Here is a 72,089-nt window from a genome sequence, read left to right on the forward strand (position 1 = left end):
ACTGCACTCAATTGTCGGCGCGCACTTTTGTCTTTCGCGCCGTTGTCTATGAACCATTTGTGATTTTCCAGGTGTCTGATAACCTTATATTTACATTAATGTGATATGCAGGCCTCCTTCACAGACAAAAGACATAGGCAGAGAGATCTAATCTAATCTGGGATTTATGCCTACAAAGGTTTAAAGCGACTTACAGTATAATTTATGGAGAACAGTTTAGTACAGTGCAAGGAAGCTTAGACATACATTACAGTGCAAGGATGCACTAGAGATCCTTGGGATTCTTTGAGGTAGAGATTGTCATACCATGCAGTTAAAGAGGTAGCTTGGTACAAATCAGTGTTGCTTCGGGAAGTACATTAAATTAACATTTAGGGAAGGATTAAATACAGCAAGAGAGTTAATATGGTTCGATGAAAGATGTCATAAAGTAGATAAGAGTCTGTTAATAGTAGACATTCAGAAAATAGCTATACAAGGGAAAGTATTACAAATAGGTGATTTTAACATGCTAGATGTTGATTGGGGTATCTCTATTGCTGGGTCTTCTACAAGTAGGGAGATCCTGGATTCTCTACAAGGAGAACTGTTCCAGCAGTTTGTAATGGAGCCCACACGGGATGGGGCCATACTGGACTTACAAATGGGAAAAGTGTTTCTGATGTTACAGTGGGTGATCATCTGGCATCCAGGGATCACCACAAGGTATGGTTTGATAATAAGATGGGTTCCAGAAAGATCTGATGGGGTGAAATATATGGCACAGTTCTTTCCATGGATTCTAGAACTTTCCTTTGATTGCTCCTTTGAATTAGAGAGAATCCATAGATCCCTGTGGCATAAGCTGCTACAAGGTTTCCAAGGCTGATGATAGTGGTCAAAGTGCTTAAAAATCCCTAAGCTCTTGCCATTTTAAAAGCTGTAAAGGTTCATGTACCCTTAAAACTAGAGGGCGAAAGTGTCTTGATATTATCGGGTTCAAATAAAATTGCGCTGCTGTGGTGAAATCAACTTTCGGCTATGTGGCTGCAACAGAACACGATATATGGCATAATCTAATCTAACCCTTTAGCCAGTATGCCAAAATGAATAAGGCTACCAAGGACTTTGAAGATGTTATGAACTTGCAAGCTTTTCTGGAAGAATTCTGCCACCCTACAATGTAATCCAGCTGAAATCAACAAAATGTGGACCTAGATTTTCTTGCAAAAAGAAAAACTCGAGTGGAACTGATTGGCTGGGGTTACCTTAGCCCAAACTCTTTACGACGGTAGTAGCTTCATCCACAGCAGTAACAGCAATAATGAGTAATAGATGATAACAGCTGCTAACGAGCTGGTGGTTGAATGGGTCAGTGACTGAGAAGCTGGCATGTGAATGTTGGCATCTTTTCATAGCCATGATACTATAATGTTAACTGGAAAGCTGCTTCTCGGCTTGAAGTGTTCCTGTTGTAAGAGGAGTACGTTCAGAGTTATTCTTGTCTATGAAATAAGGGTGGATGACATTGAGTATGACTGGTGTGATGAGTGCAAAGGTGTGTGTGTGCAGGGGGGGGGGGAGGGGAGAGGGGAGGCAAATTTGATGTGCCAATAAGAGGGTAATGATAGATCAACTAAGGTCTGGTTCTGGGTGGTTCTGAATGAGATGTGTTTGCTGCCACAAAACAGGTTTGTTTTGTTTTGACTGTTTGCATGTTAGTTTATTGGTAAGCTTTGTGGCTGCACAAGTGCTGTGTTTTTCACTTTAAATAGTACATGACAAAAAGAAAACGGGCCTGTAGCAGGGATACATTAAGGAAGGCGGTCATATTAATAGTTTTGCATTTTCCCAAAACTATGCATTTCATTTTCATTTTATGCTGCCTTTTGGAAATGTTTCTGTTTTGAAAATGAGCCCCACAGGCAGTGGAGGTATGGCATCACTTGAATATGGGCCTGGTCATGTGTAGGGTGAAGCCTCTGACACATCTGAAAGGGCTGTGCTGGACTCTCCACCCACAAAGCAAGTTGATGTTGTTGTTTTTTGCCCAGTCGCTAATTAAAAGGCAGCTCAAAGGTTTTGTCTTGCAAGATGGCTGTTTCCCAGCTCTGTCCTGAAGACACACCTACCCAATCTGGTTTTTAGCGATGAATATGCATGGAACCTATCAGTGCATTTTTTTTCCAGCAAAAAAGATGCTGGTACTCAAATACCATTCGTCAGGAGTGAGGTGATCACTGAGAGACCCACCCCACAGTAGCCACGCCCCCTACAACCAGCCACAGAATCCATGACAAGGCATCACTGAGTGTGCAGAACCTGAGGTCTTTTATTAATACTTGAGGAAAATGGGTCATTTTTTCAATGAAAAAGGTTTCAGTACTCAATACCCCTGAGTACCCTACTCAAAAAAAGAGCCCTGGACCTAATTGCAAAGGCTAGAGCAGTGTCTCTCAAACTTTCTCACTAAAGGCCAAGGCTTGAGGCACCCAGAAGTGCACGGATGTCGCCATGATGACATCACGCATATGCATGACATCATCACGTCGACGTCCACACATGTGCAGTGGCCCTCCAGATGGGCCCTGAAACGCCAGTAGGGGTGCCAGCAGGAAAGAGGGCCGGAGAGAAGGAGAGGCACTGGCGCAAGCTGAGTGCCTACAGCAGTGTTTCTCAACTACTTCAAGCTAAGTACCTCCTAAGTCTAACAAATATCAACTGAGTACCCCAACCACAGACCTCCCTAGGCCCACCCAAGCTCTGCCCCAGGTCCCATCCCCTTTACTAATTGTAATGCAATTTTTTCCAGTCATTTGTCATATACACACAATATACACAGCAGATATAAATTCTCAAAATGAGTCAACATTTCAATCACTATATTGAAAATAAAATCATTTTACCTATTGGCGATCCACTGCAGGCTGCTGTAATTAGCTTTAAAGGTGAGACCGGGAGGCCAGGGGGGAAGCCGGAGGAAGCTAGAGAGAAGGGGGAATCGGGCAATGCCTGCGCTGTACCGCCAGGCGCCTCTCTTCCTTCTCAGTGTGCCGTTGCACACTTGGAATCTCAGGAGGCACACAGTTTAAGATACACTGGGCTAGAGACTCAGACAGCCAATATACAGTAGTTGTAGTTTTAAAATGCACACATTTTCCAGATTGCCGGAGGTCTGCTCCTGGCAGCTCCCATAAACCATTCATGGCTTGGTGTATGGGCACAAGGGGATAGAGGGAAAAGGTGAAATAAAAGCGGAAACACTAAGTTGCCTTAAAATAATACATTTTACAATGGGAGCCTATAACTTGCAGTACTGAGGGTTGCCATAATAAATTTGTATTGTAAATATACTTTTGCCTTACTCCAAGCAGGAACATTGCACATCCTTGACTGCACTGATACAGATAGCAAATCCCAAGTCAGGTCATTATCTTTTAACAGTGCCAGTGGTAATCACATTACCCCTCTCCTCAAGTCACTTCATTGGCACCCATCCATTTCTGAATACAGTTTAAACTCCTCTTGCTGACGTACAAGTTCATTCACTCCCTTTGCAAATGCACAAGACATATGACAGCATGTTAGGAAATACCTGCAGTTTTGTGCGATTGCCTTAAAGGGGAAATAACATTTTGAAAATGCAAGGGTGTCCTAGCATTCCTAGTAAACTGGCCACAAAGACATTTTAGCAGAGCAGAAAGGGGCAGCCTAGTGGTCAGTGTAGTGGACTGCACATAAAATGACCCAGGTACAAATCCTATCTAGACCCCTTCATATTGTATTGTGAGCAATCCAGGAATGGAGGAAAAACTACTTTACTTACACGTAGGAAACAGAAACCCGAGGTACAACTACACAATGGGAGGGCTGTTATTGAGTGAGAGTTCCCAAGAAAGGGACTTGGGGGTAATAGTGGACATGACAATGAAGCCATCGGCACAATGCGCAGCAGCTGCTAAGAAAGCAAATAGAATGCTAGGAATAATCAAGAAAGGTATTAGAAGTAGAATGAAAGAAGTTATCCTGCCGTTGTATTGGGGGATGGTGCGCCCGCATCTGGAGTACTGCGTCCAATATTGGTCGCCGTACCTAAAGAAGGATATGACGATATTCGAGAGGGTTCAGAAGAGAGCGACGTGTTTGATAAAAGGTATGGAAAACCTTTCATACGTTGAAAGATTAGAGAGACTGGGCCTTTTTTCGCTGGAGAAGCGGAGACTTAGAGGGGATATGATAGAGACTTATAAGATCACGAAGGGCATAGAGAAAGTGGAGAGGGACAGATTCTTCAAACTTTCGACAACTACAAGAACGAGGGCATTCCGAAAAATTAAAAGGAGACAGATTCAGAACCAATGCTAGGAAGTTCTTCTTCACCCAACGGGTGGTGGACACCTGGAATGCACTTCCAGAGGGAGTGATAGGACAGGATACGGTATTGGAGTTCATGAAGGGATTGGACAATTTTCTGAAGGAAAAGTGGATAGAAGGGTATAGATAGAGGGCTAGTATACAGGTCCTGGACCTGATGGGCCGCCGCGTGAGCGGACTGCTGGGCATGATGGACCTCAGGTCTGACCTAGCAGAGGCACGGCTTATGTTCTTATGTCCATCACTACAATTACTCTCAGGTTTCAGGTCACTTATATATCTAGGCACAAGAGGTAGTCCTATGTTCCAGAAAGGCTCACATATATGTACTGAAATTAAAGAGTTAAAGTAAGAACTGAATCTGGGTCCTGTTCCCTCTACTCATATACAGCATACTATCCCCCTCTTTAACTAAGGTGCGCTACGCGTTATAAGTCTATGGACGCGTTGGCGTTTAGCGCGCACTAAAACGGCTAGAGCACCTTAGTAAAAGGACCCCCATGTTAATTATTACACTCAATTTCATTTAAAGACTTTAAAGTCCTAATTCACACCATATATGCGTTGTGATGTGTGAAAAGTGTTCAGTGTCCTTGTTTTCTGCAACAGAGCCGCTTAGAGATCAATGTTGGGACCATCATATCACTTTTCGGTCCCTGTCGGATCTTATTCCCTTAATTATTCTAAGCTTTTTATGGCACAAAAATACACAGCAATACAATAGTGTAACACTTATCTTCTTTTGAGGAATGTTTTCCCAGTTCTGTGCTTGGCCGATTAATTGTGTACAGAGTTTATGATGAAGTACATGGTACCTCGGTTTACGAGTGCACTGGTTTGCGAGTGTTTTGCAAGACGAGCAAAACATTTGCAAACTTGGTGCCTCGTAAACCGAGCGCGCCTCGATTTGCGAGCGCCCCCCCCCCCCGCGAACTGGCACCCTCCCCCCCGTGATCCGGCACCCCCCTGCCGCCATCGGGCACCCCCCACCACCATCGAGCACCCACCCACCGCGACCTGAGGTCCCCCCAACCCACCCGAACCCTCTTCTTACTTTGATGTAGCCTCCGCACCGGCACCAGCATGTCCTGTGCTGGTGCTGGTGCCCGAAGATCTGCCTCCTGTGCTGGGCCTTGAACATGTGTGCATGCTCAAGGCCCAGCACAGGAGGCAGATCTTCGGGCACCACCACCAACGCACAGGGCATGCTGGTGCCAGTGCCGGTGCGGAGGCTACATCAAAGGAAGAAGAGGGTTCGAGTGGGTTGGGGGGATCTCAGGTCGCGGCGGGGGGGGGTGCCGGTTCACGGGGGGGGGGCCTTCGGGGGGAGCAATGCCGGTTCTCGTGGGGGGGGGGGAGCAGCGCTGCTGGCCTTGGGGGGGAGGAGGGGGGAACCTATCAAAGCAAGTTTCCATTATTTCCTATGGGGAAACTCGCTTTGATAAATGAGCATTTTGGATTACGAGCATGCTCCTGGAACGGATTATGCTCGTAATCCAAGGTACCACTGTATACTGATAGGTTGCTATTAAAAGACAAGGGGTTATTACAAGGTGGCATGTGTGGTTGTGCGTGGTTAGGTTTCAAGCTGAGTTAAATTGTGTTTTATTACGTTTTTAGTAAATACTCCTCCTGAGGAAGCCATCATGGCTGAAACTCGGGTCCGAGTTGGGGAGCAACTGTATTTTGATAAAACAGAGGTCACGGAGCACCCAGAGCACTTTAAGCCGTTGTTTTCCTGCTGAGCCTCTCACAGCAAACATTCGTCAAAAGAAGATAAGTGTTATGCTTGGGCCTCGTCGCAGGGTGGATATATTTTGTCCTTTCTTTCTGGCTCAGTTCCCAGACCACAGGAATCATGGTCATCTTAATATATGCTAGTTCCAAACTTATTTTTGTTAATGCTTCCTCCAAGATTTGATTTACACTATGAGCAATGCACACAAAAAACCCCAAAACAAAACCAACCCACATTTCTCAGTTGACTAGAATATGTAATTTCTACAGACTGTGTCTGTAAATCCTCAAACAGCCTAAAGGCATCTGTCTTTTCATTAGACTTTTCCCAGGGGATTCCAGTATGTGATATTCACCCTATTATGGGTTGATCTTAAGGATTCAACCAGTTCCTCTCTTGTTTCAGAAATACAAATAAACTAGGAAAATTCGGTTTAAAGTAAACAAAGTGGTTTTCTTCACTGGAAGTTCATCAAACAGATGCACCATCATGCCTAGGGAACTAACGAAATGTATAAACTACAGATAATGATTGCACAGCAGCTGGGCCGTCAAATGTGTTTCAACTCTTTTTGTAAGTCACTGGGCAACAGGTGCTCTTTTAACCACAGTAAGTCCATCTTAACAGTACACTCGAGAACATTTGATGTTAAATGTGCTGAAATTAGCAGGGTTGATTTCTATTAATGTACTTTACTTTTCATAAATTGTTTCTTCAGGTACTTCAGTTAGATTGTGAGCCTTTGGGACAGCAGTTAGGGAATTTCCAAGTACCTATCTTATTTATTTTTATTTATTGTATCTTTTAATGCATCATTTTTGTAAACTGCTTAGAAATCTCACGGTTATTAGCGGTATATAAGAATTAAATTAAATTAAATTAAAAATTAAATAAGTGATTCAGAGACAGTGTCATGTAAAGTAGAATATGGCATGAAACAGGATTGATAGTAAATGGATTAGTATAACTTGTTCTAATGTTGGTGTCATCGGCCACCTCCTGGTTCTTATCCCGATGGCATACGCTTTGATGTCCCACAGGCATAATGTTGCGGCCCCACCATGGATCAGATGTATATATCCTTTGCACGGATTTATTCTGGCACTTTCCTCAGAAATGGAACAACTGTCTCGGATAATGAAAGAGTCTTGATGCCGAACTTTGTTTTTTCTTCTTTCTTATGATGGGAACCCAGACCAAGCCAACCACCAGAACCATGAGTCCAATGGACAGAAAAGCCGGGCCGAACAGTTTGGAAACTGTTGGCTTGATATATTCATTCGCTGTGCTAGCGTTGAAAGGCTTCACGGGAGTAGTGACAAAATGAATACTGGTGAGCGTGATTCCCAGGAGGAAGGCGGCTCCTCCGATAGACATGATGACGATGGGTTTCTGGTAGGTGTCCCAGGCACTCTTTGGTAGAGATGTAGTCCAGAGAGATTCACTTCTGGAGCTACTGAACAGGGTGCTTTCTGTCTGGCTGGTGATCAGATCCTTGGATTCCGAGGAGCATCCTAAACCACTGAACTGCTCGCTAACAGCGAGGTTTGTTGTATGGGCTTCCATCTTTAAAGACGTTTCAGCAGTTAGGGTTCAATGCCTGAGACAAAGAAGAAACAAGGAGAAAGCACAAAGTAACATTAATTAGATTTTTGAAAGAATGGGTACCTGCGCAGTGTTGTGCTACATTTCAAAATTACACATGTCAACTAGTAATGCATCTTCTGGACTGATTTGCGCTGTTAATTGTAGATTATCGTTTATATTATGCATAAAGTTATTTCCTTGAGTCCCTGGGAGCAGCCACACTGAGCACAGTCACAGGCCTTCTCCTAAGCATATAATGGGATGACTGACATCATATTCATAAAGTGATGTAAACAGATTCCAAACCATGTAATGCAGTGGATGACACTGTGCTCAACAAGTGTGCTACCGGGGTTCAGGTGAAAAAGCATAAAAGTCTTTCAGGCAGAGAATGCAAAATTGTGCACAGGCTGCTTCACATATGAAAAAGACTAATACGTTTCTTACTCCCCTGGCTTCAGCTATTCAGAAATTATCCAAGCAAAAAATTAGCTAATTTTTCAATTTATTTCTCAAAATAATACCCATATTTGACTAGTGGTAATTTTCTCTCTATATATAACTATTCACTGGGGGTAGGAAAAGCCTCAGAGAAAATGGAGCTTAACAACCCCTTGGATGCAAAAATAGTAGTAGCTCCTACTCCAATCATTGGCATAAAAACCTCCCCATCCAAAATTTATACATTTTTTGCTTTTCAACAGTTTCTGCAGGAGGCATAATAGCTTGTGAAAACCTTTTTGTACCATGTTTTTTTTTTAGTTCAACCATTTTTTATTGCTTTAAAATGTCAATAAAAAATGGTTGAACTAAAAAAAAAGCATGGTACAAAACAGTTTTCACAAGCTATTATGCCTCCTGCAGTCTTGACCTGGTTGTAACAGGGCTGTAAGATATGCCTTACGTAATTCAGTATTGTTTTAGGACCTTGCTGCTATAGTTATTTCCTGCCAGGACATGAGATAAGCATTATGGGCAATGTAGTCTAAGAGATGTTTCAGTTACCCCTGCTTGCCTGTATAATTACTTATCAAATCACAGTCATTTTTCAAGACATCCTCTTCATCAACCACATAGTTAAAAAAATGTGTCAGCAGTGGGGATTATTAAAAAAAAAATAAAAATTTCAAAACACAGTATTTATCTTTATCTGCCATCTGCGTTGGTCTGGTATTCGCATCCAGTAAATCTCATTAAGGGCTCCTTTTATCAAGGTGCACTACAGGGGTTAGCACGTCGGACATTTCATCACGCGCTAACCCCTGCGGCACACCAAAAAACTAACGCCTCGTCAATGAAGGCATTAGCGACTAGCGCGGCAGGCGGTTGAACACGCGGTATTCCGCGCATTACCCACCTACCACAGCTTGATAAAAGGAGCCCTAAGTTTAATTTCAGCCACTAAACTTGTCTGACACGGCCAGCGTTTCACGGCTAACAACTCCACTCTGCATCAGGGATCTCTATCAGCAGATGTATCTTATCCCAGCTCATTCACCACCTGGCAAAGGGAATATCAGTGTATTTCTAGGCAGATTACATTCTCTTGATTTATCCCACAAATCCTTTTTCTCCATCTATAGGTCAACTTTAGTCATGTTTGGATTCCATAGCAGACTGGTTGGGTGATCACAGACTGGTTCTTAATAAAGAAAAAGTTGTTGCTTGCTGGCTTTCAGGTACTTTACTTTCTCCTACTTTTTGGTAATTATATTTTTCCAATAGAAACTTTTCGATATTTTCGAGATTCTAAATAGAGAATGACACGGTGACAAAATTCATCACCGTCCCCATCCCCGCGGATAACCGCGGGAAACCATCTTCATGTCATTCTTTAAAGAGAGAGGGAAGAATCAGAGTACGAATGGCCAAACCACTGACCCGCAAGCTTTGCTTTGAAGAATGCTGGTGTAGAAGGACTGAGGTTGAAATAGACACTAGAAAATGACATGGGATTATTTCCCGCGGTTATCCGCGGGGACGGGAACGGTGATGAATTTTGTCACCGTGTTATTCTCTAATTCTAAACTTTATTTTCTTCTGCAAGTAGCTAATTTATGTAAAATTAGTTTTTATCAATTACGCACTGTTAGACATTTATTTGACTGTGATAGCTTTTAATCCCTTATATCCCCACAAAATCTTTAAGATCTGAAGACAAACCTCTCCACTTAGCCCCTTCACTAAGACTCATTTATTCAAGGAGAGACACGATCTTTTTTTCTGTCACGACCCCTCAAATTTGGAATTCGCTCCCAATCAATATAAGGGAAGAAAAATTACTTAGTAAGTTCAGAGGTCTCCTGAAAAGCTGCCTTTTTAAGGACACCTTTAACTGAGTTATTTGAATTCTATATAATCAGGATACTCTTTAGTGGACTAATAATGCTGGTAAGTGGAAATTGAGCGGGTAACCTTTCCCCATCCTATTGTTTCATTACCTATGCCCTAATCAAACACCAATTGGATAAGATCCTGGATGAGGAGAATCTACGGGATCCCCGACAACATGGATTTACTAAGGGGAGATCATGCCAATCCAACCTGATCAGCTTCTTTGACTGGGTGACGGGGAAGCTGGATATTGGGCAGTCCCTGGACATCGTGTACCTGGACTTTAGCAAAGCATTCGATAGCGTACCACACCGCAGGTTGCTGAGCAAGATGAGTTCTATAGGATTAGGTGACACATTGACGAAATGGGTTGGGAACTGGCTTGGAGGTAGGCTTCAAGGGTAGTGGTGAACGTCACCCCCTCCGAAATGCCGGAGGTGATCAGTGGAGTGCCACAGGGCTCAGTCTTGGGCCCAATCCTATACAACATCTTTATAAGGGACTTGGCAGAAGGGCTTCGATGTAAAATAACATTATTCGCCGAGACGCCAAACTAAGTAATGTAGTGGGCAAATGCACAACGGACGAAGATTCAATGCCCGACAACATGATGCACGACCTACTCCTACTGGAGCGCTGGTCTAGGACCTGGCAACTCAACTTCAATGCCAAAAAATGCAAAGTTATGCACCTGGGCAGCCAAAATCCATGCAAGTCTTATACCCTTAATGGCGAGATCCTAACAAAAACGGTAGCAGAACGAGACTTGGGGGTAATCATCATGAAGACTGCCAATCAAGTGGAGCAAGCTTCATCCAAGGCAAGACAAATCATGGGTTGCATACGAAGGGGTTTTGTCAGCCGTAAGGCGGAAGTCATTATGCCATTGTATAGATCCATGGTGAGGCTCCACCTGGAATACTGTGTGCAATTCTGGAGGCCGCATTATCGCAAGGATGTGCTGAGACTGGAGTCGGTGCAGAGAATGGCCACCCGGATGGTCTCGGGACTCAAGGATCTTCCATACGAAGAACGGCTTGACAAATTACAGCTATACTCGCTCGATGAATGCAGAGAGAGGGGGGACATGATCGAGACGTTCAAATATCTTACGGGCCGCATCGAGGCGGAGGAAGATATCTTCTTTTTCAAGGGTCCCACGACAACAAGAGGGCATCTGTGGAAAATCAGGGGCGGGAAACTATAAGGTGACACCAGGAAATTCTTTTTCACTGAAAGGGTGGTTGATCGCTGGAATAGTCTTCCACTACAGGTGATTGAGGCCAGCAGCGTGCCTGATTTTAAGGCCAAATGGGATCGGCACATGGGATCTATTCACAGGGCAAAGGTGGGGGAGGGACATTAGGGTGGGCAGACTAGATGGGCCGTGGCCCTTATCTGCCGTCTATTTCTATGTTTCTATGTTATTTAATCCTTTTTTTTTTTCTTTTTTTCATGTAGTTTTTGGTTGGTCAAAAGTTGTGTTAACTGTTTGGTTTAATCAATGTGCTTTTCTTTTTTACCCTGATTTTATTGTTATTTGTAATTGCATTGGATTATGATTTTGCAATCAAATCAAATTTTTAAATAAACTTGATAGTTTTCATACACTTATTATTGCTCTTTTTGTAACTAGAGTTGACAAGGATAATTTGCAATCCTAATAGACTAGCCACAAAGACATCCTAGCAAAGCAGTGGGACCCCTAGGGGGCACTACAGTGAACTTCACATACAAGGTCCCAGGTACAGATCTCACCATAACCTTCTTACATTGTATGGAGAGCCCTCCAAACCAACTGAATTTGTCCACCAAGCCCCTTCCATTGTTTAAAAGCAAACTGAAAACCCACCTTTTTGATATAGCCTTCAGTCCATACCCCTACTCCCCACTGCCCACCAACCTAGCCAGCAGATTAACCGTTCCCCTAACTATATCCATGACATCTTGTTTGTCTGGCTTGCCTGTTTAGATTGTAAGCTCTTTTGAGCAGGAACTGTCTTCAATCGACGCTAAACCAATTCTAACTGTATTTTAGCTTCCAATGCACATAATGGCTCTGTGTGGTCTTTTCCGTGCTTCATAGCATTCTCCAATAATACTATGTAAATATAGTACAACGAGGTCATTAATATTAAAATGACATTGCCTGGTGATGGACTAAATGAAGCGCTGGCCTTTAATGCTCCAAAATTACTAGCAGGTCTGGAGGTGCCAGTAGTGTGTTAAAAGCGTGTCTCGGGTGCATGTGTTAAAGGTGTGTCTTATACATGTGCATCAAAAGTGTACACCGGCAGGTCTAGGCTGCCAATTACATGAGAGATGATGATACATTTTTCATACTTAATGGGGTTTCCCATTTCTCCTTAAATTACTCAAACAAGCCTACACGTAAAGTCCAGTTATTTACCCTCCTATCAAATTATGTTATTTAAGATATTTTTAGAGAGAACTCTCGCTTTTCAGGCAGCTAAATTGAATACCTGGTTTGGCAAAATTATGCTAGAAGTTTCATCTTACTATAATTTTAGAAAATTACTAAAAACACAATTATTTGATAAATTTGTAACTTAAGTGTTCTAATGTTAATACTTTTAATCTATAGGCATTATGTATCTTCTAGAAATAGCTTTTCTTGTATTGTAAATCAGCTGGATGTTCAGCCTTATCTTGCTGTGAACCGCCTAGAACCTTTTACTGGTTTGGCGGTATACAAGAAATAAATTATTATTATTATTCATTGTGATTCTGTACAGCACTGTGTACGTTTGGTAGTGATATAGAAATAATTAATAGTATAGTATAGTGTAGTGGTTCCCAACCCTGTCCTGGAGGACCACTAGCCGGTCAGGTTTTCAGGATAGCCCTAATGATATGCATGAAAGAGATTTGCATGCAATGAAGATGATAGGAATGCAGATCTGCTCATGCATATTCATTAGAGCTATCCCAAAAACCCGACTGGCTAGTGGTCCTCCAGGACAGGGTTGGGAACCACTGGTATAGTGTATCCAACTGTATACCACAACAGTAACCCTTATGCATACCTATATGTAAGTACAGTGGGTTTTGGAGGGCTCACACATTCCACCACAAGTGTACTAGTTAGAGTGGGATATGGGCCTGGGTCCCCCTCTCTGCAGTTCATTGCACCGACCACTAGGCCACTCCAGAGACCTGCTTACTGCTCTAATAGGACTGGCCATAACATCTGAAGTTGTTATACAGATTAGGGGGTGGGAGATAGTCATTGACCACTGGGGGAGTAAGGGGGGCCATGCCTTCATGCCTCCAATGGTTATCTGGCCAGTTTGGCCACCCTTTTCACACTTATTCATTATTAAAACAGGTCTAGCCTCAAACATTCAAGTTTTACCTTGGATGTTTTCTGTAATGTTCCATTGTTGCAGAAAAACATCCAGATCATAAGTCCACCCTAATACCACCCAAAACATGCCCACAACACGCCCCTTTGAAATTTAGATGCACTGCAGACAAACAGCTTAGAAAACCATTTAAAAAAATGTCTTTCAAAAATGTCAATTTAGACATTTGAGCAAGCAAAACGTCCAAATTCCACTTTGTGCCCTTTTTTCTTTTGAAGATGAGTCCCCTGGTCTACTGTGGTCTTTATTGCAACCTCGTGATTGGTATGCCCTATCTTCCTTATTTTGATGGTATCTTTTAAAGATACCTTATTCCAAACCATGCTCTTTTGAGGAAGTCAGCCTTCTCCTAGTTTTTAATTTAAAAACTACTCTTATTGCTTTTTTAAATATTGATGCCAGAAACCTGGTTCCACCCTGGTTAAGGTGGAGTCCATCTTGGGGGAATAAGTTCTCTCTTCTGCGGAATGTTGCTCAGTTTCTAACCAATCTAAAACCTTCCTCCCAGTGGCACAGCAAGAGTGGGAGACTCCCGGGGCAATTGCTCCCCTCCCCTTTCTCCCCCCATCTGCTCCTTTCCTGCCTCCTCCTGCCGCGTACATGCTCCTTCCCTTCCCCCGCACCTCTTTAACGTTCTAGGCACGAGAAGCAATCCAAACCTGCTGTTTGCGCTGGTGTAGGCTCTTCCTCTGATGTCATTTCCTAGGCATGGGTTCAGGAAGTGACATCAGAGGAACAGCTGATGCTGGTGCGAGTAGCAGGTTGGGGGTTGCGGCTCGTGCCTGGAACGTTAAATGAGGTACGAAGGAAGGGAAGGGGCGTTCGCGTACAGTAGTGGGGGCAAAGAAGGAGTGGGTAGTGGAGAAGAGGAAGAACATAAGAAGTGCCACTGCTGGGTCAGACCAGTGGTCCATCGTGCCCAGCAGTCTGCTCACTTGGCGGCCCTTAGGTCAAAGACCAGTGCTCTAACTGAGACTAGCCTTACCTGCGTACGTTCTGGTTCTGGTGCCCCCACCAAGACAGCGCCTGGAATGGACTGCCCCCTCCCCCCCATAATACATCACTGCTTCCTCCCTGCACTATTATCTCATCCATGCATTGAGATTCCGGAGCTCTGCCTGTCTTTTGGGTCCTGCTCATGGAATGGGGAGCATTTCTATCTTATGTATATTCATTTGGACATCCTGAAAACCAGTGTTGTATAGTAACTAAGTAAATATAAACTAATTACTATTCTTAAGTAAAAGATTTGATATTTTTACTTGAAAAGAAGTATACGATAACCTAGCTACATTTGAGGCTTGCGGTTAAAAGTAAAAAGTGAAAGGGAGAGTTGTAAATGGCAATTCCTCAGTAAACCAAATGAAACAGCAAAACTGGGAACAGGATTTTGCTATTGCAGACCTCGTCATGCATACAATAGATCGTTTCATTTAAAATTTTGCTGTTAGTGAGTATGACCTATAAGAACAGTGGAGTTGCCTGTGTTTCTTGAACTGGTTACTGGTCTCGATCTAAACAGAACGGTGATGAATTGTGTCACTTTAAAGTGGAGATGAAGCTGGTAGGGAAAGTGAAGGGGACTTGCATACCACCTTTTTTGGTAGTTCTATAACCACACTCAAAGTAGTTTACATACAGGTACTTCAAGCATTTTCCTTCTCTATCTAATGTACCTGGGGCAGTGGAGGATTAAGTGACTTGCCCAAGGTCACAAGGAGCAGCATGGGGTTTGATCCCACAACCTCGGGGTGCTGAGGCTGTAGTTCTAACCACCATGTCACACTCCTCGTTCTTGAACAGACATTGTGCTTGCGGTACCTTTTACTCAAAAAGTATTATTTTAGGCACTTTTTAAACTTTTACTTGAGCAAATTTTTGATGTGTTTATCATTATACTTTTTACTTTTACCTAAGTATCAAAAGATGCATTTACCTTTACATAGAAACATAGAAACATAGAAATAGACGGCAGATAAGGGCCCACGGCCCATCTAGTCTGCCCACCTTAATGTCCCTCCCCTACCTTTGCCCTGTGAAGAGATCCCATGTGCCGATCCCATTTGGCCTTAAAATCAGGCACGCTGCTGGCCTCCATCACCTGTAGTGGAAGACTATTCCAGCGATCAACCACTCTTTCAGTGAAAAAGAATTTCCTGGTGTCACCTCGTAGTTTCCCGCCCCTGATTTTCAACGGATGCCCTCTTGTTGTCGTGGGACCCTTGAAAAAGAAGATATCTTCCTCCGCCTCGATGCGGCCCGTAAGATACTTGAACGTCTCGATCATGTCATGTCTCGATCAGTTTTACTTAAGCACTTTGACCTAGTATTTTAACTAAAACACTGCTGAAATCCTAACTGGCTGGATGTGCTCTGAAGACTGGGTTGAAAACTCCTTTCCTGTGATGAACTGCAATATTTTCTTCCTGGGATGAAGAAATGTTCTTGGTTCTGAGCAGCTGAATGTGGCAGTCTGTGATGAAATTATTTCTGCTGCCTGGAGACACAACTGGAGCACTTACAGCACATTATCTTACAATTAGGTTTCTGAGGGAATATATTACCCCAGTCTAAAACACAGCAGAGGAGAAATGAGAAAAAAAGAGCAAGGACAAGAGAAAGCCTCAGTTAACCTCAGACAGGACATTTTTAACTTCTCAAGGCAACACTTGGAAAAGTGTTCTTTATTCTGTTAATGTCAGCATCTAGCCATTATCTTCACTTTGCAAATGAACTCTGTAGGTTGTGATGAATTTAATTGGACTGGCATAATGGAATGTAAGCTTTCATAATCACGTAGGTTCTCTTTTGCATCTTCTGATAAAGAAAGAAGTTACGTGGTCACAAAAGGGAAGGTTAATTGAAGAATTTAGACCAGTGAAGAATGTATTTATTTAACATTTCAGATTTTTTCTTTCTATAGTACTCAAAGCATCAAAACAGCACTAGCATGATTGCACTGGGCTTCTAAAGGCCCAGGAGCGAGTTTATACATTTTAATTTCAATAAGAGAATCATGTCACTTGAATAGGACATGCTGTGTCAGTACACATGATGGTCCTTGCCCCTTTAGCCCCAGACAGCTTCTAGGCCTGCTCTAGTGAGCATAAGCCAGACAGCCACCTCTATCAATTATCGAACACTTCTCTCAGGAAAGCCAATGAATACATAGCTTTCCCTTTGGATGTTTAGCAGACACAGAAAATCATGATAGAATACTATGAATTCTCTCAGTTTCTGTCAGTTTGGGGGCAAGAGACAGCAACCACACTGGAACTAGGCCACCTGTCTGTAGTAAGAATTATCCCTCTGTTGCTGTCCATATAGTTCATGAGAATCATCTCTCTGTTGCTGTTCTTCCCTTTAATCTGTTGTTCGGTACATCTTATATGTGAATTTACACCCTTGTTGCCCATCGTTTGCCATGCTTCCTTGCTCAGTAGCCAAAACATGTACAAATGAATTTCTACTATTGCTTTTCATCCTTTAAGTTTCCTGTTCTGCATATCTGCTGTATGTGAAGTTGTAACCTTGTCGCTAAACCGTCTACTGTGTACGTAAACTTGTAACCCGTTCTGGGCTCTTCTGGGAGGATGGGCTAGAAATTCGACTAAATAACTAATTAAGAGTAGCTATAGAAATTGGTCTTTCTCTCCATCAACATGCAGGTGGTCTGCAATGCCACAGGTCTCATAACTGTGCCCACACTTCCTAGGATCTTGTCATGATGCCTAGATTAGAAACATAGAAACATAGAAGATGACGGCAGAAAAGGGCTACAGCCCATCAAGTCTGCCCACTCTGCTTACCCACCCCCTGTTTATGCCCTAATGACCCAATTTCCTTATCTTGACCCTCATAGGGATCCCACATGGGTATCCCATTTATTTTTAAAGTCTGGCACGCTGTCTGCCTCGATCACCTGCACTGGAAGCTTGTTCCAATGATCAACCACTCTCTCTGTGAAGAAATACTTTCTGGTGTCGCCATGAAATTTTCCGCCCCTGAGTTTGAGCGGGAGCCCTCTTGTGGCCGAGGGTCCCTTGAGAAAGAAAATATCATCTTCCACTTTGACATGTCCCGTGAGGTACTTAAATGTTTCGATCATGTCTCCCCTCTCCCTACGTTCATCGAGAGTGTAGAGCTGCAATTTGTTCAGTCTCTCTTCGTACGAGAGACCCTTGAGCCCCGAGATCATCCTGGCGGCATAGTCTAACATCAATAGGGGATAGCTTCCAGGTATGCAGTCATCTCTCTCACATACAATCTCAACCTTAATATTCCTCTCTTATCTCCATAGAGCTCTTTCTCATCTTACCTAGCTCATCCAAAGAAACACCAAGGAAGTTCCATCAATGCCTACCAGTCTGCCACATCACCACTTCGAAGAAATGGTTCATGTCTGCCATTAATATGCCCCTGACCACATCAGACGCGAGCTACAAATTGACCCAGAGACAAACAAAGGTAGTTATTGAAAGGACCTTTGGGATTTTTTTTTCCCTTTCTAGTGTTAATCAAATAATTATTTTAATTTTTTTCTTTTTCCTGTTTTTAATAGTTTTAATTGTAAATCACTTTGCTTATTAAAAGGCGGTAAATCACGTTTTAAAAGCTATAAACATTTTAGAGACACTCTTTTGGGTGCCTGGGCAGATCTAAGAACTTAAGAATAGCCTTACTGGATCAGACCAATGGTCCATCTAGCTCAGTATCCCGTCTTCACGGAGGCCAATCCAAGTCACAAGTACCTGGCAAAACCCCAAATAGTAGCAGCATTCCATGCCACCGATCCAGGGCAAGCAGTAGCTTCCCCCATGTCTGTCTCAACAGCAGTTTATGGCCTTTTCCTCCAGGAACCTATCCAAGCCTTTTTTAAAACCAGCTACATTAACCGCTCTTACCACATCCTCTGGCAATGTATTCCAGAGCTTAACTATTCTCTGAATGAAAAAATATTTCCCCCACCAAAGACGTGACATTTTTCTATCCTACAGCATCTACCACAATCTGACCCTGACCCATAAACAGCCTCTTATTGAGCCTCAGACTGATGATGATGTGGAGGCTGCTCAAGACATGGAATTCCAGTGTTCCAAGTGCTCCAGATCCAGTGGATGCCCATACAAGAATGTCATCTCCTCTAGCCTGGCACTCTCTTTGTTTGCAGTTAGGAAACACAAAGGAATACATAGTAGCAGAGATATATAGATGGGAGGCTCACCTGTACTAGTTAGAGTGGGATATGGGCCTGGGTCCCCCTCTCTGCAGTTCATTGCACCGACCACTAGGCCACTCCAGAGACCTGCTTACTGCTCTAATAGGACTGGCCATAACATCTGAAGTTGTTATACAGATTAGGGGGTGGGAGATAGTCATTGACCACTGGGGGAGTAAGGGGGGCCATGCCTTCATGCCTCCAATGGTTATCTGGTCTGTTTGGCCACCCTTTTCACACTTATTCATTACCTTGTCTGTGGCACCAGTAAGCAGAAGGCCAGGACTTGTGCATAACAGGAGTGCACTAAGTAGCTATGTCTACACAGCACATCCTGTGGCCCCAGTTTAGGTTGTTCTAAGACTTTGGATCAGGTCCTATACTAGTCACACCCTGTCAGGAATTTGTCAAGACTGAACCTCTACCATATTCCTCCAGATTCTATAAAGGCTGCCCAAATTTGGGCATGATCCAGAGACGCACACACAACCTAATTGATTAATGAACCAATGAACATCAATCATTGAATGATAACAATTATTAGCGTTAATTGTCACCAATTGGGAGTTACGTGCATGTCTGGCTGTATGCTAATCTGTAAGTCTAGGTGCCTGAACCCCTAAAGGGAATGTAGTCATGGGAGGGGCATGGACGGGTCATAGGCATTCTTAAAATTTGTGAAGATTTATCAAATGCTGTATCTGAAAAAACAAAAAACATTCTATACACTGTTGTAGGTCTCTTGCCCCCTACTCACCCTGCACTTTTTCTTCCTTCTTTTGTGCCTCTGTGGAGATTGAGCTGACAGCTGAACTGTGGTATAGAATTCCAGGGACCCGTGCCCAATTTGTGTGCCAGGATTTACACCAGGTTTCAGCTGACATAAGTCCTTGTGCTCAAAGTTGGGCATGGGAATCCCCACTAACCTCGATCCAATATGGACGCCCAGCTCAGAGTGCTGATTTTTCCCAGTGCCTATTTATCAGTGCCATTTATCTGGCCCATACTGGTTTCTTTTGAAGCATAAAAACATGATGGCAGATAAAGGCCAAATGGTCCATCCGGTTTCCTCATCCACAACATCCGCTCTCTCCTTCCAAGTTTTCCAAGTTTATTAAATATTTTGATTTATCGCCTATTCAAAATTCAAGGCGATGTACAAGTAAATAAGAGTTTTTGGTAACGTACATACAATAATTAAATTAAAAAATAATAAACTTATGTATACAAATTACAATACATTTTAGAGGTAATTACTACAAACTATAATGAAACAGAAGGAAAATTATTTAATGGTTACAATCGCTATTAAAAACATTAAATTCAAGGGAAAAACATTAGGAAGGGGGGACGAAGACATTTAGCCTAATGATTAAATTAAGAATATGAGGGATTTAGTCGTTAAAAGCATCTATAAATAGAAAACTCCCAGAGAGATCCCTCCTGCCTGTCCCACGGTATCTTGAATTCAGATGCAGTCTTTATCTCCACCACCTCCATCAGGAGACTATTCCACTTATTTACCACCTTTTCTGTAAAAAATGTGTTTCCTTAGATTACTCCTGAGCCTATCACCTCTTAACTTCTTCCTATGCCCTCTCCTTCCGGAGTTTTCCTTCATTTGGAAAAGACTCACCTCCTGTACATTAAAGCCATGGAGATATTTAAACGTCTCTTATCATATCCCCTCTCTCCCATCTAGAGTAAACATATTAAGTTCCCTAAGTCTGTCCCCATATGATTTATGACAAAGGCCATTAACCAATTTTGTAGCAATCTCCTGAACTGACTCCGTCCTATTTATACCTTTTTTTAAGGTGCGGTGTCCAAAATTGCACACAGTATTTCAAATAGGGCCTCATCAAAGACTTATACAATGGCATTCTCAACTCCCTTTTCCTAATGGCCATGCCTCTCCTTACGCGCCCAAGCATCTGCCTGGCTTTGACCATCACCTTTTGCAAGACAAGTTTGACTCTTGTGATTATTTTGAGGGCAGATTTTTCTGAGCAGCGATTAAATTGCGCCAATGGTTTACTGCGGCTATTTGCACGCACTGAGCTCTGGGTCTGACTTCTTTTTCTCCACTTGGTGAGTTTGTTATGATATAATCATACATTTGATATAGAGTGAACAAGGAGATCACACAATACAAGTTTAAGCAGACTTCGTTGGGAATTTCTTGATTTTTATCTGCTTTATTTTCTCTTCTCCCCTCTCCCCCCTTCTTTTTGCAGCACCAATAAGTTTAATAAGAGATGCAGATATGGCAAATACCTGTGCCAGGTGACAGATCTGACTTAGTGTACTCACCGTGGCACCTCTCCAGCTTTTGCCTGACCCGTCCCAGCCAATTGACCTCATACAGCTGCAGGAAGCAGACCTTTTTCTTGAGATCCTTGGTCTAGAAAAGATGAGTTAGACATATGTGCTAGGAGACCATTTAGCTGCCATAAAGCCAATGTAGTGAGGAGCTGTATTTGCCTCAATCGGGGTGCTAATGTTATGTGCAGCTAGCATTTTAACTTTTGCTTCTAAGACATCTGCAGCCCTTCTCAACATGGCCACCTCAGCTTGTCATTCCTCATGGCACTGCACTGTCCTTGACTGCATGATTCTAAAAGGCAACAGAGGAGGGGGGAAGACAAAAGTTTCAAATCTGCCCAGGCTTTTGAGCTCACAGGGCAAAGTTTTTTTGTTTCATTTTTGTTACTGTTTCAGGGAGAGAGTTGGTGAAAGTTGAGGCAGCTGGGGAACTTGTAAAGAATTGACATCTTTTTACTGCCTAATATGCTGTCCTACTAAAGACCCAAATTAAAAACACATTTCCAGGCAGGTGCACAGCTGGCAGGTAGTACAGAGCAAGAAAATAGTTGCCTTTATAGCAGTGGTCCCAAACTCATGGCCCAGGGACCACATACGGCCCACCAGGTACTATTTTGAGGCCCTCGGTATGTTACCATTGTTCTGGAACGTTGCCCGCCTCACTGCTGTAACCTCACGCAAGCGCTTTCCTGCGTCTGTACGCGATTGTGAGGTGGAGTGGAGAGGACAATCGCGTACAGACGCAGGAAAGCGCTTGCGTGAGGTTACAGCAGTGAGGCGGGCAACGTTCTAGAACGTAAGGTAACCACTGGAGGCAGGGCAGCTTGTGCGTGTGTACGTAACCTCGTGAACTCTCGTGAAATTAGGCACCTCTCCTGGCGGTGACTGCTTGATATAAGATGCGACCACCGGACACTTAAGGCACAAGATTTCCAGGCACAAGTTGGATATTGATTCTCCGCTCTACAAAAAAGCCTAGAGGAACATAAGAACATAAGCAATGCCTCAACTGAGTCAGACCCGAGGTCCATCGTGCCCAGCAGTCCGCTCACGCGGCGGCCCAACAGGTCCAGGACCTGCGCAGTAGCCTCCTATCTATACCCCTCTATCCCTTTCTTCAGCAGGAAATTGTCCAATCCTTTCTTGAACTCCAGTACCGTACTCTGTCCTATTACGTCCTCTGGAAGCGCATTCCAGGTGTCCACCACACACTGAGTAAAGAAAAACTTCCTAGCATTTGTTTTGAATCTATCCCCTTCCAATTTTTCCAAATGCCCTCTTGTTCTTATATGTTTTGAAAATTTGAAGAATCTGTCCCTCTCCACTCTCTCTATGCCCTTCATGATCTTGTAGGTCTCTATCATGTCTCCTCTGAGTCTCTGCTTTTCCAGGGAGAAGAGCCCCAGCCTCTCCAATCTTTCAGTGTATGAAAGGTTTTCCATGCCCTTAATCATTCGTGTCGCTCTCCTCTGGACCCTCTCAAGTATTGCCATATCCTTCTTAAGGTACAGTGACCAATACTGAACACAGTACTCCAGGTGCGGGCGCACCATTGCCCGATACAACGGCAGGATGACTTCTTTCGTTCTGGTCGTAATACCATACCATTCTTAATAATACCCAAAATTCTGTTTGCCTTCTTTGTGGTTGCTGCGCATTGTGACGTTGACTACACCAAAATCTTGTCTCTTACAGTTGATACTTTGGATCAAAATCGAAATCACAATTTTGCACGAGGTAAAACTTTATAGTTTATAAATCTTTCCTTAATTGCTTCTGATAATTGCAGCTGTACAGTACACAGCTAAAAGCAGTGCAACATGCAGAAAGTGAAAAACTATCTAAACTTCACTTTCTGCACGTTGCACTGCTTTCAGCTGTGTATAGCTGAAATTATCAGAAGCAATTAAGGAAAGATTTAGAAACTATAACGAGTTTTACCTCATGCAAAGTTGTCATTTCTTTAATAAGACAGTAACTATTTTTTTTCTGCGGCCCTTCACGTACTTACAAATCCAAAATGTGGCCCTGCAAAGGGTTTGAGTTTGAGACCGCTGCTTTATAGTGATCCTCAGGGGAAATACCACCTACCAGACGACGGCATGGAGTTTCAGAAGACAGAGGCGAGGTATTCAGGAATCATATATGCAAAAAGCTAGAACCAATTACCATTTACACTATGATCTTAGTGAAATCATTTCTATACCAAGACAGGGTGTCAACCCTGAAGTAACTGAAATGGTTATTGTGAAAGCCCATTTCTAAACTGTCTAAAGCAGCTTCTGGGACATAACGATGAGCCAACGATGATCTACTTTAACTTGTAACTATGCATGTGTAACTATGATGTAATTGCATTAATAACTGTACGGATCTACCTGTACTAGCAACTCTATTGAATATCAATGCCAAACTGTCCACTGTAACATCCTGGGTAATTGGCCCAACCGCTTGCAATGTAATTCGATCTTGAACTGAATAGGTAAAAGCGGAATAGAAAACCTGATTAACGTAACACATCTTCGCTGGCAGTGAGCAGCAACCAGTGTATGCTGCTCAGTGCTGGCTCACAGCCTTCCCGCTGACATAGAGCTACCTATGCAGAAACAGGAAGTTATGTCAGAGGAAAATCTATGGGCTGGTGCTAAGCAGGTTGCATCCTCGAAGAAGTGATGTTTAAAAGGTATGTGGAGGTGAGGGTGAAGTTTAGAGCCTGATTGGCCTGCAGGGGGATCTAAGAGCCTGGATCACTTGTGAGGACAGGGAGAGATGCAGGGCAGAGAATGGGGGAGTGTGTGTGTGTGTGGGGGGGGGGAGGGTTCTTGTATCTAAACTCCTTGGGCCCACCCAAAATTGAGTGTCTGCCTATGCCACTGATTAGAGAATGACACGGGGGCAAATTTTTCCCCATCCCCGCGGGAACTCATTTTCCTGTCCCATCCACACAAGTTCTTTTCCTGTCCCTGCCCCATTTCTTCAAGCTCCATCCTCATCTGCACAAGCCTCAAGCACTTTAAAATCACAAGAAGCAACATTCTAGAGCTCAGATTGTGATGTCATAATGCCTCATTCCACCTAATGCCTAAGCTCTGCCCTCATCTGCACAAGCCTCAAACACTTTAAAATCATAAGTAACAACATTCTAGAGCTCAGATTGTGATGTCATGATGCCTCATTCCACCAATGCCTAAGCTCTGTCCTCATCTGCACAAGCCTCAAACACTTTAAAATTATAAGTAGCAACATTCTAGAGCTCAGATTGTGATGTCATAATGCCTCATTCCACCAATGCCTAAGCTCTGTCCTCATCTGCACAAGCCTCAAACACTTTAAAATTATAAGTAGCAACATTCTAGAGCTCAGATTGTGATGTCATGATGCCTCATTCCACCAATGCCTAAGCTCTGTCCTCATCTGCACAAGCCTCAAACACTTTAAAATTATAAGTAGCAACATTCTAGAGCTCAGATTGTGATGTCATGATGCCTCATTCCACCAATGCCTAAGCTCTGTCCTCATCTGCACAAGCCTCAAACACTTTAAAATTATAAGTAGCAACATTCTAGAGCTCAGATTGTGATGTCATGATGCCTCATTCCACCAATGCCTAAGCTCCGTCCTCATCTGTACAAGCTTCAAACACTTTAAAATCTAAGAGGCAAATTCAAGAAAAGTTGGCTGCTGTTTAGTGAATTGCGCTGAGTGGCACCTATTTGGGCATCTATTTTGGAGGCGCCCAATAAATAGGATAGCTCTAGGCACAACTTAAAGTTAAGCGCCCATGCGAGCGCTTAAGCACGCTTAAGATCAGCGATTCTGTAACAAGGTGCCTAACACGAAGCTACGCCCAAGGCTAACATACATAGCGTCTACTTTTAAAAGGCCGCCTAAATTTTTAGAGGCGTCTTGTTACAGAATCACTCTTTTTGGATAGGTGCCTAAGTTTCAATTATTGCTGATTAAAAAGCTTAATTGGGCTTTTTATTCAATTTAGATAGGCTCCTATCTAGTTGGGCGCCTCCAAAATAGGTGCCTAACATTAGACGCTGGTTACAGAATTTGGGCCTGTGCGGTTAAGGCAGAGGTTCAGGAATGGGGCAGGGACAGGGAAATTGAATTCCTGTGGGGATGGGGCCAAACCTGTACCTGTGTCATTCTCTATCACTGATATGGACTCCTTCTGGTTAGTCTCATGGAATAAGAAGAACATAAGAATAATGTGCTATAATCTTTTAAACTCAAGTCATCAATGAACCAGTGGCTTTGGTAATGGCAAAATGTGCCGAATAAAGGTATTTTAGATTTGCATACTTTTAAATGAGCCAATTAACCAAGGGGGCAGAACGAACGGACACTTTTTCATTCCGTTTGTGTTTGACAGCAACTTGGCTGGGAGGGAGGGGGTGAGAAGCAGACACAGGGAAATCAGTGTGGGAGGGGGAAAAGGCAGAAGCACTAAGTACTTCATTAATCATGTTGAAAGCTTTTGGACAAGAAGCCAGAGCAAACCTATTTCTGCTTCACTTCCCACAAATCCCATGCTTAATGATGTAAGCAGCTCAATGGGAGAGTGAGAACAAGCACCAGTGGACTACCATTTTCTCTCAGGGAGGGAAAGTGATTGCAAATCGCTGCTTCACAAATTTACTTTGCTGAAGTGGAAAAGGTGTGAAGAAAATACAGAAATTACTCAACAGTCAAGATAGGACTCTGAGAAACAGACTTGAGGCCCCCGATGTTCTAAACCAGTGTCCCGCAAACATTTCAGCACTGGGGCACACTAAACCCAATGCCACGGACGTCGACGCGATGACATCACGTGCATGCATGATGTCATCATGTTGACGTCCGTGCACGCTTGGAGGATCTCAGGCCAGACACTGAACCTGTCTCTTTGCCGGTGGGAGAGAGGAGGAGAAGTGCCGGCGAGGAGGAGAGTCATCGGTGCTGGCTGAGAGCCTATAGGATGTGCCTCTCACTGCAAGAGGCACATCCTGTAAGTAGTCAGCCGGTGCCTCTCCTCCTTACCAGGCATCTCACGGCACACTTGAAATCTGCCGCGGCACACTAGGATGCTGTGGCACACAGTTTGCGATAGACTGTTCTGAACTTATTGTTAAAATCCTGTGGGTCGATGTAGTGCCGGTAAATTTTCTTCTTTAAAAAAAAAAACCACAACTAAACTTTATTCATTTTAAAACCAGCATAAAGTGCAACATATAATCAATCAATTAACTCAATAGACAGCACTCAATTCCTTCTAATGTTGCAATAAGTACATAACTCCCTCCCCATCCCCACCCATCCTTCCTAAAAGTGTAAAAACTTTTAATATAATGCAAATAATCAAGATAAACAACCTGCAATCCAATAATAAATTAATTACATACCCCCCACCCATCCTGGATGCGTATAATCAAAGAGCTAAATTCAATAATCAATCTTTACAAAATTTTGTCAATGGGTCCCAAACATCCTTAAATTTTTTATAATGTCCCAGTTGTATTGCTCTCATATGTTCAAATTTATAAGTTTGGCACATGGATTCCCACCAAAAACTATAGTTTAATTTATCCCAATTTTTCCAGTTTTTCAGAATAAGTTGTATAGCGACTCCCGTCATGATGAAAAGTAATTTGTTGTTATGGGAAGTTATTGGACTCGTAGGGCTCCTTTTACAAAGGTGCGCTAGGGCCTTAATGCGCGCAATAGCCTTTTTAGGAGGCGGTAGATTTTTGGCTACCGCGTGCTATAGTGCGCGGTAATTTTGTGCGTGCATTCAAAACCCTAGCGCACCTTCATAAAAGGTGTCAGTCCTCATTAACGTGCCAATCAGCACCGTATCATATGTCAGTGCCACTGGATTTTCCAGTATTCTATTGATTTGACTCCAAATGGATTGCCAAAATTTAAGTATCAAGGGACAAAAGAAAAGCAGATGATCCAGTGTCCCTATATCGAGATGACAGTGCCAGCATCTATTTGATTTAGAACTATCTATTTTTTTAATCTAACCGGGGTCCAAAAACTTCTATGCAACAAGAAAAACCCATGTTTGTCTCATAGATGTTGACGCTGTACATCTCATCCTCCAAGTCCAAATTCGTGGCCATTGAGATGCAGAAATCTGCTGCTTAATCTCAATGCTCCAAATATCTTTAGAGCCCGTTTTAGGTTTCTTATTCAAATATTCTGATATTAATTTGTACCACTTGGTGGCCTGATGCCCTAGGAAATCTGTCTGGAAGCAAAGGCCCAGCAAGCTATACAGAGTTTTCAAGTTTTGCCAATCAGGGAACCCCTTCTGAATGGCCTGCTTCAATTGCAACCATTTATATTTTTGAGACTTTGCAATGCCAAATGATAGTTGCCGTTGTGAAAATTCAAGCAGTCTCCCATTTGATAACACATCATCTTAGTGTACGTATACCTGCCTGCATCCAATGCTTTCAGATGATCTTAAACCCGCCAATTTGAATCTTGGAGTTCAACCATAAGGACTGACATGTGGATTGATGAATCGGAATAGATGTTAGGTTATTAATAAATGTTAATGTTTGCCATGTGGAAGCTAAAATTCTATAAACCTCATAAAGCCTAGGTAACTTGATACTTAAAACATGACACAAACGCAATGGAGACATGAGTTGCCATTCTAAGTAAAGCCAGTCCGGAAGATGCTCCATGAGCTCAGGAAAGATCCAATACATACCCTGGTGCAGTATTTAGGCCTGATGGTACCTATAAAAGTTTGGGAAACTTACCCCATCCACCACAATTGGTTTTGTAAAGATACTAAAGCAACTCGAGCAGTTTTACCCAGCCAAATAAATTTAGTGAGAATACTATTCAATTTCTTATAAAAGGACCTCTGAAACTGGCAACATACCCATTTGGTAGCAAACCACAGGCAAAATCATCATTTTAACCGTTTGAATTCTCCCCCACCAAGACAGATGTAAGGGGTTCCATTGCTCACACATTTCTGAGACCTTTAGCAATAAAGATTTTTTCATTTACTTTCATCGTGTCTTCCAATGTAAATTTTCTGATTTCAAAACGACGAGCGATACTGCAATAACTCTGCATGCAAATTCCACAGAAATTCCATCAGATCAGTCATTGGAGAAAGTGATTGACACATGTGCAGAATAGTCCATTGAAAGAGGCATAAATGTGTGCATTCACCAGGAAATGCTATGTTGTAGGCATGCATGAACATTAATCATAGGCGTGCCTTATTGTAGTGCATCATGGGCGCATGTCATAAGCGTCTGTTGTTGCCATAGGTGGAGGGGAGGGATGAAGAACTGCCAGCAAATCACGCAAATGCTTTTACTGCACTGCTTCTGCAGGACATATATGCTGCCCCCATATATATGTTTTTAACTTCCACCTCTCATGCATTCGGCACCCCAGACCTGCCGGCATATGCTTTTAATGAATGCGCATGAGACACACTTTTTTTTTTAAGTTCAAAAAGTTTTATTGATTTTCAAATGAGAGAACAGTATAGTGATATGAACAGAGAGGCGCTTTTAAGAAACGTGCATAACATGTGGATATGGCACCTCCATCAAGTATGGAAAATGTATCTTCATATCTCATGTAATTGGCAGCTTAGACCTGCCGGTGTACACTTTTGATGCACATGTATGAGATGCACTTTTAAAACATGCACCCGAGACACGCTTTTAACACACTTCTGGCAGCTCCAGTCCTGCTAGTAATTTTGGAGAATTAAAGGCCAGCACTTCATTTAGTCCATCACCAGGCAATGTCATTTTAATATTAATGACCTCGTTGTACTACATTTACATAGTATTATTGGAGAATGCTACGAAGCACGGAAAAGACCACACAGAGCCATTATGTGTATTGGAATCTAAAATACTTCAACGCTAAACCAGTTAGAACTGGTTTAGTGCCGATTGTTAAAGGCACGGTAAGTTTAGAACATCGAGCCCTGACAGCGCTATATTGGTCTCAGAGGCAGAGATAACCGAGTTTTAAAAATCATTCTGGCACCAGACCCAAGAAAAACGGCATAATCAGAGACAAATAACAGAGAGAGAACTCAGAAACAGAGAGCACTACGTTCTGTTCAGAGGCAGAGAAAAGCACGTATCTCTCAGGTAAATCATTCCCTGTTTATTTAATTGCTGAAAACCAAGTTGAACCGTCTCAGAATGATGAGGTATACAAAGTTAAGCTTTAATTTAGTTTTGTGACTCAAAACCTGCTTTCAATTCCCACATTGAAATATATTAATACAACGCAATCTAATATTTTTTCAGTAACAGCCCCTACGCTTTGGAACTGTCTGCACCTAACTACCTAAGAGAGGAGACATCCCTAAACACCTTCAAGATGAACTTAAAAACATTCTTGTTCAAAGATGCCTTTGGACTATAATCGTCCTTTTAAGGACATTTTAGACGCATTTTAATCTCGCCTTCCTATCAGTTGTTTTGTTTTCCCTCCCCTTCGTTCTACCCTGCTCCTTCCTTTTTCTTTAAATATTGTAGTTCTTCTCTTTATCCTGCCGTTTCAGTTCTGTTTGTAATTTACTGCAGTCTATTATTACTCATATTTTGTCCTTTTGATTATGCATTATTTTATGTCCCCCTATTTTATCTTTGTAAACCGCCTTGAAGTCTGACCAGGTGGTATATCAAATTTTAATGAAACTTGACCCCAATCTTGATTTAAAGCCAGCTTACTCTCGATTATTTGATTTTATGATTCCTTTAGCCTTGCATATTATTGACATATTATTATCACTTACTGGAAAAATAACTTATGAGTTTCCTACCATGAATGGTAGAATACATTATGGCCCGGATTCTGTAAACTGCGTCCCGATTGTAGGCAGCTGTAGGCGTCCTACAGCTGTCTAATCAGCCAATCGGAACACACACTTTTTTTTTTTTTAATGCTCCCCAGGCAGGCCACCTATGTTGAAGGTGCCTTTGGGAGCCTAGGGAGGCCCGCAAGCCTGCTTAAGCTCGCCTAAGGCTAGGCAGTAGCCTTAGGTGAACCTAGGTGGCCCTACACATCTCCCTAGTAGAGCGGGAGATGCTTACAAAGTAGGCCAGCAAAATGCTGGCCTACATTGTAAGTAGATGCGGCCGCTATACTTAATTGTGGCAAGGGATCTCCCTGCTGCGATTAGTATAGCATCCGCAACTGCGACCGCCAGTCTCCCCTCCCCCTAAACGAACGAGGCAGGAGGGATGCCTAATTCCTCCTGCCAAAAGACCCCACCCCCACCCCCGACGATCACTGGCAGGAGAATGCCCGACCCCTCCTCCCCCACCCTTTCCCGAAGATTGCCGGCAGGAGGGTGCCCAATCCTTCCTGTCAGACCCTCCCCAATGAACACCCCATCCCCGAACCCCCCCCCCCCCAACGAAACACCCGAACCCCTTCAACGAAATGGCCAATGTACCTACGGCCCCGCCCATAGGAGAGGCCTTAGGCGCCTGGGCCAATCAGCAGCAGGGCTACCTCCTGTAGTAGGTGATGAACCCGAATAGTCAATGCTAGGGCTGTATCTGGCCACTGAAATTGAATTTCTAGGTTCAGTTCAGCTGCCAAAGACTTAGCCATCCAAGCTGATATTCACTGGCTGGCTGGCTAAGGCACAGTGGCCAACGATAGACCTGCTTTTTAGACACTCTGGTGGTGACCAGCTATGTTGCTTCCCTCTCTTCTTCCTCTGTACTGCTTTTTCCTCTCTCTTTTCCTTCCTTCTTCTCTTATAGTTTTCTTTCTTCCCTCTCCTATCTCTCCCTAATGCCACTACCCTCATCTCTTCTTATACAGCTTCTTTCTCTCTTCTCCCATCCCCCTCCACATTACCCTTTTGCCTCTTTTTTTGCTTAATCTTATCCTCTCTCCAAACCCCATCTTCTGTCCTCTCCATTCTTGCATGTTCTCCGTACCCCTTGTCTATCACCTTCTCCTTCCTTCTCGCTTTCCCTCTTAATAGTTCTCTTCTCCCCTTCTCCCACAGTTTGCCACTTTCCACCAGTGGGATCCAGATGGCAATAGATACCCAAATGTTCTCACAGCTGCTGCTGCTCCTTCTCCTGGCAATGGTGACAGCTCATGAGGTTTCTTATAATATCTGCAAATCTAAGAGGAGGTTGGCTTGAGGCAGATATCAGTGTTCCTCTCCATGATAATAAACCAACTATGGTATCTAGAGGCAGGAAAGGCAGGAAGTCAGCAGCAGCAGCACTGGTGGCAATAGTAGCTGAGGTTACCACAGGACTGTTTGGGCCAGTGTGGAGTCACTTGTTTACTCTTCCCAAAAATACTAAGACTAGGGGGCATGCAATGAAGCTACTATGAAAAAACTATTTCTTCACTCAGTTTGCAATTAAACACTGAAATTTGTTGCCAGAGAATGCAGTGAAATCAGTTAGCTTAGCGGGGTTTAAAAAAAGGCTTGGATAATTTCCTAAAAGAGAAGTCCATAAGCCATTATTAAGATGACTTGGGGAAATCCACTGCTTATTCCTAGGATAAGCTGCATAAAGTCTGTTGTTCTTCTTGGGATTGTGCCAGGCACTTGTGACCTGGGTTAGCCACTGTTGGAAACAGGACACTGGGCTTGATGGACCTTCGGTCTGTCCTAGTATGGCAACTCTTATGTTCCTATATATATATTTAATAAAATTTGATATACTGCCACTTCTTACAACAGTTCGCAGCGGTTAACATTAAAATTAAAAACATAGTTATAGTGAAAGGTATGCCATAAATTACAGGACAGACCTTAACCCTTGCATTTATCAGACCATCCATACAAACATTAAAAAAACAAAAAAAAAGCAACACATATGCTATGTTAAGACAAGGGTTTCTGCCAGGTACTTGTGACCTGGATTCGTCACTGTGGAAACAGGATACTGGACTAGAAGGACCATTGGTTTGACCCAGTATGGCTATTCATATATTCTTATGTTTTACCCTAGATGGGTTTCCATTCTAGTAAGAAGCCCACACAGGAAGAGTAGAGCCTTTGAACATTTATTTACTGACTCACAGACCCTATGCTGACTTCTATTACTGGGTATGGTTTCAAGTTTATTAAAAAATTTATTATACTGCCTAATCAGGTTTCTAGGCAGTGTACATCAATAAAAGATAATTATAAATGGCATTTAAATAGTAAATTAAAATAACTAGATTAGTAAATACAAAACATTACTGGGGAAAGTTAGTGTGACAAACAGACAGACGAACTGAAATGAGAGGAAAGAGAGACAGAACTACAAAATTAAAAGAAAAGGAACATGGAAGGGACAAACAAAAGGTACGTGAATGATCTTGGGTGGGGCATGTCAAGTCATCCTTATGAGGACAGTTGCAGTTCAAAGGCGTCATTAAACATAAAGGTTTTTAATTTGGATCTGAAATAGTTTAAGTTTGATTCTTCTCTTAGGTAGTTTGGTATGGAGTTCCAGAGGGAGGGGGCAGTAACTGAAAAGATGTTCGATCGCATGGTATTAATATGTGATTCATAATGGAGATCCAGACAGAATGAGAGCTGCCATCTTTCTGTGACCTCCCCATCTACTAATGATGTGACCTCATTTGGGATCCCATCTTACAGTGTGGGAACCACTAATGTTATGTTTTGACCAACTTTAACCATTGACTACCATATATATCGTTCAAATTCACTTGTAGTAAAAAGTGGAAGGTAAACAAACAACCTTCCTGCGACTATATTTACGGGTTTGGGAAACAAACTTTTCAACATCCAGGAACATGCATTAAAGGTAGGGTATTGAACAGTTGCCATTGCTAATGCATTTTACAATGCCATTATGATCTGGCAACACTGCTCTGAGGATAGGGTTAAACCACAAATGCAGAGCTTGGGCACAGAAATGAGGAGCCGGAAGAGAGGTGTCAGAGACAGGCCTCATGATTTCCGCTGGGATTTTCAAAGCACAGCAGAACAGTTGTTGCTATGTGCAACCGTAGAGTTCTGGTTCACTGTTCCACACAAGACGGGCTCTGGGGTTCTTTTCAGTGAGTGTGTGGCTGGGATTATTTATATGAAAATATTTTTATGTCATATATCATAAAATTTCTATCCAACTCACAATTAAGTATATAACATATTAAATCAAATGATTATGATTAACATTAATGCAAATGCATAATTAGTTGGTTAGGTGCCATCGACTTGTGTTTGAGTCCTAGCAACTTGATGAATTATCGATCTAAAAAGAGATCGGTTTTGTGCTAGTCCAGGAAGGTTCTCCAGCGTCATCTCCATGGTTGTTATAAAAGTGGATTTGATGGAAACAGTAAATTTTCAGCTCTTACGCTGCTCTCTTAAAAGAAATGCTCTATTTAGGTTTTTGCTGCTCTCAAAAGAAATGTCTTTTTACTTATAGGTACAGTGCTCCCCCGAAATTCATGGGGGTTACGTTCCAGGAACACCCGCAAATTTTAAAAACCCCCGCAAATGCGGTTTAGGAGTGGATCGAAGGCAGGAGAGGGCAGCTGGGGCGCCGGTGGGTGCTGAAAATCGGGTGCAGGATCATTCTTAGTATTTTCCGACCACCTCTTCTGGGAACTAAAGTCAGGCTACACCAATTAGGAGCTGCTCTGACACGCTATAGTACCAGGACGAGGCGGTCAGAAAATACCGTGAAAGACTGAGTCTGTGATTCACGAACCGTGAATTTGCGGGGGTATACTGTTCTTCTATCCATTTGTCATTCCTTTCACTTCTTGTGTTCCTGAGGAATGTGTTTAAATAAAGCATTATTAAAAGGTACGACTTGCTTGGTAAACAACTTGCAATTTATAGATATTAAGGAAATGCAAAAGACAGTGGGTCAATATTTAGCCATTGGCAGCGAGTGTTTTGCTCACTGACAATGGCATTATTCCTAGATATTTAAAGCCAGGACCTGTGTGGGCTTTGGCTTTGAAGCTCTGGTTATTTTTAAGCTGGCTAACACCTAGCCACTTAAGTCAATATTCACCGCTTAAGTGGCCATGGGTTACTGTATAAAAATAGGGCCGACGTGTATGCGGTTCCATTTATGCACTAATCCTGACTGCTTAAATGCTGAATATCAGCATTTAGGCAGCTAAATGCTGACTCTTTTTTCCAGAACACCCCCAAGATAACTGGCTTTGTGTTTGGTGCCAACCACGATATTCATCAGCACTTAGCCAGTTAAGTGGCTAGCACTGACCAAGTGATTTAACTTAGTGTTACCATATCAGAAGTCTCAATCTGTCCTCCTTTTACTGGAACCATATGGTAACCCTAATTTAACTGGTCAGTGGCTGGCTAAATTGTTTTGAATATCGTGCAAATTAAATAGCTTGTGTTTAAAATTGTGTACCATGGTATTTCTAAGTTCATGGTCAAGCTCCTATACAGTATACAGTATACAACTACAAACAATCCAGTATACAGCTTTGAGACTCATCTACTCATTGAGAAAACACGACCATATCACAGAAGCTTACATCAACTCACATTGGCTACCAATCCAAGAAAGAATACAATTTAAATTCTACTGCATGTTATTTAAAACCGCCTCATCCAAGCATCCACAACCAGACACAGAAAAACGCATTCCCCATTCATACCTCCTCCGATCAAGGAAGTAAAACGATCAAAACTACATGACGGCCTCCTAGCCAACCTAGACAACCAGATCTCCAACCTTCTGATGACCACCCCAGACTACAAGACATTCAGAAAAGAAATAAAATCTATGCTTTTCAAGAAATTCCTGAAACAGCCCTAACTTCACGTACTCTTAACAACTCTAAAAATGACAAATGATCTACTCTTTAATACCCTAGTAATGACAATTGTGCTTCCATTGTAACCCCCTTTTATAATCTTTTGTAAGCCACCTTACTCTTAACTACCCGAGAAATGTCAAAAGATCTACTCTTTACTACTCTAGTAAATCAATTGTTCTCCCATTGTAACCCCCGTTTATAAATCTTTTGTAAGCTGCCTTGAATCGCAAGGTAATGGCGGAATAGAAATCCCTAATGTAATGTAAATCAAAAAGTAAAGGCAAAGTACTTGTAATTGTTCTCATATGGATCCTCATCTGTATTAAGTGCGTTAATCCCTGACTCTAATGCAACGTCTCCCACCTCTTGATCCAATTTTCCTTTGTGTTTGACATCTCTTTCAAGCCAAACCATTCCAGAACTGCAACAGGTACTCACTCACACACACACACACATACGACGGATTCTCAAAACGTTTCCACACTTTTATTTATTTAAACACTATTTATTAAGCATCTCAAAAGCAAATTCATCACTTTTCCCCATAATCACACTGTTGCCTGACTGACTAGTCACATGACATTCTATGACATGCCCTCTTACCACTTCTCCCATCCCAACCATTTCCCGCAAAACTATGAAGAACCCTCATACTTCCATTTACTCGACCCTCACTGAAGCAGGACCGTACTGTGTAAAGTAGCAGCATGAATTTGTAACCGTGCTATGCAATTAAAATCTATTAAAAGCATACAATAGCTCCTTAAATCTTTGGGTGTCATGTCTTAGGCAGATCGTTCAGCTCACAAACACTTACAGCCATCATAAAATGCAACCATTATGTTTTTAAGAAAAAGGAGACCTGTAGATATAAAAAAGCCACTCAAAATAGTAAAATAAGCCATGTGCTAAATATACTGTACAATCTATATATTTTAACATATAATTTGATTACAAGATTCTCAAGTGGGGGTCGGAAGACTTGAATCCTATTGCATGCGTGGATGGGTATTTCTGACTGTACTCTGAACTTCTGAAGGTAGTCAACCTATATTAACTGGAGGACATTTATTGAAGGTTTTTTTATTTTCAAAATGTGAAATAATAATGTGAAAATCAATAAAGATTTATTTTAAAAAAAGCATTTAATGTTACTATACTGACATATCATCTGGCTTGCGATTGGCTGAAAGACTGCAATTGTAATTGTAGAATAATTGTTTTACAATTGATGATTTTAGTTTGTATGGATCTTTAGGATGTTCATACTTTATTTTGGTGTTCCTTTCTTTTAAATTTTAAAATTATGTAAGCCACTGTGACTTTTTTTTTATTTTTTTTTTTACAATCAATGGGGTATCAAGTATATAATAAACATAAACATAAGCTTTTTACCACAATGAATATGCATTAGATAAATTGGAGACTAAGGGCTCCTTTTATCATGCCGCGCTAGCAGTTTAATGCGCGTAATAGCGAGCGCTAAACCACTGGCCGTGCTAGCCTCCTCTTGAGCAGGTGGTAGTTTTTGGCCAGCGCAGGGATTAACGTGTGATGAAAAGTTGCGCACATTAACTCTGCTAGCGTGGCTTGATACAATGCCTTACGCGCTAAATACTAACGCCTCCATACAGCTTGCGTTAGTATTTTTAATTTAGCACGCACTAAAAACACTAGCGCACCTTAGTAAAAGGAGCCCTAAATTGTATGTATGGGACTTGATTAGATTGAAAGCTCTACTGAGCAGGGATTGCGTGTTCTTTTTTTTTCCCATGAAATTTTATTGAAAAAGTTTTCTCAAAATACAAAAGGAAAATCAAAGCAAATATCCAAACAATCCAAAACAGGGACACAAAAAAGCTTAGCATCAATGTATACAGGCAAATATGTACATAATAGGTTCTCTAGACCAGTGGTTCCCAACCCTATCCTGGAGGACCACCAGCCAGTCGGGCTTTTGGGATAGCCCTAATGAATATGCATGGGGCAGATTTGCATATCTATCACCTCCATTATATGCAAATCTCTCATGCATATTCATTAGGGCTATCCCAAAAACCCAACTGGCTGGTGGTCCTCCAGGACAAGATTGGGAACCACTGCTCTAGACCATATAATACAACCGTCATATAAGAATAGAAATATCAGAGAGAAAACAGGGGAGGGAAGAAGTTTTCCCTCTCTTTCCTGCCCTTCATTAGAGATTGTATGTTCTACTGTCCCTTGAATATTTTAATGTACAGCACTGCGTATGGTCTAGCAGTGCTATAGAAATGATTAGTAGTAAGCAGACCTATCTCAGGCATGCTCATTGTGATGAGCCCAAAACCCTGACTGGCTAGGTGAGCCTCCAGGACTGGGTTGAAAAGCACTACTTTAGAGCAGTTGTTCTCAAACCTGCCCTGGGGAGCCAACAGCAACCAGTTGATGCAGTACATGCAAACCTATCTTATGAATATTTATTGTGGGCATCCTGAAAACCTGACTGGCAGGTTTAAGAACCACAACTTTAGAGGACAATCTTCAAATCCATGTACAGGGGCTATGACCTCCCCCAAAATTGACAGTTGCCGGTTGGTGCCCATCCATTTCCTGACGCTGTACTTTAAATCTTCAGGGCAGTTGCCACACAGCATCAACAAGCAGGCCTGTCCCGGAACCCTTCATTCTATTTCCGGGGGTAGGCCTGCTTGTTGATGCTGCGTGGCGGCTGCCATGAAGATATAAAGTACAATGCCGGAGGAGGTAGGGGGTGAAGTTGGGAGCTGGTGATGTGCTGTGCCGTGCCGCATGATTCCACTGGGGCTAGGGTGGAGGTCCCGGGCCTTGCCCCAAGCCAAACAGTGTTCCGCTGCCTATGAATCCAGCTACATGCTATTTTCTAAAGTACATGCGTATCTTTGATAACATGTATTTTTAGGTGGGAGTTCACATGCTGTGTTTATCTAGTAGCACTATATAAGGGGCTGCTGAAAAGTTCTCAGCCCAACCAAGAAGAGAATGATGTGGAGCCATGAAACTTACAAAATATTCCACACTCTTCTTGACACTTTTTGTTTCATTTCATATCATTGAGATGTAAGTTTCATGGCTCCACATCATTCTCTTGGTTGGGCTGAGAACTTTTTAGCAGCCTCTCCTATTGTGATGTCATAATGCCTCATTTCACCAATGCTTAAGAGCCAGCCACATCGGTGATATCACAATGGCTTGGTTTCCCTATACTTGTGTCCTTTTTCTAGATGCATTTGCCTCATTGAAATGAAAAGTGTCAAGAAAAGTGTGGAATTACTTGTAAGTTTAATGGCTCCATGTCATTCTCTTCTTGGTTGGGCTGAAAACTTTTCAGTGGCCCCTCATAAAAATGATGATATAGTAGTAATAGTTGATGGACCTTTGATCTGTTTATTTTCAGTGAATGATTTCTTCGTTTGCACATCAAGCAGTGACAGAAATCATTTTAGACTGTTGTTAAGTCCCATGGAAAAGGAGCTCCACAGGTTTGTAAGATCCAAGGAGCGCAAGAGTAACCCCCCCCCCCCTCACTGGATAAGGAAACAGAACAAGCCAAGGCACAAATCGACATGACAAACCAGAGGTTCAAGAAAAGAACAATATGTGCTGTTGAAAAAAAATCAATGACAAGAAACAAACAGAACAAGGAAAGGAAGATATATTTGGTTTGCTCAAGTTTAAGAATGATATATTACTGAGAGAGCTAAATAAAGCGCAGCATTAGGAAATGGAAGAAGGAACCAGACCCTCTGTGCACCACTACAATTATTCAAGTTTCACAAAATGGAATTTTTGTATTTAGTTTTCAAAAAAAGGAAGATGGGTGTGTGTTTGCGTGTGTAATATATATAGGACACTGTTCTTCAATGCAAGACCAATGGCGGCCCCCAGACACCTCTTTGGTAGCCCTTAGTGCCTTCTAGTTGGTATTTTTTTTCTGCTACTCTGCCTCTGGTGACACGTCAAAACCGGGGAGGACAATGGCACGCTGACAATCCTGCACCGACATTTGAGTGCAGGAGAAAAATGCGCCGCCGCTTTGAGGCCTTCCCTTTTGTGCTCTAAGTGTGTGAAGGAACCCCCTCACTACACTTAGAAGTCCTTGAGCTCCCGTTGAGGGGGGGACTCCCCACAACACTAAAAACAGGAAGGAGAATGGGAGGTCCCCCCAAGCCCCCCCAATGAGAACGTAAGGACTTCTAAGTGTCCCCACCCACACCCCCCCTCAGAGCATAAAACAGAATGCCTCAAAGTGGCAGAAGTGGTGGCGCGCTCTTCTACGCTCAAATGTCGGTGCAGGATTATCGTTGCACCATTGTCCTCATCGCTTCTTTTTTTTTTTTTTAATCTTTATTCATTTTTAAAACTTTTAACAAGAGTAACATAATATACAGTCATTTTATACTTTAACATCTCTTAATATACCATCGAATTCTAACTCACATCAAATATCCCCCCCTTATACCCAACAATTGTTCTTAAGCATAATAAATCAGAAAATATTCCCTTCCCCCTCCCCACCCTGGACGTGTATGAACAAAGGGAAAAAAGTAATATTCATTCTGTACAATATTTTGTTAATGGCTCCCAAACATCTCTAAATTTCTTAAAATGTCCCTGCTGTATGGCTATTACCCATTCCATTTAAAAAATTTGGCATAACGAATTCCACCCAAAATTATAATTCGGCCGATCCCAATTTTTTCAGTTTTTCATAATTTGCTGTATGGCAACCCCTGTCATGATGAGCAAAAGTTTATTATTATTAGAAGAGATTTGACTCTTGGCTGTCATGGAAATACCAAATAACACAGTGTCATATGATAATGCCACCAGATTTTCCAGTAGATTATTCACTTGGCCCCAAACGGATTTCCAAAAACTAAGTATCAATGGACAATAGAATAGTAAATAATCTAATGTCCCAGCTTCGAGATGACAGTGCCAGCATCTATTAGACTTAGAGCTATCTAATTTCTGTAAACGAACTGGGGTCCAAACTGCTCTATATAACAAAAGAAACCAAGTTTGTCTCATAGATGCCGACGCCGTAAATCTCATCCTCCAAGCCCAAATACGTGGCCATTGAGATGCAGTAATTTGATGCTTTATTTCAATGCTCCAAATGTCACGCAGACCAGTCTTTTGTTTCTTATTCAAAAATCCAGATATTAATTTATACCACTGAGTGGCCTGGTGTCCCAGTAAGTCCACCTGAAAATATAAGACCGGCAGACTATGCCGATTAGTTAGATTTTTCCATTCAGGGAACCCCTCCTGAATGGCCTGCTTCAACTGTAACCATCTATAATTTTGTGATTTGTTAAGATCAAATTTGTGTTGCAATCGTGCAAAGTCAAGCAGCTTACCATCTGATATAACATCATCCAAAGTCTGTATACCTGCCTTCATCCAATGTTTCCAGATTATCTTGAACCCAGTTTGAATCTTGGAGTTCAGCCGGAGGGTCTGACACATCCTCTGTGTTTTTAACACCCTACCCTGCCTTTATACCAAGGCTCAGGACAGAAAGGGGAAAGTGGATGGGGGCAAGAGCACATGTTGTGAAGAACAAAGAATTTCTCAATAGACAAGAGAATGCATTTGGAAATGGTCAAAATCTTGAGAATACTTCCCGATGAAGTCTGAAGGCTAAAGGGAAGATGTCAGCAGTGTTGTGGCCCCTTGTCAGAAAATGTTTTTGCGGCTCTCCTTCATCTCATTAGAATCCAAAGTGCCCCAGTTTAAAAATTAATGAAGATCATTGCATAAGAAAATGTGTTAACTTGTGGAAGGGAGAAACTCTTACCCAGGATTCTCAGGTAAACATTGAATAAGGACGGTGACAGCGCGAAGGCCCTCTAACTTTGGGACTTCTTATTGTCTTTTCTTAATTTGTATACTCCTCCCTCCGTATTCGCAGTGGTTACGGGCGTAACATAGCCACGAATACTGAAAAAACGTGAATAACTTTCTCATAGGTTATTCACGGTTTTCTGTCAAAAACCCTCGAGAATATGATAAAACCGCAAATAACCTATGAGAAAATTATTCGCCTCCTCCTCCTCCCCCCGTCTGCCCAGGTCTCTCCTTAACCCTGGCCCCGTCTACAGAGCAGGGGAGAGAGAGAAGCCCACCGCAAAACTCCCGTCACTTCGCTGCAACCCCTCCCACCCCACCGGGTCCCCCTCGCACCCAGCCCGTCTCCTCTCCTCAGAGCTGCGGACCCAAATTCCAGTGACGTTCATGTGACGGTCTCAGTCAATGGCTGGGCAATGCTCCAGTCCGGGCCATGGCAACAGGAGCTCAAAGGGGGGGAGAGGGTGGCGGTGGCCGCCACCTGGTGTGCGAGGTTCCCAGCTGAGATGAGCCCCGGTTGCATTTGGCCATGTGGAAATAAGGCTTTAGCCCACCAGTTTGCAATGGCAGGTATGCACCTCTTTACTTGATTTGGAATAGGTGTTGGTGGCATGGATGATGTAATTTAGGGGGAGGAGCCAACATGCTAAAAACTATGAATAGTCGAAACCGCGGGTACCCCCCATGAATATGGAGGGAGGAGTGCACATATGTTCTATTGCCCAGGAATTCCATGTATGCCTAGTTCACTTAATTTTGGAAGCCGCGGACCTCAGATTTTTAAATTTACTGGAGCTACAGGAAACCGGTTTAAAGGATTTGTTTTAGAACCGCTCCAGCACTAGTCTCTGGCTCTGACAGACCTCTATGACATTTTAGCGCTGACGGATCCTAATACTTTTCCCTCCCTATGCTGAGACGGATCCGTCAGAGCTCAATTGTCATCGAGGTCTGTCAGAGCCTAAACTACAAGTGGCATGGACCTCAGATTTTTAAGGACGTGCGGTTTTAGGTCTGTGAGGCCCGCGTTTTACCCCTTCCCACCAGAGAATTGTACATTAACACAGAATTCTCAACATTTTGCAGATCGTGGTATTCCTGCCAGTGGCCTAAAGTTTTCTACTTTAGATAAGTCCAATCCTGAGGCTTTAAGCATGGGACTCAGTGCAATGGCAGATGCTGTTTTGGGGAATATAGCCCTTTTTCAAGCATACATGAATGAAATCAGTCAGCCATGACAGGAAACCTGAAGGGATATGTTCCAACATGTTAGTTGGACAAATATCTATGAAACAAAAATTTAGAGTTTCCTCAGCACAGCAGAGGCTTCTTCTATGGTAACAACAAGGAATTCTTTTCAACATCTGTCAGTCGGTACCCCTTCTGCATAATGTCATTTACAGAATGTATTTCAATATAGTCATAAGAATTGCCATACTGGGGCAGACCGAAGTTCCATCAAGCTAGGTATCCTGTTTCCAACAGTGGCCAACCCAGGTCCCAAGTACCTAGCTAGATCCCCGGTAGTAAAACAGATTTTAGGCTGCTTATCCTAGGAATAAACAGTAGATTTTCCCAAGCCATCTCAATAATGGCCTATGGACTTCTCTTTTAGAAAATTACCCAAGCCTTTTTAAAACCCCGCTAAGCTAATTGATTTCACTACATTCTCTGGCAATGAATTCCAGAGTTTAATTACATGTTGTGTGAAGAAATATTTCTTCCGCTTAGTTTTCTTCCGGTTAGTTTTAAATCTACTACTTAGTGGCTTCATTACATGTTCCCTAATCCTAGTATTTTTGGAAAGAGTGAACAAGTGATTCAAATCTACCTTTTCCATTACACTCATTATTTTATAGACCTCTATCATATCACCCCTGAACCATCTCTTCTCCAAGCTAAAGAGCCCTAGCCGCTATAGCCTTTCCTCCTAGGGTAGTCATCCAATCCCTTTTATCATTTTTGTCGCCCTTCTCTGTGCCTTTTCTAAATTCCTCTATATCTTTTTTGAGATATGGTGACCAGAACTGCATACCGTATTCGAGGTGCAGCTGTATCATCGATACAAGGGCATTGTAACATTTTCATCTATATCCTCCAAGCTGTGCGTAAATGACTCCCTTACTGGCCTAATCTTTTCCTGAAAATAACATGCCAGCCCCTTTTCCTCTAGTTGTTGCAAAGCAGCTCTGTCAATAATATCTCTGGTGGATATTAATGAGTTAAAGATCTTAAAGAGATATTTGGAAGAGTTTCTTGACTGATTAATCATGCTAACTTAAATTGTTTTATTTCTCTTCTCCAACTGATAAAGTGCTCCTGCTTTTGGTGTTTCCTCTAAGCTCTTTCCAACTTTCTCACCATTGTTTTTAAAGCTAATAGTTCTTCTGAAAACCATGGATTATTTTCTGTTGCAATTTACAGTTTTAGTTGGAGCAATCTTGTATAAGACTGATGTTGTAAGATCCAGCCAGGAGATTAGGGACCTGTCTACATCCTCACTCATAGGTTCTAATTGACCCATGACCTCCTTCCGGAATTCCTCTGTTGGTATCTTACTGCGCCTCATCATTTGTAGCTCTTCTTTGGTTGCTGATATATTTGTTATAGGTTATTTTAGGTAGTAGTTTAATAGGTAATGATCAGACCAGATAGACCATGTTCAGTGGGAACCTATCAAGGGAATGTGTAATTCTTTAGATGTAAAAGCAATAAAATCTAGACTGTGAGTATAATATGGTTTTGGTGCCTCAGTGGCTTTATGTGTTTCAGATGCTTCCACTATTGCTGCTTGCTAAACATGACAAAGAACTTGGTAGGTGTTTAACTGCTTATTTGTGGAATGGGAAGAGGGCACGGTTGTCTTTATCAGTGTTAAATGAACCAAGGGAACAGGGGGGGGGGGGTTGGGACTGCATAGTATTCGGTATTTTCCCAGGCTTGTCAGATGAGGCACCTGAATGATTGGTCCAGGGAACCCATCATTTTTCAGATACTGCATCTGAACTTACTCTTTGTGCCCCATACCATTTTAGCTATCTCTTGCATGCACAACGCCTCCCTGGATGCCCTGCTCCCTTGGGTGGTATTCTCTTCAAGCCTCTTCGACAGGTTTGGCAGAGATTGTGTACCCAACTGCAGATAGGGCCTACTGCTACGGCTTATATGCCTTTTTGGGATAACATGGATTTCCCTCCGGGGACCTCACAATTTCCTCAGTCGGTGTGGAAAAAGACTAACTTGCAATATTTATTTCAGGTGGTTAATTCTCAGGGCACCCTGCTTCCCTTTGCAACATTACAGACTGAAAATCACTGGCACCCTTCTGATTGGTTGGCATATTCTCAGGTGGCATCTTATGTGCGGTCCCTTCCGCGGACCGGACTTACCAATCTCAGTCAGGAGGCGCTTTCTGAAGTGTTATGCCTTTCAGCTCAAACGCAGATTCCCCTGAAGTATCATCACCGATTTCTCCGGGAGAGCCTGGGACATATATCTTATGATTTTTATGCAACTAAATGGTCTGCAGACTTATCTTGTGTGATTACTGGACAGACTATTCAGAAAGGTCTTAAGCGCACAGCCGGTATTACCACTCAGGTTACTTTAATTGAAATGAACTATAAGTTTTTTCTTCGACTCCATCGCTCGCCTGTTTATCTCCACCGAGTTAAATTTCTCCAGACAGATGCTTGTTTAAAATGTACTCAACTTCAGGCAACTTTGAGTCATCAGTTATGGGCCTGTCCCCTGGTGCAGGACTTTTGGACTCAGGTACGTCGCCACATCACATCAATGTGGCATTATGGATATGTTAATCGTCCTGATTTGCTTTTCACTCTAGAGGACATATCCCGTGCATCTCCCAAGGGGTTTCGGGTTTTTTTGGAACGAGCTGTTTTATTGGGGAAAAAGACAATACTGCAATGTTGGACTGTTCCTGATCCACCAACACTATCACACTGGCGTTCTCTTATGATTCAGCAGGCTTCGATGGAGCGTCTTTCCTTAGCTTCCTTGGAGGTGCCCAGGGGACGCTTGTTTTGCCATATTAGGGAGCCTTTTTGGTTAACTTTAACTCCTGCTGCTCGCAGCCACCTCTTGAATCCTTGATTACTCATGCGCTCTGACCATTGTGCAGTTTGTATGGTGGGGAGGTTGGGTGGGGGGAAGGGGATGGGAGGTTGGGGGGGTGAGGTAGAGTACTGTTTGTATTATATGCGTTTGTACTACTAATTTGCTTGTTTGTCATTTCAAAGTTCAATAAAAACATTTTCACATTAAAAAAAAAAAAATTTAGACTGTGACCTTCCTTATGAATTGGATCAGAGGGGAAAGTGGCAAAATTTAGTTGCTTCAACAGATTATTAAATGCACAGACTTTAGGATCATCAAGCACTTCTAAGTGTAAATTTAGATGCCTATGAATTACCAGATTGGTGAAGGATGTGGCACAGTGAGAGATCAAATTAAATGGTTTATCTTCTACCATTCGTAGGAACTGAATAAGCATCAGAGCATTTACCTCACCGGCCTTTGCTAAAAACCTCTAATGCAGTTTCATAATAGGGGCCCTTATATCTCATTTCTGGGGGGGGGGGGGGGTTAAAAAAGATTGTAATATACACCCCCCAAATTCACATTAAGAACATAAGAATAGCCTTACTGGGTCAGCCCAATGGTCCATCAATGGTCCGTTCTCACGGTACCCAAGGAGTAGCAATATTCCATGCTACCAATCCAGGGCAAGCAGTGGCTTCCCCCTTGTCTTTCTCAATAACAGACTATGGACTTTTCCTCCAGGAACTTGTCCAAACCTTTCTTAAAACCAGCTACGTTACCCGCTCTAACCACATCCTCTGGCAACGCGTTCCAGAGCTTAACTATTCTCTGAGTGAAAAAAAAATTTCCTCCTATTGGTTTTAAAAGTATTTCCCTGTAACTTCATTGAGTGCCCCCTAATCTTTGTAATTTTTGATGGAGCGAAAAATCGATCCACTTGTACTTGTTCTACTCCACATTATGATAAAGTGCTCCTGCTTCTGGTGTTTCCTCCAAGTAAACATTGAATTAAAATTAGATTCAACATAAGTAACACCATGACTATAAAATATAATAAAATACACCTCAGCCTGTCATTAAAAAACGGGCATCCCTATTTCAAGATACAAAAGACACTTTCTATATAACAGAAATCTAGACATCAATTTCCCCCCCCCCCTTTTAGCAAAAGTGGGTTTTAGCGCAGGCAGTTGTGCTGAATGCTGTGTGCTGCTCCCGACGCTTTTGCAAATGGAGGGGGGGGGGGAGGGGTTGTGAGAAATAACAAATATTTAGTTTCTTCTGAAAATGAAGATAGATTCAGCTGCAAATCTAATGGCAAATTATTTCAGTAGTGTGAAACTGTGCCATAAAGAGTTTTATTCAATATTAAATGTTGGCTATGTGTGTGTTTATTGTGGGAAAATTGAGGGAACTGTGCGTACTTTTGTACAAATGCAACATACTCATGATTGCATTTTACAGTGCTTGTCTCATAAAATTTTAGGTTGCCTTCTTCGATTCCACCCCTTGCTCCACCCTTTTTCCACACAGGTAAATGCTGTCATGCTGTGTATGCACTTTACATGCATTCGTAGGGTGATGGTGGGCAACTTTTAAACCATGTTTTGACATGGCTAAACATGCATTTCTGCAGTAAAATGTTTTGAAAACTTTCTACAAAACGTTCGGCCTGCAGAAACCAACTACCGGTAAGCCATCTGCCAAATATATTCCATGCTTGACAGCTAGGATACACAGCCCAGTTATGGCATAGGTATCTGTCTCTTGTGCCACATTTTCTTAGGTAATAGGTGTACCTCCATGACGCCATCCAGCCCTGCTGCTGTTCTTATGGGATAGACACGTGGGATCTATTCACAGAGAAAGGTAGGGGAGGGTCACTGGGGTGGGCAGACTAGATGGGCCGTGGCCCTTATCTGCCGTCTATTTCTATGTTTCTATGTTTCTATCCAAAACTAAGGCCAGTACTGAGCAGTCCTGAACAGTCTGTGACCTGTATATGGTGATTTGGTTTAGGATGAGCTAGGGAGGGCTTTGATGGAAACTCCAGGGACAGGATGGTTAGGATAGGCTGGAGTGTGCTTCAATGGTAACTCCAGTTGTGGGAACCTGAAGACAGTACCGGACGGACTTCTATGGTCTATTGCTCAGAAATATTAAAGAAGAAAAAAAAAAATACAATTTAACCATGAATGTATAACGAGTGTGACTACTGAGCAGACTGGATGGACCATTCAGGTCTTTATCTGCTGTCATTTACTATGTTACTATGTTAAAACAGTAATGGCTCTTTGCAGAAAAGTCAGCCTAGGGCCTGTGAGCTGGGATACACTCACAAGCTTTGCATCAACCTGCCTCTCACAGAATATCTATGATAAAATGAAGCCCAGGCAAGAAGTAAGGGTGAGGTTACTAGAGGGCTTATGAAAGTATAGAGGAAAATGAGATCTGGGAGAATGCTTTATCCCACTGCTTCCAATGATTTGTAAGTGTGTGTGTCTGTGTGTGTTGGGAGGGGGGGGGGGTGCATGGCTCTCCCTTGCCTGTGCGTGCCCAGATTGTAGATCTGACCTTGAGGATATATCCTTGGCAGTGTGGGCAAAACCAACTGACCAGACTAGATGCTCATTTCTCTGCCACATATTTGCTTCCAGAAAATCAGAGTTTCCTGTAAAGTTTCCCGAGATAGATACTTTCTCAAATGAACATGCCTTCCTATGTACCAATTCCATTTCATTCTGTCCCTTCACCCATTTGATATATTATGTATTACCTGCACATATAACAGTATACAATAACAGCAATTACATGACATTAAGGGCTCTTTTTACTAAGGTGCGCTAGTGTTTTTAGCGCACACAGGATATTACCGCACGCTACGCGGCAAAAAAACTAATGCCAGCTCAATGCTGGCGTTAAGGTCTAGCGTGCGCAGCAATTCACCGCGAGCTATTCCGCGCGTTAATGCCCTAACGCAGCTTAGTAAAAGGAGCCCTAAATCATAGAACACACACTAGAATCAATATTAAATTAGAATATTAAATTGTCTCTGAGCTCCAATCAATGAGAGCATTACTGATAAGAACGCCCTTTCCATCCCAAAAGAACTGTTATAAGAACATTGCACTCTAAGAGCATCTTTTCAGAAGTATCTGTAGGTGCAGGAATTCCGTTGAAGGAATTCCTTGTATCCTACCGTTGCTAACTGAGACTCAGAGCTTGCTCTTTTCTTACCTCCATGATCTACTATTGCTGTCAGAAATACTCACAGAGAGGTCACAGAAAAACCTTTACTGCAAAGTCAGTAGAAATACAAATCGTTCCGTCTGTTAAACTGTCTCAAAGGCTGACCTTTTCAAACACCCCTCCCAGGGACTCGCTCTCTTCTAGAGAGTTGCGCGGGGACAGAAATCCCACCCATCCCCACAAGGAATTACCTCCATCCCCGCCCGTCCCCATAAAAAGCAGCAAATTACTTCTGACAGGATCATCAATTCCACAGTTCCTTTTGTGTTTGCGCTGCTGTTTTCCTTGTGGAATCTCTTTGGTGGAACCCTTTTTTTGTTTTCTGTTCAGGTAATTAACTTATAAACCCCTTCTTTTACTAAGGCTGACATGTCTATTATGATCAGGCAGAGTACAGTACAAGGATTCAAACAGGGATTGGACGGATTCCTGAGGGATAGGGGGATCGTGGGATACTGAGAGAGGTGCTGGGATGTAACACAGGTATAGAAAGCTAACTAGGTAATAAGTATAGAAATCCAACCAGGTCGTGCATGTGCAAGACCGGAGGGTTAGGACTTCGATGGGAAGATAGGACTCAATGGGAAACCAAGGTGGCAAGGGGGCCCCTTCTGGTGACTCAGACAGGCCGTGACCTGTTCGGGCCGCCGCGGGAGCGGACTGCTGGGCAGGATGGACCTATGGTCTGACCCGGCGGAGGCACTGCTTATGTTCTTATGTTCTTATATGGGCGGACACTTCTTCCAAAGCCTTCCATCCCCGTGGGAGTCCCGTTGGCTAGAGGGGGGTCCCCGTGGGAGTCCCGTGGGTTAGGGGGGGATTCCCGCTATCCCCGTTCCCGTGCAGACCTCTACTCTCTTCCTCCACATTGTGCACCTTTGTAGACTTCCATCACGGTTTTTCTCTATTATCCAGCAGGATAAGAAGTAAAGATCCGGACAGAAAGTGTACTAATTCTAATGCAACCTACCATGAAAACTTTAAACGCACATAATTTCAGGATCCCTGCCTAGGCAAAATGGCCAAGAAAAGACTAATCATTAACACAATCCTAGCACAGGGCGTCAAGAGAAACAAGAGTGTTTTTTTTTTTTGAGGTCCTGAACTGTCATATCACATTTCTAACTTAAAATTGATTTTCTTTATTGCAATAAGCAAAATAACATTTTTTTCAGTACACAAACACTAAAACGTCTACTTACATGTTTCTTGAACAGGGCAAAGAGGCAGACAGCAAGTTATTAGTAGTGAGCAGGAACTTACATTGCTGCTAAGGTGCTGGAGGGACTCCTTTATCCACATGAATTGAGAACAAACCACAGGAAATGATGGTAAATAGATCCTTAGTGAGCCATAGTCAGAGTTTGAAGAAAGCCTTTTACCTTGTCTACAGATCTGTGTTAAACTGTTAGTGAATTACTGTGGGCATTCAGACAGTGAGGCTCTCCCAGATTGTGCCTAATGGGTTAACTCTTCATTGTCCTGCATTAGATGCTGGAGGAGGAGAGGAAGCAGCTTTTTAGCATTACTGCCTGTTCTCTTTGCCAAGAAACTCTTCTATGGGCTTAACAATTGAAAGCCCTTTGAGACTGTCTTATCATTGCAGAATTCAAAACCACTGTAATCTCTTTGAAAAATGAACCACCATATTCTCATATCTATGTTTTCTTCTTATACCTATGTTTTTTCAGCTTATGGCATCATAAGGAAAGGGCTCTGATATGATAAAGAGGGCCAATAGAATTTGAACATTGAACAGAAGTGTATTGAGTATTCCTTGATAGCCACAGAGAAGAAATTCCTTTTTGCCTGGTGTCTCTTGAGAGGGTACGGACACTGCCATTGTGTTCTCAACTCCAAAGAGAAGAGTGCACGTCGAGTGTCACGTGAAGGGTGCTTGGTGGTGCAAATTTCTGTTGAAAACATGCTGTGCAAAATTAAGTCAGATCAATATTTAAACTCCATGGTCAGCATTTTTTTCACTCAACTAGTAAATTACCTCTTAAACTCTGGAATTTGTTGCCAGAGAATGTGGTAAAAGCAGTTAGCACAGCAGGGTTTAAAAAAGATTTGGTTAATTTCCCAAAAGAAAAGTTCATAAACCAGCATTAAGATGGACTTGGAAAATTCTACTGCTTTTACTGTTGAGATATTGCCAGGCAATGGTGTAGTAAGGAGGGTGGGGGTTGTGGCAGACCACCCCAGGCTCCGGCACATTTCTGCCTCCCCCACACCACACTCATGTCCTCCTGTACCTCTTTAAATCTTTGCTAGCGTAAGCAACTTTTCCAATCTGCTGTTCGCGCCAGCCTGTCTCCCCTCTGAAATCATTTCCTGGTTGCGAAGCCAGGAAGTGACATCAGAGGGAAAGCCAATGGCGGTATGAGCAGTTGGCAGGAGAAGCTGCTCGTGCTGATGAAGATTTAAAGGGATACAATGAAAAGGGGGTGGGGGGGGGGTGGGAGTGTGGTGTGGGTACAGGGAAGGAATGGGGGGAGGGGCAGGCCTATTGCTTGGTACTTGTGACTTGGATTGGCTACTATTGGAAACAGGATACTGGACTTGATGGACCTTCAGCCTGTTCCAGAATGGCAACATTTTATATTCTTATGTTCACAGTGATTAAATTATTCACAGATATTCAGTAATGCTGACATGGCTTTTCAGAGAATCACAGAAGTCAGGGCCAGTGCAAATTAGGAGAACCAGAGTCCTGAAACTCATAATTAAACAAAACAAAACCCAAAAACCAGATATACAGTAGAAGGAGTTAAAGCAGATTTTTAGCTGTAAAAATATGCAAGCTTGTTCATAATTAAGGAAAACTCTGGTACCCATATTAATTTCATGCTCAGTTAAAAATACTGTATATTAAACAAATAAACATTTTCCCCCAAAAGCTTCTTTGTCTCTTTTCTGTGTGAGGCCAAGGCCAAATGGTCCTGGGCTCCACTGCTGAATTTTCATGCGTACTGAGGTGTGCCATGGCAACATGCAAACCACTATCATCTATATAGGAATTTGCATAAAATTAGGACAGCAAGTTCTCTGTATGAGTGGTTCATTTCACTTCATCTATTATGCTTATATACTGCAAATTGCGAATACATCTATCATCTAATTCTAGAAACTTGCACACACAATATCACACTTAGTGCACAAAATGGCACACCAAGTTATAGAATAATAGAAGTTGTGTATGTGACAATATATTAATTAGATGCTAAATTCATAGGCGTCAGTATGGGGGAGCCACAGGGGCCATGGCCTCCCCCCAAATTCTCGGTCACTGTAGTTTTGGTTCTCCCACCCACCTGTCTCCCGGTGTTTGCTTAAATCTTCGGGCAGCCACCGCGCAGCGCCAAACAGCAGGCCTGATCTGGAACCCTTTATTCTACTGGGGGCGGGCCTGCTGGTGGACGCTGCACGGCTGCTGCTGAAGATTTAAAATAAAAGCGCCGGGATGAGGTGGGTGGGGGACTTGGGAGCTGTTCAGAGGTCATGCGCCAGGGCGGAGCTCCTATCCCCTCCGCACTATGAACTTGCATTAATGGCTATAATTAGAAGTTATATGCTTAACTGCCATGAGGGTTATCTTTCACATAGAGAATGACACGGTGACAAAATTCATCACTGTTCCCGTCCCCACGGATAACTGCGGGAAACCATCTTCATGTCATTCTTTAAGGAGAAAGGGAAGAATCAGAGTATGAATGGCCACAACCACTGACCCGCAAGCTTTGCTTTGAAGAATGCTGGTGTAGAAGGACTGAGGTTGAAATAGACACTAGAAAATGACATGGGATTATTTCCCGCGGTTATCCGCGGGGACGGGAACGGTGATGAATTTTGTTACCGTGTCATTCTTTACTTTCACATACTGCCTTTCCTCTGCAGTTGAAAGAGGATAGATTCCATACAAACGAAAGGAAATTCTTCTTCACCCAGAGAGTGGTAGAAAACTGGAATGCTCCTCCGGAATCTGTATATAGGGGAAAACACCCTCCAGGGCAGGGGTAGGGAACTCTGGTCCTCGAGAGCCGTATTCTAGTCTGCTTTTCAGGATTTCCCCAATGAATATGCATTGAAAGCAGTGCATGCAAATAGATCTCATGCATATTCATTGTGGAAATCCTGAAAACCTGACTGGAATACGGCTCTCGAGGACCGGAGTTCCCTACCCCTGCTCCAGGGTTTCAAGACAAAGTTGGACAAGTTCATGCTAAACTGGTGAGACTGGACTCATTTGGAGCACTGGTCTTGACCTTGGGGGCCGCTGCGTGAGCGGATTGCTGGGCAGGATGGACCACAGGTCTGACCCAGCAGCGGCAATTTTTATGTTCTTATCAAAGCAGTTTACAATCCATTGACTAGTAAGAAGGTTCTCTAAGTAGTTTCCCTTAGCTGTCGCAGTGGGCTCACAACCTAACTACGGCACCCGGGGCAAATGGAGAGTTAAGTGACTTTCCCAGGGTCACAAGGAGTGGTGCTGGGATCAAAACCACAACCTCAGGCTGATGCAGGAGCTCTAACCACTAGGCCATTCGTATAAATTACATGCACTAAATCCAGAGCACACAACTGCAAGGGAGCACGGGCCCAGGAGGCACATAGGTAGGTCAGCACTGTGCCTAATAGTTATGTGTATGTATTATGGGAAACTAGCATTTTCATACTACTGCAGGGATCTCAAAGTCCCTCCTTGACGTCCGGAATCCATTCGGGTTTTCAGGATTTCCCCAATGAATGTGCATTGAAAGCAGAGCATGCACATAGATCTCATGCATATTCATTGGGGAAATCCTGAAATCCCGACTGGATTGCAGCCCTCGAGGAGGGACTTTGACACCCCTGAACTTATCTAGTATTTTTTAATGGCAATTGAATGTGATATTGAGGGCTGGCGTGGGAGGGGGCACACAAGGCAGCTGCCTTGGGCCCTACAGCTCCAGGGGCCCCCCATGGGGGCGTGACCTCCTTCTCTTCTCCCCATCCCATTCCAAAGCCCCCTCACCTTTTAAAATGCAAAGGGGTCACCATCCTGACAGCGGTTCTCTAGCGCTGCCCATGGCTTCCTCGGCGCTGTTCCTCTGCCATGGTCTACTCAAGCAGAAATAGGAGGTTTCGCCAGAGGGGAGGGGAAGAGCCAGAAGTTACATGGTGTCAGATCCGGCAAATAAGGCGGATCAGGACACACCATAACATATTTATTTGACAGAAATTGCCGTACCAGAAGCGATGAAACCGTCTGCCCATTTCTCAGGTCGTTTTCATGTTAAAATCTGTTGTTAAAATGTTTTGAATAGAGCCTTAAGAGATGTTCAGATCTTCAGAAATGTCTCTGATAGTCAATTGCCTGTTTGTTCGAACCATGTCGCTTACTCTTTCAACATTATCTTGGGTTTTTGATGTTGAAGATAGAGGTCTGCACGGGAACGGGGATCGCGGGAATCCCCCCTAACCCACGGGACTCCCACGGGGACGTCCCTCTGGCCCACGGGATTCCCACGGGGAACCCCCTATAGCCAACGGGACTCCCACGGGGTTGGAAGACTTTGGAAGCAGGGTTCGCCCATATAATATAATGGACATGTCAGCCTTAGTAAAAGAGGGGGTTTATAAGTTAATTACCTGAACAGAAAACAAAAAAAAGGTTCCACCAAAGAGATTCCACAAGGAAAACAGCAGCGCAAACTCAAAAGAAACTGTGGAATTGATGATCCTGTCAGAAGTAATTGCTGCTTTTTATGGGGATGGGCGGGGATGGAGGTAATTCTTTGCGGGGATGGGTGGGGACGGAGAGGATCTTGGTGGGGACGGGTGGGGACGGAGAGGATCCTGGCGGGAATGGGCGGGGATGGGCGGGGATGGGTGGGATTTCTGTCCCTGCGCAACTCTCTAGTTGAAGGACGTACCAATCTCTCCTTGTCTTCAACTGATACACAACCATTACAAAATTGCTCTAACCACTTGTAAACCGTCTTCATGGTCACCGCAGCATCGCCATAAACTAATTCTAACAGTTCGTGTGTTTCTTTAGCACTTTTTTGCCGTTTGAAACAAAATTTCGTGTTAACGCGTTGCTTGTGTTCCATGATTTATGGTACACTTCAAAACACACGCCTTCTCCCAACCGTAGCTCATAACCGACTGACTTTTCAAACTCTCTGCCTTTAAAAAGTACTATGGTATGTCTGAAATAAAGACGTGGCGTGCTGGTTCTGTAGGGAAAGCAATCATGACTCTCGGGGGATGCCCACTGCTCCCAAGTATAAGAAATTACAAAGTGCTTGCGGCCACTGGGAATGCTTCCTGCCAAGGTGCAAACAAATGAACTTCAAATTGTGCAGTTACACTGTATCTCTTAGACCAAGGGTGTCCAATGTCAGTCCTCGAGGGCCGCAATCCAGTCGGGTTTTCAGGATTTCCCCAATGAATATGCATGAGATCTATTTGCATGCACTGCTTTCAATGCATATTCATTGGGGAAATCCTGAAAACCCGACTGGATTGCAGCCCTCGAGGACCGACACTGGACACCCCTGTCTTAGACAATATAGACAAAATACTAATTCTTTGTGAGCAAATGTATTAATATTGATTGACCCCAGGGAACTAGGAGGAAATGCAGTCTGTGTGCATGCACCATGAATCTTCAGTTCCAATGGTTATCCCTAATGTGCTGTTCAGTAACTGAACAGTCTTACTTCATTGTATGAAAGCAATATAAAAGATGGCTTTAGGACACTAATGAAATCTGATTGGCCACTGCTAATCTCCTTGATGCTCATTATGGAGCGATAGGTTTTGTGATGGGGTTTCCTGCAAGATGCAAGATAAATGCCCATGAGCAGAGTTTGAGATGGGTGGGTTTTTTGTTGTTTTTTTTATTTTTTTTGCAACCTCTGATGGTTTCTGGTTCTCTCTTGGTGAGATACCTAGTTCAGAGTTTCCTGGAGGACACTCTTCTCTTTTCTTTTTTTTCTTTTTATAAATCTTTATTGATTTTTAAACTTTGACAGTGCAATACAATTACTTTAACATGAATATTTCATAAAACTTACTATTAAATACACAATTTATACATAAAACAATCATTTTCTCCCCTCCTCCCAATTATTAATACAAGAAGACAATTATGTGTTTACAATATTATAATTAAGTAATTTTAATAATCAAAATACATTTCCCTCCCCTGGATGTGTAAGGAAAACCAACAACAAAAATAAATAAATAAATACATGACAATTATTATGATGTAACAAATACAGTCAATGGGCTCCACACTCTATTAAATGTAATACACATGGAACCTGTAATCTTGAAAGAGATGACTCAGATGATCATAATATAGCAACCACTGGACAATTAGGAGTTGCAGAGAAAGACACTCCTGGAGAGAATGCTTTTGAAGATGCTTATCCATAGAGTCATTTACACCTTAAGATGACAAAGAACTCTCAGATTACATTTTCTCTTATCCTCAGGATAGGCCACATAGTGATAGGCTAAGTCAGAAACTGGTTGAGTGGAAGCCGACAGAAAGTAGTGGTCAATGAAGATCACTCTGAGGAAAGGGATGTTACCAGTGGTGTGCCTCAAGGTTCTGAAGGGGTGTCAGTTAAGATTTGCCTCTCTGCGGATGATACCAAAATATGCAATAGAATAGACACCCTGGATGGTGTGAATAACATGAAGAAAGACCTGGCGAAGCTTGAAGAATGGTCTGAAATTTGGCAGCTAAAATGTATTGCTAAGAAATGCAAGGTCATGCATTTGGGCTGCAAAAACCCGAAGGAACGGTACAGTTTAGGAAGTGAAGAACTTATATGCATGATGGAAGAACGGGACATGGGTATGATTGTATGTGATGATCTTAAGGTGGCCACACAGGTTGAAAAGGTGATGGTGAAAAGCTAGATGTATCCTAGGGTGCATGGGGAGAGGTAAGGCCAGTAGGAAAAAGGAGGTATTGATGCCCCTGTATAAGACTCTGGTGAGACCTTATTTAGAATATTGTGTATAATTTTGGAGACCACACCTTCAAAAAGATATAAAAAGGATGGAGTTGGTCCAGAGGAAGGCTACTAAAATGGTGCGTGGTCTTCATCATAAGGCATATGGGGACAGACTTAAAGATCTCAATCTGTATACTTTGGAGAAAAGGTGGGAGAAGGGAGATATGATAGAGATGTTTAAATACCTATGTAGTTTAAATGTGCATAAGTTGTCTCAGGAATGAGAAGGCATAGGATGAACATAAGAACATAAGAATTGCTGCTGCTGGGTCAGACCGGTGGTCCATTGTGCCCAGCAGTCCGCTCCCGCGGCAGCCCTTAGGTCAAAGACCAGTGCCCTGAGTCTAGCCTTACCTGCGTACGCTCTGGTTCAGCAGGAACTTGTCTAACTATCTTGAATCCCTGGAGGGTGTTTTCCCCTATAACAGCCTCCAGAAGAGCGTTCCAGATTTTCACCACTCTCTGGGTGAAGAAGAATTTCCATACGTTTGTAAGGAATCTAACCCCTTTTAACTTCAGAGAGTGCCCTCTCGATCTATCTACCTTGGAGAGGGTGAACAACTTGTCTTTAGTTAAGAGGTGAGAGGCTCAGGAATAATCTAATGAAATACCTTTTTACAGAAAGGGTGTTAGATGCGTGGAACAATCTCCCGGAAGAGGTGGTGGAGACAGAGACTGTCTGAATTCAAGAAAACATGGGATAGGCACATGGGATCTCTTAGAGAGAGGAAGACATAGTGGTTACTGCAGATGGACAGACTGGATGGGCCATTTGGCCTTTATCTACCGTCATGTTTCTATGTTTCTATATGTCCAAGTGTTTAAGGTGCTCCAGCAGTATTCCAAGGGACACTCCCCTTTGGCCCCAAACCTGCAGCTATATGTCAGCAACTATGCACTGCAGTACAAAAGATCTTTAATACATCTTCTACAAGCCTCTAATAATGTCTCATGAGTAGCCCCGAGATAACTGTAGAAATGCCACATGTAGGCTAACAAGTGTGGGGCAATAATACACTCCAGTGCGCTATATACTTCCTCCATCTCTCTGTGGTATGATAATTTAAACTCAACCTGCTTATTAACAAGTAGCCAGTAGAGCTCTAATGAAAGAAGAAATGTCCTATCCCAACACTTCCCTCAACCCAGCTCCAGCATCCTGTCTTCCACCAACTAAAACAAGGCTCTTAGACCTTCAGGCTTGGAGGTCTGTTAGGTTGAGCATATCAAGTCCTGAGATCAGTAAAATATCCAACATTACAAATATACAAAAGGTTGTGGAGCTTATATCATGTACTACAAACAATGCAAAAAACTTCAATTCACAAAATATTCCCAGGAATGGAAAAATGATGAGATATGTTGGTTTTTTAAATTATGTGCATAATTCTCAATTGGCTAATTTTCAACTAGGATAACACAGATATCAATATAACACACTAGCAACCCAGTGTAAAACTTAATACTGTTCATACTATTTTTTTTTCTTTATCCCCACTTATTCAGGTATCAAGGCTTCTTTTTTGTAGAATCCTCAGAAGGCTCTCCTTCCTTTTGTGTGCATTTCATATAAGGACAGCTTGAACCACTTTCTTCACCAGATCCTTTTCTCTTTTAAATTAATTGTGCAAACACACCACCTATAAATATATATATTCTTTATAAATAATTTTGTAAGAAAGACTTATCTTATAATAAGTCATGGGAGTGCCTCCACCAACATGCCATGTTTCAATTCTTCAGGGTCGAGGCTCCAAGCATGAGATTAGCAGGAGATTTTCATGTCGTGCTCCAATGGTTCTCATTTAGGATCCGGTGAAGAAAATGGCTCGTGCTATCCTTATATGAAATGCACACAAAAGGAAGGAGAGCCTTGATACCTGAATAAAAAGTGGGGATAAAGTAAAAACATTAGTAAAAACAGTATTAAGTTTTACACTGGGTTGCTAGCGCGTTATATTGATATCTGTTTTTAAAATTATGACAGAGGGAAAAAGTTTCAGAACCCCATCAGCAGCACAAACATGGGATAGGCACGTGGGATCTCTTAGAGGAAGAGATAGTGGTTATTGCAGATGGGCTAAAAAAAACTCCCCCTTCAACTCAAAATCAAAAGTTCATAGTTTATTTCTCAGCCGTTTCTCTATCAAGTGTTGGATCAGTTATAGTGTCTTACTTAATGCAAAACTTCATCAAATACTAAATAAATGCAAACAACGCTGTGCCTGCTTGATGGATGAGGGAACCCTCTGTTGAGAAAATAAGTAGAAAGGAGAGATTAGTCTAGATGTGTCATTTCCGGCAAAAGGAGCTGGACCTTTCACATCTACTGTTGGCCTAGGAACATCCAGGGCTGAAAGAAAGAAGAGATTCATGCTTTTCAGTTTCAAATGTTTGCATCTTAGTTTCGTAAAATGAGTATTTAGACTTTTATACAATATAAATGTCTAAATGCTGATTTATGCACCTCTAAAACCCAATTAGCACTTTTAAATAAGCACTCAAGGATGTTAGTCTGCATGGAGAAGCAGCTACAACTCTAATCATTTTACTGGGTAGACTGGATGGACCATTTTGGTCTTCAGTTATTTTACTGTTACTAATGTGATGATTTTTAGAGTGTATACTATGCTGCCATCTAGTGGTGCTAAGTAGAAATGATTGCTCACTAATCAGAGGCTGCAGCAAATTGGAATGTAAAGTGTCATATACTTGAATGTTCTATCTATTGTTGGTTTTTTTTCTTAAATGATTGTTCATGATGATTCCTTTGTTGTAGAAAACAAACTGGTAGGTAAAATGTATTAATGACATATTATTTTAAAGTTATTGAGAGAGAATATTTCTATTTTATCTATATTCAATTTTTCCTCAGGCTGTAGTAATGATGTGTCCTTGTGTCCTTGACAAGAGGTTTTAACTAGTTGAGAACAATTCTATTTTTGAGTTTTCCAATTAGTATTGCATTACAATTTACGGTTTATTAAAACTTTATATACTGCTTGGCAATTAATGATCACGGCAATGCACAATATAGCGGGCAAGTACATTGCTATGCTAACATTACCCCTCTCCTCAGGTCACTTCATTGGCACCCTATCCATTTCTGCATACAGTTCAAACTCCTCTTTTTGACTTACAAGTGCAATCACTTTGAAGCTTCTCAATATCTCTCCTCTCTTATCTCTCCTTATACTCCTACCCAGGGAGCTCCATTTATTGGGTAAGGCTCTTTTATCTGCATATCTTCTCCTCTACTCCAGCTCCAGCTCCAGCTCCAGACTCCGTCCCTTCTATCGTACTGCACCATATGACTGGAACAGACTGCCTAAGTCAGTACGTCAAGCTCCATCTCTGGCAGTATTCAAATCCAGGCTAAAAGCACACTTTTTCGAGGTTGCTTTTAACTGTTAACCCCTACTCGCTTGTAAAGCACCCATGCTTGAGGAACTCCCTAACCACCTACTTGTCCTCTTTGTCTGATTAGATTGTAAGCTCTACTGAGCAGGGACTGTCTCTTGAATTTTTTTAATGTACAGCGCTGCATACGTCTAGAAATGATAAGTAGTAGTAGTAATAATCGTACTTACCAAAATTAAAAATAGAAAAGAACTCCATTTTAAATAGGAAAGTCCTATTCTACCAAGCACAAAACATACAAAAAAAAAATGTCCCAAGATGGAGGTTGGATTTGGATAATCCTACTCCCCGCTGCTCACCAATCTAGCCAGGAACTGACCCGAATATAAGACGAGCCCCCCATTTTGGGCCCAAAAATCTCATCTTATATTCGTGTATATACGGTAAATAAGTAGGTGTGGTTGGCTTAGGCATTGCTAGGCCTAACATACTGGCACCTACCTCCAGGACACCTAGCGACACCTAAGCATGCCTAGGCACCACTAGGTGGGGTTCTATATGCGGCATCTAGCGGTTGATTAACAGCCGTACCGAGTAGTGCGCAGCGGTGGCTAAGAAAGCAAATAGAATGTTAGAAATTATTAGGAAAGGAATGAAAAAAAAAAAAGGGAATATTATAATACCTTGTATCGCTCCATGGTTCGACCGCACCGCAAATTCTGTGTGCAATTCTGGTCACATCTCACAAAAGATGTAGTGGAATAAGAAAAGGGAAGATATGATAGCAGGGCAGGATTAATTCGTCGAGGTCCCCTAAGCACACAAGTACACTGGGTCCCCCTGCCCTGCCCAGGTGGAAACAGGAAGCTGCGTCAGAGGGAAGCTTTGGGCAAGCAGCACCGCTTGCACAATTATAGTTCCTGTTGTCTTTCTTACCCGCGTTGCTTGCTTGTCTTACTTTCCATCAATTGGGAGGGGGGGGGGGGCGCGTTGCCAATCGGGGGGCCTATTGCCGTTTGGAAAAAATAATGTTGATGCCCTCCTTCATCGGGCCCCCCTGACCATTTCGGGCCCTAGGCACGTGCCTACTTGGCCTACTGATTAATCCTGCCCTGCATGATAGAGGTCTGTCACCTTTTATTTGGGATTGATGCTCAGAAGCAACATGCATTTTCTATAGCTTTTATGGGAGATCTGCGTCTCCAAATGCATGACTTTCGCTTTCCATAGCCCATTGCGAAGGAGCTAACTTGACTTGTTTTTCAGTCTACCAAATTGCTTTTTTTTAAAATCCAGTTGTATACCGTATGGTTCCCTAGAATGAGGTTTTAATACCCCTAGGACCCCTGATGAAGGAATGTTTTTTTTGAAACACGGACTGTGTTGGGTCCTGGTTTATTATCCAATTTGTCCATACATTTTGGATGCAAACTGTTTATTGATCAAAGTACTGTTTTAATTTAAGGGCTAAAATACTGAGTGGAGTGGAACAGGTAGGCGTGAATCACTTGTTTACTCCTTCCAAAAAATACTAGGACTAGGGGACAAGAAATGAAGCTAATACGTAGTAAATTTAAAACAAACCAGATACAATATTTATTCACACAGGGTCGGATTCTACAAGTCGCAGAAAGTTAGGTGATGGTAGCTGCCTAACTTAATTGGTTTAATTACCTTTAATTGATGCAATAATTGATTGTGTCATATAAAGCAATTAAAATGTCTTTCAAAAACAAGATGGTGCCTCCACAATTGGCTCCGGAACTGCGACTACAGAGGCGCCTAAGGGTAAAATAGGCTTGGTTAATGCTGGAAGTATTCTTAGACGTAAGCAGGTGCTTCCGCAGTCGCAATTCTCATCACAGATAGGCGCCGGAAATGTAGGCCTTGAAGACTCTGGCCTACATTTCCAGATCCTATCTGTGACGTGGCTGTGATCCTATAAACAGCACCATCACATGATTGACACGTGATCAACAGCGCTTTTGTGGGCAGCTGTCAATCACGGCATCATTCACAGAATCCTGGTCTCAATGTATGATTAAACTGTGGAATTCATTGCCAGAGAACGCGGTGAAAGCAGTTAGCTTAATAGGATTTTAAAAAGATTTGGATAATTTCCGAAAAGTCCATTAGCCATTAATAAATTGAATAAAAAATTCCAGTGCTTATTTCTAGGATAAGTAACCTAAAATCTGTTTTACTCTTTTTGGGATCTTGCTGGGAACTTGTGACCTGAATTGACCACTGTTGAAAACAGAATACTGGGCTTGGTGGACCAGTAAGGCAACTCTTATGTTTTTACAGAGAAGGGCAATGAAAATGATAAAGGAGATGGGATGACTTCCCTATAAGATGGTTAGGACTCTTCAGTTTAGAGAACAGATGGCTGAGGGGATATATGATAAATCCAGGCTATGAGTTCCTATGAGCATTGGGAGCAGCACAGAGCATTCAGTGTTCCGGCCTGCACTAAAAACTGCTTCCGCGGTTTTGTAAAAGGGGGGAAAAGGGGGGATACTGAGTGGATATTTACTAGGACTAGGAATTCTATGAACGTTGGAGCTGTTACCGACTTGGCCAGCGCTGAAAACCGCGCTATGGTTTTGTAAAAGGGGGGGGGGGGGGGATAGTTATATATTGACTAAATCAAAACCCAAAGACGAAAATAAAATTCAGTGTCAAAAATTCTATTTCCCCCATTTTACAAAATCATGATAGTGATTTTTAGTGCAGGCCGGTGCGCCGAATGCTCCTTGTCAGGAACAGTGTGGAGCATTCAGCGCACCAGCCTGTGCTAAAAAACCGCTATCGTGGTTTTGTAAAAGGGGGGTATATAAATAAAAAATGTGAAATCCCCCCAATCATTTTAACACAGGCTTTTGAAACAAATTATTTAAACTAAATTGATTTAAAACAAAAAATAATCAAAATTGAAAGGAGGAAATAGACCTCAGCAGGTACAGTTACGCTGTATGGTTTACTACTTACCCATTCCAATCATCGGTCAAAACCTCCAAAATGATTTCAACTCCGCTTTTATCTTGCAAAAGATCCCAATGATGTGATGATTTAATGCACTTCCAAATCTCAATCCACAAGTGCCCCCTGAAGAAGACTCAGGAGAAATGGGTTCCCATTAGGAACTTCTGCACCAGATACTGTAAGTGTCGCCTGTATTTTCGTTAACTCTTGCACTAGATAAGCGCTGCTTGCATTACTGAGACACTATTGTCTAGAACTTGGAAATCTGAATCAGAATTGGGTACTGAAATTTGAGCACTAACAATTGACACTGAAAAGAATAGGGTAGGGAGAGGTTTTTTGACCAATGATTATAGTCAGCCTGTAAGGGGTCATGAGAAGTATTGCTTTAGACCAGTGTATCACAAACTGTGTGCCGCATGAGTGGTGCTAATGGACAGGGGGGTGCTGTGGCATGCTGTACTGGAATGAATAGTGTGCAGGGTACATGCAAGACACCTACTTTTCATATGATTCTGGGTAAATCTAGTTAGTAATGCACTTATGGTAGACAGGGTGATGCCCAATTAAGAGCCTATGAAAAGTTAGGTACAAAAATATAAAAAATTGAAAATGGATTGCAGCCAAGGCCAGAAAAACACTGGGGATTAATAGTATGAATAAGTATAATAATATTCAGTATTTATGTAAATTAGTTGCTGGATTAAGCAAGATCATAAGGGAAATTGGGTATATGTATATATAATACATTTGTAGAGGTATTAATCTTTCTCTTTCTTTGTCTAAAATATTTCAGGTTCGTTCCTAAAATCCTCGTGGTTTAATTAATAACAGATGTTCCTGAGCTAGCTAGCTCAGAGAATATCTGATCTCACATTCCATTACTTGGTAAAGAAGGAAGCCCAGATCTCTTACATGTACTTTGATAATAATTATTATATACTAGTGTTTAAGCCCGTTACATTAACAGGTTCTAGTAAAGCCTCCTTTCCTCACATGTCCCCTATTTCCAGCCCCAGCTCCAGCTCCAAACCCATTTCCCCCCCCCCAGCCCCCTTCTCCCATCTTTTCCCTTTCAGCCCCAGCCCCCTTTTCTCACCAGCAGCATTTACCTCCCCACCCCACTTCCCTGTACAATAGCAGCATACCCTTCCCCTCCATTTCCCTTCCCTCCCCCACCCCACTTCCCTGTGCAGCAGCACTTCTTCCGTGCTTCCCCTGTCCCTAGAAGACAAACTCACCGAGCACGTCCGCCGTCCGGTGCCGGACCACAAAGCAGGTATCGTCCCCGTAGCACATGCCATCCATGGAAGAGGAGCAGAGTGTGGGGAAGAGGGAGGGTGAGCCTGTTAGAGCTGCTTCCTGTGCATCTGCCGTGAAGTGAGCCAACCCACCGCCATTTTCCATTTTCGACGTCGTGTTTCGGACGCAGTAGCCGGGGAGCCATGCCCCTTACGCCCACGCTCCGTTAATATTCAGATGAGATCATCTCTCTGTCTCGCAGTGGGCTTGCCGGCTCCGGCCAGACAAAGTTCATTTTTTAGTTCAAAGCCGACCCTGCATCTCCTCTCTCGATCCCCGCCAGAGTCGGAAGTCTTCTCCGACTCTGGTGAGGTTCGATAGAGGAGCTGCGGCGGGGGCTTTGAACAAAAAAATGAACTTTGTGTGGCTTGAGCCGGCAAGCCCGCTGCGAGACAGAGAGATGCGTGGTAAGCGCACATGCGCACTCTGCCGGCCACAGAACTATAGATCAGGCAACACGGCATTAAGAGTGCGCATGCGCGCTTAGCGTTTTATTATTATAGATGTGATAAGATGTGACGTATGGATGTTAATGTATGAATGTGGGATCCCAGGATGCTTGCACAAAATTGGTTTTGCAAACTTTATTTTTATATTTTAAACCTTGAGAAATACTGAGAGGTAACATCTGAAGTTTGACCTATCTGACCTTTAAGCTAGGTTACCATAGAAACTCTCTTAAGTCTGTGATATTCCAAGAGGCCTGCTTGCCTTTCTAGAGGTGAGGGGGGCTTCTTAAGCCCAGTATAGAAATTCTCATTAAGGGGGTGTCATATAGGCTTTCGCTGCTATAACTTGAAACTGTCAGTTTTCTCCAAAGCATGAGTTCCTGAAGACACAGAGAACTGTTTTGATTCAAATTCTTAAAGCTACTGGGGAAGGGGAATTTTTTTGGGTATATTATAATGTTTTATGCATATTCAGAAATTGCTGTGAACAAATATATAATTTGTAAAACTTTTCTTTAAGCCTGGTATATTTAAGAGTTAAAAGGAATTTCTTTGTTCAAATAAATTGTCAGCAGGGGTGCTTAGGAATTTAAGTATAGCTTTTGTTGGCTGACCATTGGTAGATTGGAGTGATGTAATATTGGTCATTGCGACAGTACATAAGTGAACATAGCAGAATTGCATTTTGAGACCATTATTCAGAAAAGGTGCATTGTACATGTCTAACTGTAATGTGTCTCCATTGTCACATTGTAATGTGTCACAAGATTACTCTGTTAATTTTTAATAAACAATATTGGATTGGAAATATTTGTACAATTGTCATTATTGTAGTGTATCTAAGAGCAGGGTTAGGATAAAACTCTGTTCACGTGGCACACTAGTCTGCTGTCCGAGATTCCATGTGTGTTGTGAGACGCCGGGGACAAGGAGAGGTGCTGGCGCCAACTGACTGCCTACAGGACATGCCTCTCATGGCAAGAGGCACATTCTGTAGGTAGTCAGTCTATGCCAGTGCCTCTCTTTCTCTCTGCTCCTCATCTCTTTAGTGTGCAGCAGTTGTGAGACACTGCTTTAGATCCTAGGCATCTGAGGTCTTTTTCCATCCACTCATTGTGAGCATTATTCTTTGACATTGTTTGATGCTTTATATGCATTAAGTGTTTGTATGAACACTGACTTTGTTGAGGTTTTTGATATAACCATTTCCTTCTGTGTTATCCCCCTATTTCATGTGTTGTATACCTAAGTTTCAGTGCCATTTATTGAATTGCCTTCAATGCATTGTGCATTATTTGAATATGTAAATAAATAAATAAACTGCTAATATTTAATGGGAGCTAGACTGCTATCTCCCACTGAATAACCCAGTCATCTGCTAGCCCGGTCATCAGCTATGGTCCACACCAATTGGTGCTTTGGCTAAGTTTAGTGGCCAGATAGACCCACCTACATAGCACATCTATCTTTGTCCACTGTGGCAGACTAGCCTGGTATGGCAGGCAGGCCTGGATTTCCACAAGAGGTCACACACAGATAGCCAAGACACACTGTATAACTTGAACCAAGACGTTTTATTTCTTAGCATTTGCCTCACACTTAATATATATACAGATGTAACTTACCTCAGCCAAACAGCAAACCATTCTGTTTCCTTAGCTTTTCTTTCAGCTTCAAAGGCAGCATTCAGCTTTCCAGGGCTTCTGCCTTAGCCCACATCTAGGGATGCTGGGAAATCTCTCTCCCAGGGACTTCTCTATTAGTTTCTCTCTGAATCATTTAACTCTGGGCGGAAGCACTCCTCCCTTCCTGAGTCCTGCCTTACTGACTCAGCAGTGAACTCTAAAGCGCAAGGCACTCTGGAACCTGTAGTTTTTCCCAATTGCCCAATGCCCTCTGCTGCCCAGTAGCATAACTGCATTCTGAAAGAGGAATCTCCCCTGATTTTGTCACAGCTACTATGACTTAGTCGGTCAGCCGATAAATATTGGCTTAGCCGCCTATGTTAAATGTGGCTAAAAATAGACTGGAAATTCAATGCCAGTCACCAATATGGCCCCGGCATTGACTTTTTGGGTTTGCTGCCGATCACGAGAAGTAGCTGGACTGCCTCCCACAGTCTGAAAATCAGCCCCATAACAAACAGACATAATGGAATGATTAGAGAAGCAGCATTTATGCACATTCTTGCTGCCTAAATCTATGTAATTCCTTCTATGCATTTTGTAATTTTCAAAAGAAAACAATATGGGACATTTCCCTTCAGAAACTGGTTGCAAAGTGTGCCACTAAGGCAGGAAAAAGCAACCACCACATCCCTCATTATCCACTCAGTAAATTCTTGAGAGTAATGCTCCCCCCACTCACCAGCTCACATTTAATATTTCCCATTTACTACCTACAAGGACAAATTTTTCACCTCTGGAAATTAGTCACTTTCTTAGAACTCACAAGAGGCAAGATAAAATGAAAAGCACCTCTACAGAATGATGTGCTGGCTACAAGAATCTTTTTAAGTGATTTTTTTTCCAGCAGAGGGAACTGTTGTGTAGGGATTTCTAGAATTCTAGCACATTCAGCTAAACCTTAACACACTGAAACTAAATCTAATTTCCCCGAAATGTGGAAATAATGTCATCGGTTTCCCCATTTTTACCATACCTTGGCCTATGTCAGTGCATTTTGTGGCTGTGACCCAATGATTGTGGCCAAATAAAATTGTTTAAATCCCCCCCCCCCCCAAGGAGGCACTGAGTAATGATATACCTTTTGGAGAACCTACCCATGTTGGCTTTTTGATCCCTTTTGGGATCTGAACCTACAGTTTGGGAAGTTCTTCTGGCCTATGTGAAAAAACATGCTTAGAGAAATCCTTTGGAGAGGAGGACAGCTGAAACAGACCAGGGGTGCCCAATCTTTTGGCTTCCCTGGGCCGCATTGGCCGAAAAAAATGTTTCTGGGGCCGCACAAACACGCAAACGCTGCATCAAGACAGAGGAGGGAGCCAGCAAGATGGTAAACACCCGGGGGCAGCAGAGGAAAACATTGCATCGCCCTTGACCGGGGCTGCACAAAATACTTCACAGGGCCACATGCGGCCCTTGGTCGCAGGTTGGACACCCCTGCTAGACCATCCTATGCCATTAATCACCGAGCAGAATGAGACACAAGCATTTGGTTTCTGTCTTACTTAAGGGAATTTCACACACTTCCCAAAGGAATAGGACCTGCCAGTAGGGTCTCTGGTTGTGTCTAATACCTCTTTTGCTGTTTCATCTCCTTTCAGGCAGTTTGAGTGGGTCTGTACATGAAGGCTAAGGGGCCCTATGGTGAGTGAGGGAGAATACTGGGAATGGAAAATAGAAAAGTGGGATGAGGGAGGATGGAAAAATAGAAAAGGAGGTTGAAATGGTAATATAGGCTGTTAGGAAGGAAAAGATAAAAGTAGAATGGTAGAAGGAGGTAATATATAAGGTGTGTAATAAGGCAGCAACTACTTCTATAGGTTAAGGGCTGATTTTGTCACTGTCCTTTTCGTTCTTGTGCACCTTACGTGAATCTCTTTGTAAAGGCGGTTAACAAATCCCATTAAATAAATAGATGCCAATATTCTGGAAATATTCTATTCTGTGAAATAGCACTGAAATGCTAGTTTGATGGTGGACATACACATGGGAGAGTCTGGGCAGAGCATAGGCAGGGTGTACAGTTCTACATGTAAATTCTAGAATCCTAGAATTTCCACACATTTTAACAATCTAGGTGTGAGCATCTACATTGGCTCTATGAGTCGTATAAATGGTTGTGCCTAAATACTATGCCAGTATTCTGTCAAGGAAAGTAGTCACCTTCCAGGCCTTATCCATGTTTTCCCATTGTACCACTTTACCTCTTTTCCCTGCAGTCTCTGTATTATGGGTGGGATAGTAAGCCCCAATAACACTTAGAAACTTGAGCGAATTTCTCCTATGTCATCAGCTGGCCAACCAGTTTTAATCTAGTTCACCACTTTAGGTCCTAAGTTCAGGATGCTCAGTTTATTCATTAGCCTCCTATGAGGAACACTATCATAAGCTTTGCTGAAATCCAAGTACACCACATTTAGCGCATGCTTGTGGTCTATTTTATAGGTCGCCCAATTACAGAGATTAATCAGATTGGTTTGGAACAATTCCTTTGGTCTTGTAATCCACTACAATATAGAAAGTTTCCAGCATTTTCCCCAACCAGTGAGGATAAGGCTTTCCGGCTTGTAGTTTCTCACCACTTTTCTGTTCCTGTGTACGTGAATAGGGATCATATCAGCCTTTCTCTAATCCAATGGAACCTCTCTCTACTCGAAGGATCTAGTAAACCCATTGAACATAGAATTAGTTACAAAATCTTACTCTTAACTTTTATAACACGTTCAAACAATCAACCAGATTTCATTGATAGACTCTTAATTCCTTACAGTCCTTCTAAATCGCTTCGCTCAATGTCACAGAATCTCCTTGTCGTACCATCATTAAAATCAATCAACACGCTGAGATCCAACAATTTCGCTGTCACTGCACCTTCTCTTTGGAATTCACTGCCTAATCATTTACGCATCGAATCCGTATTAAATCAATTTAAAGCACAATTAAAAACATTCTTGATAAAGGGTATGGAAAACCTAACATATACCAAAAGATTGGAGAAACTGGGCCTCTTTTCCTTGGAAAGGCGGAGGCTTAGAGGGGACATGATAGAGACTTACAAGATCATGAAGGGCATGGAGAAAGTGGATAGGGACAGATTTTTCAAAATTTCGAAAAATACAAGAACAAGGAGGCATTTAGAAAAGTTAAGAGATGACAGATTCAGAACCAATACTAGGAAGTTCTTCTTCACCCAGAGGGTGGTAGACACCTGGAATGCGCTTCCAGAGGGTGTGATACGGCAGAGTACGTTACAGGGTTTCAAGAAGGGTTTGGATGAATTCCTGAAGGATAAGGGGATTGAAGGGTATAGATAGAGGATTGGATGATTTCTTGAAGGAAAAGGGGATTGAGGGGTACTGATAGAGAATTACTATGCAGGTCCTTGACCTGATGGGCCGCTGCATGAGTGGGCTGCTGGGCGGGATGGACCTCTGGTCTGACCCACCAGAGGCACTGCTTATGTCCTTATGTCCAAGATGCTTTTGAACAATAAGGCCCTGATTCTGCAAAGTGCCGTCCTGATTTTAGGCAGCAGTAGGCATCCTACAGCTGTCTAATCAGCCAATCGGGATGCATATTTAAAAAAAAAAATGTTCCCCAGGCAGGCCGCCTATATTGAAGGTGCCTCCAGGAGCCTAGGGAGGCCCGCAAGATGCCTAAGCTCACCTAAGGGCCTTAGGCGAACCTAGGCGGCCCTACGCGTCTCCCTAGTAGAGGAAGAGACGCTTAAAATGTAGGCCAGAAAAATGCTGGCCTACATTGTAAGTAGACGCGGTCGCTATACTTATCGCGGCAAGGGATCTCCCTGCTGCAATAAGTATAGCGGCTGTGGCCGCCTGTCCGATCACCGGCAGGAGGGTGCCGAACCCCCTCCTGCTGGAACACCCCTCCAAACTCCCAATCGCCGGCAGGAGGGTGCTGAACCTCTCCTGCCGGAAAACCGCCCCTGCCCCTCGAAACTGTAGATCGCCGGCAGGAGGGTGCCGAACCCCTCCTAAACTCCCAATCACCGGCAGGAGGGTGCCCAACCCCTCCTGCTGGAAAGCCGGACCCCCTCCGGACCCCCCATGCTAACGACCTCTCCCCCGATGACTCCCTTAACCTCCCCAACTAACCTCCCGTCGAAATGAGACAGGCCCGCCCCTTCCCGGCCCATCCCCACTAATCCTAAGGCCTGATTGGCCCAGGTGCCTACGAGCCTGGGCCAATCACAAAAAAGACGTTAGTGCAGTTTTAAATTCCTTTAGATTTCTCAAGGATCAAATCTTTGTTGATAAATCATTCCACGTTAGATCCTGCAATATAAAAAATTGATATCCTGCTTTCTTCAAGGTGTATCGTTCGAAAAGAAGGTACATCTATCAAATTTAATGCAGCTGATCACAAAGCATGTTAAGGTTGATGCAAATGAAGGGTAGCCGATACTACTAGGGATATCTTATCGATTTGAGATAGGGTTACCATATGGCTCCAGAAAAAGGAGGATGGATTGAGACATCCAGGTTTTACTGCCAGTGCTTTCAATAAAAGTATAGTCCAGATGTTTCTATCTGTCCTCTACTTCCATTGCTTTCAGTAGAAGTAAAATCCGGATGTCTCAATTTGTCCTCCTTTTTCTGGAGCTATACGGTAACTCTAATCAATCAGAACTTTTAGAAACAAGTAATATAACTTTGCAATATATCTGGTAATCAGTAACCAATGTAACACAATCTGTGTTGGTGTAATTTGCATGTGCTGAAAAGTTTTTCTAAATTTCTTTAGGATGTGTGTCAAGGGCAGAAGGTGGGAATTCCTGTGCTAACCATTTAGTGCATCTCATACATTACCACTTCAGACTGGTTAGCACACAGATACCTTGTGAGTCCTTACTGCCTATGAAATGGTGCTGATAAATGCTCACATGGTAATTAAAAATTTTTTTTAACAAAAAAGGACCACCAGATATCTAATTTGGTGGCCCTTTTTTGTTAAATATTCATTTGGAAGATTTTTTTGATTCACCTTCAGTATAATACAGAGTTCTTTAGGGGGTTAGTTGGAGGTAGAAGGTTCCACCTAAGTTAATGGTGGGACCATCCAAAATACCGGGTCTGGCTATGCCACTGTATTGAGGAATGTGGGCACAAGGCGTTGCTTCTGTAGGCTAGTGGACATCCCTGGACATAACGGGACAAAATCAGGAGCGGCCCAGTCTTTGAGGACCTGGATTAACTTGCAAAAAAAAAAAAAAATTGGCATAAAATTTGTCATCAACAAATTACTTGAGAACCTCAATATATCTGTATTGAGGGTCATATGAGAATTGTCTTTATAGAACAAATACTGATAAAAGATAATTGGATCAGATATGACTACTTATTAAAACTCATTACTTTAACAATACTGAGAAGGGCCAACTTTAAATTTGTAACATGTGCTTGGAGTTTCCAGTGCAGGGACAGAAGGGGAAAGACTGAGTTAATGAAGTAGTACAAGCAGCCACGCTTGCTAGGAACACAAGGGAAGCTTCTTGGAGCAGATTCACTAAATGAGACATTGGATGCAAATGTTCAAGCATTTGATGGATTAGTAATGGAGCATACATTTTATTTCTGATTATTTCATTTTTAATTAAGGTTACCATTCTAGCCGAAATGCCTTTGTGCTCATTTCCAGTACACCACCTCCTTCTGCATGGCATTTCCTTATGAGCACATGGAGCAGAAGAACATAAGAAATGCCATGCTAAGTACCCAGAAGATTCCAGATCTGAAAATGATATAAAACTCTTCAAAGCTGTGAAATCTCATATGGACTGCCGGCACTTTTGAGTTAATTATATTTGGGTCAATATTCAGCCACCGTGGTCAGTATTTTTTTTTTTTAAATGCTGGTTGTAGTGGTTAAACAGTGAAGAGAGGGAAACCAAAGTACACCACACAGCAATAGTAGAAAAGTGCCAATGGCCTTCAAGTATGGGGGCTTTAAAGCTTTGTTTAATTGATGGACCCAATATGGGCCTTGTTTTGGCGTAACCACCTGCGTCAGAGGTCAAGTGTTATGACAACATCCAGTAATAAAGTATTCTGATAAAAACAATATGACATAAGATTCTCCTTCACCTGATCACAAATACCGCTGGCATTTCTAAACTGCACCAGAAAAAAAAAATGCCAAATATGCTTCTCCCTCATTATTCGCGGGGGATAGGGGCAGAGCCAGACCGTGAATGGCAAAAAAACCGCGATTATCCGGCTCTGACCCACCCCCACCTCCCTGCCGCCTTCCCGGCCTTACCTGGTGGTCTAGAGGGCTTTTGGGGCAGGAGCGATCTTCCTACGCTCCTGCCCCGTGCAGATTGCCATGAGGAAATGGCTGCTGT

At 42.6% G+C, this 72,089-nt stretch overlaps 1 protein-coding gene across 1 annotated transcript; it reads right to left on the bottom strand.

Moving 5' to 3' along the window:
- Positions 1 to 6,902: 6,902 nt before the first annotated feature.
- On the bottom strand, positions 6,903 to 49,310 carry PIRT (phosphoinositide interacting regulator of transient receptor potential channels). Its single transcript, XM_033959978.1, has 2 exons — positions 49,129 to 49,310; positions 6,903 to 7,691 (listed from the first exon to the last, which is right to left on the bottom strand). Exon 2 carries the CDS (start codon positions 7,655 to 7,657, stop codon positions 7,202 to 7,204), a length of 456 nt encoding a protein of 151 aa, XP_033815869.1. The 5' UTR covers positions 7,658 to 7,691; positions 49,129 to 49,310; the 3' UTR covers positions 6,903 to 7,201.
- Between the last annotated feature and the right edge of the window lie 22,779 nt (positions 49,311 to 72,089).

The sequence above is a fragment of the Geotrypetes seraphini genome, chromosome 10, assembly GCF_902459505.1.
Source record: "Geotrypetes seraphini chromosome 10, aGeoSer1.1, whole genome shotgun sequence".
Classification (NCBI taxonomy): domain Eukaryota; kingdom Metazoa; phylum Chordata; class Amphibia; order Gymnophiona; family Dermophiidae; genus Geotrypetes; species Geotrypetes seraphini.

Coding starts and splice junctions, on each gene's coding strand:
- PIRT (XM_033959978.1), bottom strand. CDS start 7,657: ATGGAAGCCCATACAACAAACCTCGCTGTTAGCGAGCAGTTCAGTGGT.